General features: G+C 38.9%; 1 protein-coding gene and 1 pseudogene across 1 annotated transcript; both read right to left on the bottom strand.

The window, feature by feature from the left end:
* Positions 1 to 21,081: 21,081 nt before the first annotated feature.
* LOC149212357 (dolichyl-diphosphooligosaccharide--protein glycosyltransferase subunit 1A pseudogene) lies at positions 21,082 to 43,055 on the bottom strand (annotated as a pseudogene).
* Positions 43,056 to 50,576: 7,521 nt separating this feature from the next.
* LOC149212356 (uncharacterized) lies at positions 50,577 to 50,966 on the bottom strand. The gene has a single exon (XM_089388653.1). The coding sequence runs from the start codon at positions 50,964 to 50,966 to the stop codon at positions 50,577 to 50,579; it is 390 nt and encodes a 129-aa protein (XP_089244779.1).
* Between the last annotated feature and the right edge of the window lie 21,123 nt (positions 50,967 to 72,089).

Here is a 72,089-nt window from a genome sequence, read left to right as displayed (position 1 = left end):
CTCTACCAAAATCCGCCAGTCCTGCTACTCTCTCTTCGGGGCTCCCGTAGTAAGGTATAATCCAAGAGGTTGGGTACCTCAAAGATCCTACCCCTCATCGCATGTAGTCTTCCTGACTACAGCTCGATGTCTCCCCACCTCTTCTCTAGAGGTACATGATCACTCATGGCACAATCGTCATCCTCCTCGACTTCCTTGTCCACCTTTACTAGTGCTGCCTTAGAGTCAGAAGCCTCTCCCTTACTCTTCTTGTTGGGACACTAGTTCGCATAGTGACCCAGTTGCCCACAATGGAAGCACTTGTCCTTGGAGAGGTCCTTCTTCTTCCTCTTCTCCTGCTTTCCCGCAGATGCCAGAGTTGCATCCTCTTCCTCTTCCTTCTTGATCCTAACTCCTTTCCCACTACTCCTCATCTTGCTCAACTACCTGATCTCCTCTTGGTGAAGAGTCGCCCACAATTCTTCCCAATCTATAAGATCCACCCTGCCCAGTATACTCTGGACAAATGTCTCCCACTCCTCAGAGACTATGTTAAGTGCATTCCTCACCAACATCTCCTTACCTAGAGTGGCCCCTACGGAAGTTAGCTGGTCCTGGATCTCCTTCAACCGACCAAGGAAGTGATCTATCTGCTCCCCCTTCTGCATCTAGTAAGACCGCAGTTGATTCTCAAGTAACATCTTCCTCCACATGGAAGTATTCTAGTACAATTTCTTTATGGATTCCCACATCTCATTTGTCATTTCCTTCTCGGTAATATGTTGGACCACATGATCCTTAACCCCATCAAGGATGATGCACTTCACCCTGGCCATTGCCTCCTCGTACTTCTCATTTTTAGCCGGGTCAACTAGGATTGCCACTACTTTCAAGGTGAAGTCCTTGATGCGATATCTATCTAGAATGGATAGGATCCTAGCCTTCCAGAACACAAAGTTGGATGCCCCATCCAGCCTGTCTTGATCCCTCAGCCCATTCACGACCATCTCCCTACTCTTCTTTGTCAACTCCTCCGAGTCTCTCTGCGTCCTTCCTAGAATTACTTTGTTCTACTCATGTTCAGTCTCTCTACTTCCCGTTTGGAAGTTCTCTATTCGACTCCTACTGAGTCTCTCTACTTCTCGTCTAGAAATTCTCTGCTGGATTCCCTCTCGGTCCTGATTTCCCTCCTGGAAATCCTTCTACCAATTGTCAAGTTTCCCCTCTCTGATCTTCTGTGCAACTACAACACTGATCCGGATCACTTGGCTAGAAATTCGCCTCAATAGAAACTCCCTCTACCTTGGTTTTTCCCTGTTAGGTATTTTTTTGACCACAATACCCTACCAGCTTCACTCCTGTAAACTTCCTAGAGCTTCGTATGCCCCAACAACTGAAGGACTGAGCCTCTAAGCTCTACACAATCACAGCACCGGGAAAAACAACTCCCTCAGCCACTACGTCAACCCTCCTGCTCTCTTCATGGCTCTGCGTGAGCCTCTCTCTACCCTCCTCAGCCTCAGCACTAGCCTCTCTCTGGCCCAGACCGATGACGCAGTCCCTCTGCATCAACCCTTCCTCTGTCACTTCTGCAAGGATCAACTTTCTGTCACTCGGAATAGTTGATTCTACTGCAAATGCTCTGCTTAGTTGATGCCTTCAACTTTCCTGTGATCTACAACCACGCTCTGATACCATGTTGAAATTTCTAAGACTATCTTTTAGAAATTAAATGTGTATTCCGTTGGTTTATTTCTTCTACTTGTTAAATTCAAACAAGTTATTAAAATCATTTAAATACCGAAATAAACAAAATATAGTCACAACATCTACATATCAATAGCTGGATTAAAACAAACACACAAGTGATAAAATTATTTTTGGAGAAATGTCCCTGGAAAAATCCAATGCGGGAAAATCAGTGTAACTATTCTGAGAGTATATTATTATGCAGTATTTCCTTGAGTACAACTGGGTCCCTAACCAACTCACCCGACAAAGAAAAATACATGGCAACAATACCTCTCTATTCATAAACAAGTATTCAGAAAACCTGTCCCACGAAACCCTCACCGACAAATCTGAAGCTCAGTGTTGGCTCTTCTAGCCTCCGCATCAACCTCCTGTTGCACTGCGTCAGACCTAGACCCCTTTGCGTCAGCCCTCTGAGGCACTGCGCAACATCTAGGACCCTCTGCATCACTCTACTTCCCGCCTAGAAGTACTATGTTCAACTCCTGTTGAGTCTCTGTGTGGCTTGCTCTGGTTGCTGCTCTTGCTCTCTGCTTCTATGCTAGTCTCTTGGCACTGTCTCTACCTCTCTATCCAGTACTCATTTCCCCTCGCTGCTAATCACTGATTCAACTTTGCTTAGCAACCCTGCTCTAGCAAATCGAATGACTGATCATTCTAGTGTACCTTTCAACTGACCCTCAAGCCTCCTCTTACACTTTTCTCGTTGTTCCTTCAACGGCCGAGATTAAATCTCTAATCAACAACTAAGATTAGATTTGGCTTGATCCATAACTTTTGAAACCTTCTAACCCAGTTTTATATTAATACCCATTAATATTTTATTTTTCCTAAGTTTAGACTTAGGAACTCCATTAAAAATATTAATTATTTTAATATCTCTCAAACCGGTTAGAATCTACCCAAACCATTTCTGCCTCTTGGATATATCATGTTCTTTAGCCTCTCCGCCAATTTTAATGGCTAGAGCACTTCCGATGCTACTCCAAATCAACATTATTTCCTTGACATCTTATGTGTAAATTTACTAGTTTAAATGTGGATTCTGGTTATAAGCATGTATTATGACAGTGATGATCTATGGCTCTCCTCATGTTTTGATTTGTAAATGAATGAGCAATGTATCTATGACCTAATAAATGATAATGCAGCTAACGATGTAAGGGAAAAATGCTTCTTAGCGATTCTCAGATATGTATGAGACCCCTATGCTTAGAATTTTTGTTTAAACATGTAGATTTCATATTTGTGACATGTTTGACAAAATTATTTTCATGGATAGTAGGGGTCTCGTCTAGTCCTTAGCATTGTTTTTGTGAATGCATCATTTTATGTTGTCTAAATTCATTTCTGAAAGTTTCATTGAGTTCTAGGCAGTGACTTGGGCTCTGGGCCTGAAAAAGTGGCACAAATACTAGAGATGCAAGCATAGGTATAAGGACAAAATTACATGGACTCATGCATACCCATGTTGTGGGAGCGTCCAGATGCTCCCGTACACATGCATGCCCATATCAAGGGAGAATTCGAGGGTTTAATGGTATAAAACTTCAATTGGTCTCAGGTATTCGTTACCTGAGTGGTTGGGATGGCTCCTGGGAGTTATCTTGCTGATGTGGAAGGTCTATATGGTGTGTTTCCATCGATTCCACTTTCTTAAGGTCACCTAAGAGGTGGAATCCCATTATAGTGACCTCTCGTGACATATTTACCCTGGTTGGTCGTTTACTTTGGTAGATGTGGGATGAGGGTGTTACAAAGTGGTATCATAGCATGGTTCACCCCTTGGAATAGACGGGCGGTGTTCTTTGGTCATGCATTCATGTCAATTGCACATGTGTTAATCATCCTTGTGGTATATATTCTTGTTGCATATGCATGGTGTCGGTCATGGTTGTAGTGATGTCACCATGTGAAAGAGGATGTTGTTTTTGTGAAATGTGTCATCATGAGTGTATGATTGGTTACATGTTGTTTATGCTTACGCATTATCAATTTAAATTGGTATGGTTATTGTTGTCATGAATGAGGTCATTGTATGTGTGGTTGATATGGTCATGCATTGATGACTGGACTCTAGCTAGAATGATGGTTATCTGCTTATATGCTTATGTATAATATGTTTATATATTGTCATGATTATGTTATACATGTACTACACTAATTGGTTGATCTAGAAGATGAGATATCCTCCCAAAATTTTGCCAAGGTACGTTGGTTTATTATGATTTGGTTTAGTTGGCATAGTATGCTTTGTAGGAAAGAGATCATAATGAATAGCAATATGGTAAACTACAAAGATTCTCCCTACGAATCAGATGAGAAGCATGGTGTTGGGAAATATTTTGATTTAGTGGATACATTGAGAAGATTGAAGGAAGAAATAAGGAGTTTTAAGGGGGACAATGAAAAAATCATGCAGGCACAAAAGAAACAAGAAGAGACTAATGTATTATTCCTTTAGAGCTTCTCAGAATTGCAGCAACAGGGGCCACATCAGATCAGCCATGGACAAGAGGAAAAATTTAATGGGGCATATGGATGTAGGTATCATGGTGGTCATAGGTTGGATAGAGATGGAACACTATTGGATACTCTGGATAGGAGAGATGATGGATACAGGTATTATTCTAGTTTTGGTTCTGACAGGAATCATGATCGTCATTGTTATCACCCTTATAGGAGGAGTGATAGGGGATACTCGTCAGATGAGTTTAAGAAAGAAAAGCCACCTACTTTTGATGGATACTTGAAGAAACTAGAAGATGTAGAGGCTTGGATACTTGTGATGACCAAGTTCTTTGAGTTGCATGAATACAAAAAGAACATGAAGGACAAAATTGTTGTCTTCAGCCTGAAAGGTAAAGTAGATATCCGGTGCGAAGATGTGAAGTGGGTCAGATACATCAGGATAGAGGATTTGAGTTGGCATGAGTTCAAGAGTCTTTTCAGGGAGAAGTACTTGTTAGAAAGGTACTAAAATAGTAAGGCTAAATAATTCTATGAGATAAATATGCGATCAATGACAGACGAAGAATACACGACTAAGTTCCTAGAGCTATTAAGGTATGTACCGTATCTTAAATATGAGAATGCTAAATTTCAATGATATCTCAGTGGATTTCCATTAGCATTTAGAGATCAAATTGAGTATGATGAGCCTTGGTCACTTCAGGAAGTTATTGCGAAATTGAAGCATTGCTATGAATAGACAAAGCGTAAGAATGAATCTTAGAAAGGATGGAAAGGGAAGGATAAGGATAAAGGTAAGGGTAAATGGTAGCTTAAAAGAACAAGGCCTCGGAATGCATAAGAGAATGGCACCATAAAAAAAGTTCAATGCAGTTAGACAGGACATGGATCACAACAACAACATAGAGGGGATGGTATTGGACAGTTGGAGTGTTGAACATGCGTAAGGAACACCTTAAGAGAGATTTTCCACAGAATCAGGGTGGTAGGCCTCAGATCTATAGTGAACAAGAGGCACATATTGCTTGGTATGTTGGTTAGATCGTTCCTCGCATCTATGTAGCACTGGACAATATACATGCAACCCATTAGGCATCTATCATTGAAATGGACGGTAAGCTTTGTAATCAAGTTGTTTCTATTTTGATTGACCCAAGATAAATTATAGTTATGTTAGTCCTGACTTGGTGGATAATTGTGGTTTGAATAAATAAGAGCATGCATAATCTTGGTTAGTGTAGTTGGCTACAGGTACAAAGAAGCGGGTTCATCATTGGGTAATATCTTATACATTTTATTTGAATGGTATGCCTACCTCAACACATTTTAATGTATTATCGTTGGGATCATACAATATGTTGTTGGGCATGGATTGGTTGTACCTTCATAGAAACATAGTGGATTTATATGACAAAGCCATTGAGTTCTTGGATGAAAATGGAGAACGAAGAGTCTTGTGGGGTAAGAAGAAAGCAACATCAGTTAGAATGGTGACATCTATGCAGGCCAAGTGTAGTCGCAGGAAAGGGTGTGTGTTATTTGCAGTGCACATTTCTAGTGACAAAGGTAAGGAAGTTGAGGATGCAAATGTTTTGAGCAGGTACCCAGTTTTACAATAGTTTCAGGATGTATTTCCTGCAGATATTTCAAAGTTACCACCTCACAGGGAAGTAGAATTTTCTATTGAGTTGGTACCAAGGGAAGCACCAACATCAAAGCACCTTACATGATGAGCACACCTGAGTTGGTAGAGTTAAAGTTGCACTGAAAGAGATGCTTGGCAAGGGATACATTAGGAAAAATGTATCACCATGGGGAGCACCGTATTGTTTGTGAAGAAGAAGGATGGTACTCTTAGATTATGCATTGACCATGGGAAGTTGAAAAAAGTGACCATCAAGAACAGGTATTTGTTTCCAAAGATTTATGACTTGTTTGATCAGCTGAAGGGAGTAGAATTGTTCTCGAAGATTGATCTAAGATTTGAATACCATCAGGTATGAATCAAAGAGGAGGACATTTACAAGACAACTTTCTGGACTAGGTATGGGCATTATGACTTTGTTGTAGTTCCATTCGGTTTGACTAATGCTCCAAATACCTTTTTTTTTTTATGAATAATATGTTGCATCATTATTTGGACAATTTTTTAATTGTGTTCGTTGATGTCATATTGGTATATTCTAAAAATGAAGAAGAGCATACTGAGAATTTAGCATCAGCGTTGAGATTGTTGGGAGAGAATCAATTGTATGCTAAGCTCAACAAGTGCAGTTTCTTTCAAACTGAGGTACATTACTTGGGACATGTTGTCTTGAAGGAGGGCATAACACTAGATCTAGAAAAGGTAAGAGCTATCATGGAGTGGGTAACTCCTATAAATGTAGATGAGGTGAGATCCTTCATGGGATTGACAAGTTATTACAGGAGCTTCATCAGTAACTTCTCACATATTTCTTATCCTATTACATCATTGCAGAGGAAAGGTAAGAAGTTTGAAGGACAAAGGAATGTGCAGCCAATGTCTTAAGTAGTTGTTGACACATGCTCCAATGTTAAATATTGCATATCCAGACAAAGAATTTGTAGCATGTACAAATGCTTGCAAGAGAGGACTTGGTCGAGTCCTTAGTGTGCTATGAGTCACAAAAACTGAATGAGCACAAGTAGAACTATCTGACGTATGATCTTGAGCCATCAGAAATAATACGTGCATTGATGATGTGGAGGCACTATCTTCTTGGAAAGAGGTCTGTATTGATGAGTGATCACAGTGGGTTGAGATATTCGTTTGACCAGTTGAATATGAATTCCAAGCAAGCTAGATGGTTGGCCATGATTAGTGAGTTCTCTTTTGAGATCACATATATCAAAGGAAAGGAGAACAAGGTCACAAATGCTCTTAGTAGTTGGATACAGGTAGATCATATAAAAGCTATGAGTTCCTATGGGACAGATCTACATTATAGGATATTGCAAGAAGGTCAACATGATGTTAGGTATAAGGAGATTGTGCACAGGTTGCAGCAAAGTACAGGTACAGGTGCAAGTGTACAGGATGTGGATTATTGTCTTACAGTAGACGGATTGGTCAATTTTAGAGACAGGATATATGCACCAAATAACAATGATCTCAAGAAGGTGATCTTGAGGCAGTTTCATGTGAAACCATATTCAGGTCACCTAGGCTATCGGAAGACACTGACAGTAGTGAAGAAATTCTATTATTGGTTGAATCTGAAGAAGGATGTAGCAAAGTTTGTGGCTAGATGTTTGGATTGTAAATAGGTAAAGGAAGAGTGTGGACATCCAAGTGGATTGCTATAACCTATTGTGAATCCAGAGTGGAAATGGGAGGTCATTTCCAAGGAATTTATCACAAGTTTTCCAAGGATAGTGAGACAACATGATTCTGTCATGGTTGTGGTGGACATGTTTACAAAGGTTGCGCACTTCATTCCAATGAAGTCTACATTCTTAGCTAGCAATGTATCACAGTTATTCATTAGACATGTGGTTAGATTTCATTGTGTTCCGAAGAATATTGTGTTAGACAAGGATGCAAATTTCACTTCTAAATTTTGGAAGGACTTGTCTACATGTTTGGGCACAAATTTGGCACTCAGTACAACTTATCATCCACAGAAAAATGGACAGACTAAGAGGGTCAACAATATATTGGAAGACATGTTGAGGATGTACGTGGTGCATCAACAATGAAAGTGGGAAGAGTATCTTCCACTGGTAGAGTTCGCTTACAAAAATGGGTATCATGAATCTTTGAAGATGATTCTATTTGAGGCATTATATGGCGGAGTTGTAATACTCCCATCATCTGAAGTGATCCATTCAACAGGGTGTTGATTGGACTGGACATTTTGGTAGACATGGAGTAGGAAATGTAGGTAATTAAGAAGAATTTGAAAGCAACAAAGGATAGACAGAAGAGTTATGCAGATCAAAATAGGTTGTTCAAGGAGTTCTAAGTTGGGGAACATGTGTACTTGCGTGTCAAACTGAAGAAGAGCTCCTTGCATATTGGGTCATGTGCCAGGCTAACAACCCAATTTTGTGGACCTTTCAGGATTATTGAGAGGATCGAACCAATAGCCTATCAACTTGTACTACCGTTGACAGTGAAATTCCATGATTTTTTCCATGTTTCATTGCTTAAGAAGTATGTTAAAGATGTTAATCATGTGATTGATTGGTTTGTATTACAGTGGAGCCGAATGGAGAATTTCAGCTAAAACCTCTGTGTATATTGAAGAGGAAACTTCTCATGCTCCGAAACTGAGCAATCGAGCAGGTTAAAGTTAAGTGGAAGAACTTTGGGCCTGATGAAGCTACATGGGATATGGTAGATCAAATGTGGGTTGTGTATCCTTCATTGTTTGTCAGTTGAGGGAAAACAATTTTGGTATGTTGTTTGGTATATGTTTTGGTATGTGTTTTGGTGATGTTTTGTATATGTACATATGTATATGGATGTAAAGACCGCCATGAGCTATGTTATAAAGCTCCAATAAGCGGTATGGGTGTCATGTCACTATAGTTTTCATGTTGTTATGTTGTCATCTTGGTTTGCTTTTCAACGGGGTGATTATTGTAAATAATGCATCGAGCTATGTTATAAAGCTCCATGGGCAGTATGTTTTCTTTTCAGCGGTTTTTCTGAGGTATAAGGGTGGTTGAATGTTGAGGACAATGTTCCCCAAGGGGGATATTTATGTAACAACCCTAGTGAAAATTCCATGTAATAAAAGTTAAGAAAGGAAAAACAATAACCACGGTTGATGAGACACTTATTCCAAACTGAATGTTAGGAAAAACATCTTAGTGTGGGTGTTCATTGGTTTATTATGGCTAAGGAAATTGGCAAAGGCAATAGTTAAGGCTTTGGAAAGGAAAAAAGGCATTTTTGTGACATTTATTTATGAAAATAATGGAAAATAGGAAAAAAGGAAGGTGAAAGATCATTGGTTGCATGTGAGAATGAAATTGAAGGAAAATAATAGAAAATGAAGAAAATAGAGGCCTAATTGATAAAAAGACTTCTGAGGATCAGTTGGTACCTTTTGTAAGTTTAGTTTTGGAGCTCTCTCTATATTCTTTCTCTCTCACACACACACTCTCAGACACATAGTTTTCTTGGAGCACTTTGACATTAGATCAAGAAAGGCAAGAGGAAGGAACGAGCAAGAGAAGAAGAGCAGGATCAAGCAGTTATAGTAGGATTCTTTGTAGGTATGAGCTTTGAACCCTGACTATCGGAACTATGAGTTGACTTCCGAAACCCTGAGAGTTAATCGTTGGCTTTGACCTGTTGACTTTTTGACTTTTTTTCCTACTTGGACCTGAACTTTGACTTGTTATAACTTCGTCATACGATATCCTTTTTCACCTATTCAAGTTGCATTGGATTTAGAATGACAAAATCTACAGAATGGAGCTAGTCTAAAAATCATTTTACATCTTTTCTTTTCAAGTATTTTCCAAAACTTTGAGAAGTTTTTGGATCCTCCAGATCACTCCTTAATCATTTTAGGTCACCATTGATGCTAATACATCATGTATCATGTATTATCTTTCTTATCTCCACATTGTTGGGCAAATAATTATTCTGTGTACTGAGTTATATCAACGAGTATGCTTATGTGTGTAGAAATGGCGAGAAATTTGCAGCTGCTAATGAATTTGAACTAAAAATAATAGACACAAATTTATTCTACTCAATCTACGGAAGATAAAACATACAATAGATACAAATGCAATAACATGCAACCATTAAAACACAAGGAACACAATGATTTTACTGGGGAACCCAACTAAGAAAAACCCCTCCTCTATTTTTCATTAATTCAGATGAGAATATAGATCAATTACAATGTCAGCTTCACTCATGAAGCACGCCCTGCATTGCAATTTTGATCTCCTTATCTCTTACCTACACTAACCAACACTTATCCAAAATAGGCCTCAACCTTCCTCCTATTTCCTTGCACAATCCTTGAGGAATTTGCCTCCTAAAATATAAGGAAATTCCCTATTCCTTGCATAATTCCTAGAGGAATTGATCACCTTATCAATGCAAAAAGTTGTCCACTCAACTAGTATACAATTGATAATTACAATGTGCCTTCTCTTCCACTCCAACTAGGAAATTACATGCATTGTTGGGAAGACATCAGTGAGTTAACAACAATCATTACTACTCAACTAAACTCCTACTGACTCTACTAATGACTAGAGCTCAGATAACTAAGTTTAACTAGCAATAAATCCATTAGATTACTATACTATAGAAATCAACCCATGCACAACTCTACTTCTAACCTACAAACTCGAATTGACTGATTTAACTAGGAGACAATGTCATGTCATTCCAGTTAACTGCAATCCAAGTCATCCTACTAATGTGGAAAATAGATTTCTCCATTTGACAAAGGCACAAGTCAAATTGAGCCTTTTCTTGCTACAATTTGAACACTCCCTCTTAGCAAGAAAAGGGTTCTGGATCACCCCTATCCTGCTCCTATGGAACTCAAATTTTCCTCTTGACAATGCCCTTGTCAAAATATTTGCAACCTACTCCTTTGTGGGAATGTATTGCAACATCATGATCCTCCTCTACATACAAACTCTCAAGTAATGGTACCTGATATCAATCTGCTTAGATGATCCGTAAACTGTCGTGGATAGTCCACTTGACAGTTCGTCACAACAAATGATTATATTATATTAAAAATATGAGATTCTACACTATTACAGTTTTATTTAATTTCTAGATCTGTAGATTTTACTGTAAGTAGTGCATGCATGTAAATGTAAATCAAGCATAAGAGTAGAGAATGACAAAATAATTTCACACACACATGAGACACAAGATATGCTCTCCGGGAAACCCTTTCGGGAGAAAACCCAACTAGAAGGTGAGGCCACTTTTCTCTCTCTATCTATCTGGAAATATGGTTGTAGATACAAAGAAGTAATGCATGTGGCCCATGGGCTTCTACAGTGCACATATCCTCTCTATGTGCTCTACCTCCTATCTCTCCTAGCAATCTTCACTCAACTATGGAACAAAATTCTCTCGAAAGAATTGAATGCCTCTTCCTCCTAGTGGCCCAGTTATAACACAGCCCGATAGCCTACTAGTGGTTAAGTTTGACTACATCAAATCTTAACTAAAGTTACAAAATAAACTCTTCTAGAGTCTTTTAGATCATAAACATGCGGCTAGCCCATTTTTATGAATAATGAGGGTTGATGTGGCATGCTCCTGAACTATAGGTGTGAAAACAAGAAGGTCAACTTCTGAGAAGCGTAACTTTTGCATACGGACTCTGATTGATGCACTTCTTGCATCGTTGGAAAGGTCTCTGTGTGTAGAATAACATGTAGAGGTGTGGTGCTAAATATGCAAAGTTTTACCCCCCAAACAACGTTGATTGATGCCTCAAAACGCTCCCAAAAGGTTTCAGACCTCGTTTCCTCAAACTGGGTCCCGCCGGTAAAAAGGGTCCTGTGAGCTTATTCGTCCACTTTTTCCGCACCAAATGCATCAAGATGGATGAAAACCAATATATTGATCCAATTCAGATCATCAGACTTGTCATGAAATACTATATTTTTAGAGAGTTTGATACAACTCTGAATATCACAATAAATCGCAGTAGGATCCATCTCTTGACTGAAGACACCAACAATAATTTTCCTCATCCAAATGGCCTTGCATGCTGCTTGACTAGCATCCATATACTCCGCCTCTACTGAGCTGAGTGTTATAGATATTTGTTTCCTGTTATACCAAGAAATAGTTGTTGACCTAACACTAAAGATAGCTCCTGAAGTGCTCTTCTTGTCTGATGGACTCCCTGCCCAATCTGCATCTATGAAATCTTGGAGCTTCACCCCATCAATCTTCATGTACCATAAAACCAAAATTTGTTATGCGTCTGAGGTGTTTAAGCATATCTTTTGCTACTTTCCAGTGAAGCTTGATAGGATTCACCATAAATTGACTAATTTGATTAACTGAAAAACATATGTCGGGCATTGTTTTCACCAATACATTAAGGACCTCACCAACTATATATACATAATAGCATCTACTACCTCTCATGTAGATGCATCCTCCTTCATCTTGTTGGTAGCTAGAGGACTGTCCATAGGCTTGTAGTCCTGCATATGTAATCTCTAAATTATTTCAAAGGTATACTTCCCCTGACCCACAAACAACACTTCATCTCCCTTCCACACCTCTAAACCAAGGAAGTAGTGCATCAAGGCCATGTCCTTCATCTCAAACTCTCTTACAAGGTACTCATTGCAAGACTATATTAGCTTATCATCCCCTGTCAACAACAAGTCATCTACATACATGACTAATATAATAAATATGTCATCTACCACAATGTAGTAGAGATTTTCATCTACTTCGGTCTTAGTGAAGCCAAGTCCACTGAGATAGGATTCTATGCCAGTGTACCAAGCACTAGATTACCTCTTGAGAAAATAAAGGGATCTTATTATACAACTAGCTCACAAATAGATAGATCAACGACTTCAAAATTATTCTATTTGAGATGGAAACCTCCTTTACATTACATAAATGAACAATTCTTGGATGATACAAATGACATGACCTCCTTTGTATATATATGAGTCTAAGGGGTCACAATATAATCATAAATTACATAACAATAATAATGTAAGGGCACAACAATAACAATAAGGGGGATACAGTAGTATTATAGGGACTAACATGCCCCTCTCCTTCAAAAATGTGTTGTCCTCAACGCTTGAGTAGTTTGGGATGCTTATGTATAAAATTCTCGTCCTCCCATGTGTAATATTTAGTGGATAAGTTCTTCCACTTAATGAGATACTCTAAAATTGATCGATTTCGTAGCTATCAGGTTCTTGTTTTCGTGACTGCTTCAGACTCGAATATGATTTTTCCTTCTTCGTCAAGTTCTGGCAATATTGTTTAAACTGGAAGCTTGTCACTATAAACTTTTTCAAGCATGAAACATGGAAAACTGGGTGTAATAGGGAAGATGCAGGCAACTCCAATTTATATGCCATAGTACCAATCTTTTGCAACACCTTGTAAGGATCGTAATACTTGGGTGATAATTTATTATCCTTCTTAGCTTGCTCAAGACACATTTGTTTGTATGGTTGTAGCTGTAAAAATACTCAATCACCTACATAAAAATTATTTCACTGCGATGTTGATCTTCATGTTGTTTCATTTGATTCCATGCCAGAGTGCAGTTATCCTTTAACAGTTGGAGAACTTGTTGTTGATGCTTGATGTGATCTTCCACTGCTTTAACCTTAGAATTTTCTCTTAAAGATTATGTGATGGATGGTGGATGATATCCATAAAGTGCCATAAATGGGGTCATTTTGCTGCAGTATGGAAGGAAGTGTTATACCACCATTCAGCTAGAGGTAACCACTTGACCCATTATGTTTGTTTTTCAGATACAAAGAAACAAATATATCCTTCCAAACATGTTTTTCATTATCTCAATTTTCGCACCAGATTGAGGATGATAAGATGATTTATGAGCTAATTGAGTACCAAGACAAGAAATTAATTCCGTCCAAAAATTTCCAGTGAAAATGGGATCTCTGTGACTTACTATAATATTTGGATTTCCATGAAGCTTTTAAATTGTTTCCATAAATGCATTAGCAACGATGCCGGGTTTAAAAGGATGAGATAATGCACAAAAGTGTGCATACTTGGTAAGTCTATTAACTACCACAATGATGACACTCTTTCCTTGAGACTTGGGTAAACCTATGATAAATTCCATTGATGCCTCCTCCCAACGTTGACTTGGAATAAATAAAGGTTGTAGGAGACTCAGTGTCTTAACTGTCTCACCTTTATTTTTTTGGCAGACCAAACATTCTGTCATAAATTTCTAAATATCGGATTTAAGGCCATCCCAAAAAAATCCTTCTTGACCCTGTGGTAAGTTTTTAAAAATCCTAAGTTCCCTCCTAAGGGAGAGGTGTGCAATTCCAAAAGAATCTTTTGTTTGAGTTGGGAATTATTACAAAGATATAAGTGATCTTTGTACCATAATGAATCATTTTTCTAGCTAAATGTATCAGATGTACTTGGATCTTGTTGCAACTTTTGAATGAGTGACCACACCTCTTCATCATTCTTCCATTCATCCCTTGCTTTGGTTATCCACTCAGGTTGGATAATAGAAATGGCACAAAGCAATGCTTCCACATCCTCATCCTTTCTTGAGAGTGCATCTGCAACAACATTTTGCTTCCATTTTTTGTAGATGATTTCAAAGTCATAACCCAACATCTTTGTCACCCATTTTTGTTGCTATTCTAAAGATAATATTTGTTCCAAAAAGTATTTAAGACTATCATGATCTGTGTTTACCTTGAAGTGTCTTCCCATTAGGTAAGGTCGTCATTGATTTAGTGCATGTAGTATTGTCAACATTTCCTTATCATAAATAGGTTTGTGTAAATACTTTCCTTTGATTGGATGAATTTCTAAAGCAATGGGTCTTCCTTCTTGCATTAAAATAACACCAATTCCATTTCTTGAATCATCACATTCCACAATAAAAGTTTTTTTTGAAGTTTGTCATAGCTAAGACTGGTGCTTGGTACATTGATCCTTTAAGATTTTCAAAGGCCTTTGTTGCTTCTGGAGTCCAATAAAATTCATCTTTCTTCAATAATGATGTTAGAGGTGTCGCTATTCTCCCATAATTCTTAACAAACTTGCAATAATACCCTATTAAGCTGAGAAATCCTCGAAAATTCCTTATGGTTGTGGGGATTTTCCATTCCTTAATGGTTGTAATTTTGTTAGGGTCTGCCTTAACACCTTCACGATATACAATGTGACCCAAATATTCCACCTCCTGTACTCCAAAGAAAAATTTTGAGGTTTTTTCATATACTTGTTTCTCCGCCAATAGTTTGAGCACCTTGTCAACATGTTGAACATGATCCTTCCAAGACTTGTTGTAGATTGGTATATCATCAAAAAATACTAACACAAATTTTCTAAGGGTGGGTTTGAAAATGGAATTCATCAAACCTTGAAATGTGGAAGGTGCATTAGTAAGGCCAAAAGGCATGACCAAAAATTCGTGATGACCCTCATCAGTTCTAAATGTTGTTTTCAAAATATCTTCGGTCTTAATTCTAATTTGATAATATCTTGAATGAATATACAACTTGGTGAAGTAAATTGCTCCATGTAATTCATCCAATAATTCATCAATGACAGGAATGAGAAATTTATCTTTAATAGTGAAATTGTTGAGCTCCCCATAATCTGGACACATACGCCATGATCCATCCTTCTTGTGCACCAATACTACTGGAGTAGAGAAATAACTTTGGCTAGGCTGGATTATACCAGCCTCTAGCATTTCTACAATCATACTTTCAATTTCAATCTTTTGGGCATAAGGATATCTGTAAGGTCTGATGTTTGGAGGAACACTTCCTAGAATCAAGTGAACCATAAGATCATGATCATGAATAGGTGGGAGGCCTTTGGGAGTCTCAAATGACTTGGAATGATTGTCGAAGACTTTTTGGAGATATTGAGAAATAGATGATTTCGATGTTTGAACCCCTAGTGAGCATAATTGTGCAATTATGTTGCATTGTTCTTTCTTCAGAAGATTTATCATGCCATTAGAGATAATTATCTTTCTTGGTTTCCATGCGATACCCCTTAATTCAACTTCCTTTCCTTCCCAAAAAAAATCAAGAAAATTTCTTGATAATTGAAAGTTACCATCCCTAATGATTTTAACCATTGGACTCCTAGTACAACATCAACGCCACCCATTGGAATGTAAAGCATTGGACTATTCAATACATATTCCCCCATGGTTAGGTTTATATTATGTCACTTTCTAGAGAAATTTATAGTTCCTCCATTTGCAACCATCACTTGAAAATTTGGTACTGGATATAGGAAGCAATTCAATTCCTTCGCTATCTTACAATGAATAAAATTATGTGTATTACCCGAATCAATCATCATTATTACCTTTTTCTTCTTGATATATCTTTCTATCTCTAGATTTTGAGGAGTGGTAATTATTTCCAATGAATTACAAGATATGGTTTGATTCAATTCTTCTTTCTCTGGGGTTGGTTCCTGGTGTATATCCTCCTCTTTTGATGTTTATTGTTCATTTTCTTCCTCCTCTTCACAAACTATGGAGAATAATTTCTTTTGAGCACACTTGTGACCTTTAGTGTATTTTCTATCACAACTATAAAAAATCGCTTTTGGTATTTTTTCCTCCAATTATTATGGTTTCAACCTTGTAGGTTGTGGAAGACTAGGAGCAACAACACTCCCATCTTTATAGTTGTGAGTGGTAGACTTCCTTGTTGCCATAATTTTTCTTTCAACTTTTCTTGCCACCCTGAATGTCTTCTCCAATGAATCAGGTTCCCAAATGTGAACCTCATGTTGGATGTTATCTTTTAAATTTCTTTTAAATACATCAATCCTAATTTCCTTTAGAATATCAGTTACCCTAATATTCATTTTTGGAAGTCTTAAATGTGTTCCATCATTGAACCCTTTTGTTTGATATTTATCAAATGGCTAAAGAAGGTGTTGCTCTTTGTATCTTCATAATGTGATATCATTTCCTTCGTAGAAATTGACTAGGTGACAAGTGGTTTAAGAGAACAAATCCATCTATACCATACAAATTGATTGGATTCTAAATATAAATATGCGTATGTACCTTTGTGAGGGTTTCATATCCTGTAGATCAAAATATTGCTCCATGTGTAGTATCCAGGTTACCAGATCCTTGCCATCAAAATTCCTCATATATATATTTGAAATGTGGTGGTTCTTAAACCCCACATTGGAGCCTCTAAAATTGCAATTCATAGTCCTTTTGTCTTCATCGTGATTTTCATGGATTATCTTGTCACCACTAGGAAGATTTTCTTCTAGCAATTTTTCCAAACCTTCCTTCAACCCCTCTATATTGACATTCATCATTGCTTCCATGTATGTTTTTAAACCATCATTCAAAACTCCCACATCCCCTTTTACACCATATATATTAACATTCATCATGGCTTCCAATTAATTTTTTGTTACATTTTGCGAGAGTGGAATCTATTGCACTTGGTCTCGTAAATTTGATATATCATGTTGCATTTCTTCCTCTTCTTCATGCGTCATAGAAGATATTTTTGGTTTCCTACTAGGTTTGTCCATTTTTTCTTGTTTTGAGGCATTTTGGAATAAAACAATGATATATGTGCTTCAATATGCCCCTTGAATCACTTCAAACTAATTTTTCAAACAAAAGCTATGAAAACAATTTAAAAAAAATATACACCTGTTTCTTTCTTTTTAGGAGCTCAATATTGTAGCTATTGTATCTCTATAATTATGAATCTCCAAGATCTAAAATTACTTCCTATAGGATCCCTCTGAGTCTTCTTTCCAACCCAATAAGTCATACCAAGATAGGATTCTTCAAGGAAACGTTATGCCCAATCTCCCACGATGACTTAATTATAGACTAGTCTAGTGGAGCTAACTTTTACAGAGAGCCATGAGTCCCTTTTTTTTACCTTCGACCCTGAAAATGATACCCAAACAACTAAAGCCCGTCCTCTTTCTGTCACTTTTTACGAAATTCAAATCTGATGCTCATAGAGAAAATTATGACAATTTTCCCTAGCTCACTTGTTTGAGATGGAATTCTGGAGCCTACAAAAACCCTAACTTCCTCGGATTATATCTCCGAAAATGTAGCGAGAAAAGATATAAAATTTGTACCAGAAGTTCATCAAGATTTCAGCTCTTTCAATTTTAGATTCTTAATCTTTGTATAAAAAAAGTTATAGCAAAAATTCCACGATGACTTGTTTGAAGCAGTGAAACCTAGAATCCAAAGCTCTAATTCCAAATGTTATGCAACTAGCTCACAAATAGATAGATCAACGACTTAAAAATTATCCTCTTTGAGGGGTAAACCTAATTTACATTACATAAATAAACAATTATTGGATGATATAAAGGACAAGACCTCCTTTGTATATATAGAAGTCTAAGGGGCCACAATATAATCAAAGCCTACATAATAATAATAATGTAAGTACACAAAAATAACAATAGTGTGCTTCTATGGGGCACCACAATAACAATATGGGGGCTACATGGGCACAAAATTAACAATAAGGGGGGTACACTAGTATTATAGGGACCTAACAACTCTCCTTAGTCTACACACATGTTTCTCCCTATTGAATGTCTCAAACACCTCAAGTTGCTTTATGTAAATCTCTTCCTTGACCTCTCCATTGAGGAAGGAATCTTTACATCCATTTGGTGGATCTTCCACCCCAACTACGCAGCTAATGCTAGAATGGTTCTAATGGAGGAGTATCTTGCCATAGGGGAAAATGTCTCCTCATAATCAACTCCCTCTACCTATGAGAATCCTTTGGCCACAAATCTGGCCTTGTACTTCTCAATACTTCCATCAAATGTTGAAAATGAAAAAAGAAAAATCCTGATTTAATTTTTCCCTTGAATTAAATTAGGAGAAAATTGTAATTCCACATCACAATACAACTTGTGCAAGTTAACTCTAGTAGTTTCACTTAGTTGGATTAGTTAATTCAAGTTGAGGGCCTAACTTGAGTCATGTAGGGTGCTTCCTAATTTATAGGAGCATAGGTTGAGTTTATTTGAGTTGCAACTAATTAATTCAGTTAAGATGAGTTAAAATTAGTTAAACTAGTTCCAACTGTAGGAGGAATTAGTAGGAGGTCTAACAGTGGCGTGCAACTTCAGTGTTCAACCAGTTAATTGATAAATCATCCATAAATAACTCATTCATTCATGAACTACGAGTTACCCACTTGAGATTGTAGTTAAAGGGAAGTGTGTTATTAGTTGTATAATCATCTAAGTTGTATAGGTGGTGCATGCAGTCAAAGGAAGTCCCATGGAGGATTGCACAGTTATGGTTGGGAATTTCCCTCATTAATAGGGGCTAATTCCCAAGGAAATAAATTCTTGGGCAAGCATAAAATTGGTTAAATATTGGCGAAGGCTTGTCTAGGAAGTAGTGAGATAGATTGTACTAGTGCAGAGGTTGCTCAGGCTTGAGCAAGCATTGTAAATATTCTCTATTTTCCTAACTAATGTAATATACAAATAGGGAGGGTTTTTAGCTGAGGCTTTCCCATATAAATCATTGTGTAATGTGTGATTGAATTCCTTCTCTTGTATGCTTTGTGGTTTCTCGATCGTTTAATTTTTTCCGTTGATGAGTGGAGTAGATTCAAGTCTATTGTTTTAGTAAATTACAATTAGTTGTTTGAATATACATGGAAAATCTACATTGGCTACATGTTTCACTTTGTATATCCATCTCAAACCAACCACTGACTTGTTCTCTGGTCTTGGCACCACCTCCCATACATTGTTCTTCATGATGGAGTCATACTCCTCCACCATGGTATCTGTTATCACAAAATCGGGTACTAAGGGCTGCTACTTAGCAAGATCTCATGAAACTGTTTCAGACCAGGCTTTAGACTAAGGTTTAGCCTCCTTAGTCAGAGAGGGCTCTCTCACAGATTTTTGATATGCATTAAGGGCAAGAAAAGATGGCTAACTCTTTTAAACAACACATGAAAAATAAGATGGTTGGACAAATATCAAATTAGTCTTCATTGGGCTTATGGAGTCTCACCCATTTCAGTAAACAAAAGCACTGTCCTTTCATGGAAGTCAAGGCTCTTTACATCAGATGTTCAAACATACTTTACATAAACCACAGATTGCCAAGCATACAGGAAGTCAGAGCATTAAACATGAATTCTGAGTGATTATGCTGTAACAATACTGTAAAAAGAACACTAAGAGAATAAACCACCCTACATTTGAATAATATGATCTATTGAGAATCTTGAGAAGAAACAACAGCTGTTTTTCTATTGCTGTAATAAGTCTTTTACATCAGCCAAAATGAAACTCTGTTTTTTCATAAATCTCCCAACCTTGTTTACATCAGAGTTTCTCCTATATATAGGAAAACCAAAACTAAACTACCTTGAGTCTCCTCAACAAGCATGCGGGGAGAGCTCGAAATCCTATCATTAATTACCTTATCTCTATCTAAACAAACTTATTAAATACAAAGGTATTGCGCTGTGATTACAAAGAGTCCTAAAACAATTAAAACTCTAATTCTACATCATGCTGGAAATGGCATTTATTACAACCAAGATGGTGCTCCTACGAGAAAAAGGAGAGAATAGGCTCATCCTCTGACAAATGGCTTCTTTTAGTTTGGCTGTGACAGGTGTCTGCAGTTTCTTGCTAGCCTTTAATATAACATGTTTTCCAACACCCTGAAATGTAGGAAACTGTTCCTGCTTGTCGGTCCTTGGTTTGCCTCAACATATTCGAATCCAAAGGAGTATGCTTTTAACCTTTAATTAACCAAAATAGAGCGGACTGCCACATCTTGGATGTGCTGTAGGCTGTATTGATGGACAGGTGTCTCTCTTTCAAATTTCCTGATCATCTCACCAAACTGTTTGTCTGCTTTGAAAACGCCACCTACAGCAGTTTCGTAGCGCGCTACGAAACTGCTGTGTGATTTAAAAAACACAGTCTTCCTCTAAACTCCTCACATACGAACTATTTAAATTCTGCAACATTAAAAGCTAGGAAGAAAAGTCATCCTCTCATAATAAAATCTTTCAGAACGGCACAGCTGCTCATTCTCAATTATAACAAAAAAGAAAACCTTCCTCTCAGTGAACTTTATACCTATCAGACTAACTGGACATCAGTTATATCTCATCAACTGCCTGCAACAACTCATCTACCTCTTGTTTCAAAACAATAAGCTTCTGCTCATGAGGAGATATGCGACTGTCAATCTCCTTACTTGGTAGTTTAGCAAGGTATGAAACTGATGACTTTGAAATTGAAAAATCGGAATGTGAATACAATATGCAAGCCAGAAAGAAGCAGAAGAAACCGGTGACCAACATCAGTGGCTCTGCTAGCATTGAAATGGTACTAAATTTATAATAAACCTGAAGAAACACATTATGTTCAGGCATCACATTCTTCTTTGATAGTACCACAACATTCCTTCCAATAGTGTCAAGATAGGAGTACTTTATCTCCCGATGTTGGTCTGCAGAAAAGGGAACAGAAGCATAAGGATCTTTAGATCCTTCTGGCAGTGCAACCTTCACAATAAGTTTATCAATGACCATATCACTGAATGAAGATGCAAAAGCAATATTAAGATAACGCCTGCCATCAGCTGCTTGGAAGAGAAAATCTTGTAGAGGTAAGCCGTAGCCTATTGTAAAAGTGGCTTGCCAGCCTCCAAACATAGGATATCGAGGTTCAATTTCCAGTTCTGTTTTTCTAAAGTCGGCGTTCAAATGTGAGGTAGAAATATTCCCAATTTCATCTCGGTAATAAACCGAATGTGCTCGAGGTAGCAGTCTTGCCACTAGACTCTTAAAAGATGATGCACCTGTAGCATTGGGTCTTGCTTGGTATTCAATCCTTGAAAAGCCACCTTTGATTCGAGCACCACCATGAAAAAGGTGATAATTTTCAGTTATCTGAACATTTCCCCAATGTGAAATTTCTATTTCTCGCACCAGCTCCTTGACAACTGCAAATGGTTGGTTATCTTCAAAGTGAACAATAAAGGGTGAAAATGAAAATGCAGCAAGATTCTCATATGGACCATATTTAAGTTCTGTATCCACCTTTAGGAGCACCAATTCCGATGACGGTGCCGCCAGACATAGATGGCATATTGTCAAGAGCGCTACACATGCAAACACTGAATGCTTGAGATTTGACGGGATCACTCCACGAATCGCCATTGCCATTGCCACTGCCCTGCCCACCAGATCAGATCAGATCAACCAAGTTAAGTATAGCACGCTCTCGTTTTTAAAACCCCTCTTCAAAAATAAAGGGAAATGCATTTCCCTTGAAGTGAAATTTCTGTTCGAGAACTTCTGTGGGTTCGTTGTAGATTAAAGGAACAACCCTGGCACCCCCCGATTCTACGAATTTGACATAAGAAGCCGCGATGTATGAGGCATTAGATGCCGTGCTGAGCTTTTCACGAGCTCCATTCCTTTCGGCTTTGGCATCTTCTGAATTATGGCATCATCTTATGAAGGCAGAAGGATACGCAGAGACTGTTCTGCATTAAGGACATGAATAAAAAGACTAAGACACACAAGTAGTACAGTCATGGCCATAGCCATCGCTTCTCGGCTTCTGCCAGCAATATCAATCTCCTCTGATTCTGAAATGAATTTAACATTTCTCATATTGCCATGCACTGTGTTACGCAAACCAGGGTGATCGATCAGAAGTCGGCAAAAATAGCCACAAGAATGACATCTTGTCTCTCAATAATGTACAGCATCTTCATTAGTTGTATGAACATGGGGTCCTTCATGGCTCCTCTTGAAAGCTGGTACTGGGACACAACAATCCTTTCGTATAGCTGAGTAACTATTTCAAATGTAAAGCCAGAAAGGTCATTCCACAAGTCATCAATTGCGCCCTCCGTCCCCAATATAACAGGCATTCAATCATGAAGCCACGCCAACGCCTTAGAGGAACGTGTAGTCAAAAGAGTAAATGTAAAGAATACTCCTCCTTCAGCATCTTGCCATGTGTCATAAAGAGCTGCAAAGACGAGGGGCCTTTAATCTTGAAAATGTATATAGAATAGATGCTTCTTCGCTTCATCCTTTTTTCACTCGTAAAAACCTTCAATTGACACAAGGCAACGACAACTTGGAATAAGTCGACGAACAGAAGCCTTCTCATAACCGATTCTGATCATGCATTGATTTCAAAAAGGACCACGGTTTTGAGACTTGAGTATGAAACAGAGTTTTGATGGACCTTCGTTGGTGATCATGAGAACCTGCCACAACAGCTGTGAGCGCAAAGCAAAATTACCACTGGAATGTTTCCCTTCAATGGAGTACAAGCCCACATATAACAGCTTGACAAACCTCGTTTCCTGCAGTGTTTCCATCAATTCACTTTAAATATCTGTCATTTCCCAATTTCGCAGCGCAGCCAGTGCAAGGTCAGTGTTTTCGCTACGAAATCACTAAAACAGATGGCGCTGCGAAACTGCTAACGGATTTATGCGCTGCGAAAACACCCTGACTTTAAGCTAGGCTAAAAAAAAATTGGCAACAGACTTTTCAGTGATAACAGTATCTACCTACACTAGTTAGGAAACTGCCTCCTCAAATGAAGAAGACTTAGAATCAATGAGTTATGTCATGAGTGCCATATAACTAGTATATTTATCTAGTGATCTCCTCTACCTAAACAAGGATGTGGGAGCCCCCACATGCTCCTGTGCATCCTGCACCAACCTGTCAGCCTCTTTGGTTCTCTTCCTCCCCTCTCTATAAGATTTTGGTTGAGTGCGTGCCTCCACTTGGCCTTCTCTCCACTCATCCACATGTGGCTACTCCACAACATCCTGAGGCTCTAACTGAGGCTACTCCTTTGGAGCTATAATCTCCTCCTATGGTGTAATACTCAACTCTCTCTCTAGAGAGCTTCTCGTAGCCTTCTCCTAGTCAAATTTGAAATCTCTCCTCATCACTATCATCTTGAGTGTTGGATAATACACCCGGTGATTTGAGGTGTCTTTGTGTATCCTACGAATATCCCCATATCAGCTATAGGCTCCAACATTTTTTTGCTATCCTTGGAGACATGACAATAGACTGTAGCTCCAAAAATTCAAAAAAGAGAGACATTTGGCTTCCTCCCAAAGAAATAATCTTTAGATGTGATCATGCCAAGTATTTTTTGAGGGCTCCTATTCTGAAAATAAATTGTTTTATTACAAGCTTCTTCCCACAAGGATAATGGAAATCCTTGATCATGCAACATTTCTCTTGTAGCTCTTACAATTCTTCTATTTTTCCTCTTTGCCACCCCATTTTGTTGTGAGTTGTGGGGTGAAATTAGTCCTCTTCCAATACATTCCTTGGCTCAAAATTATTTCTAGGTATTAGACACAAATTCTCCTCCATTGTCACTTTTCATGGATTTAATTTTATGTCTAGCGTCATTTTCAACTAATGCTTTGAATTCAACAAATTTTGCAAACACTTCATTTTTTTTCTTCATAAAATAGATTGAGTTCTTGCAGGAGAAGTCATCTATTAAAATTACATAATACTTGTGCTTTGTAACTAAGTATTGGTCAAAGTTTCCATTGATGTCAATATGGCATTGTTGGAGATGGCAAATATTCTTGTGATACGTGCCTTAAACTGTTTCGTGATGTTTCCCTAACTACATGTTAAAACCTTAAGTACATATACGAAACTCTATACATCATGAACATTGAAGCCCTAGATCTATCTTGAATGATCTAATAATACATAATGATGAACTAAGAAACCCCTATCATAAAACCCTTCTAGACACATGTATGTAACACATCCTTGTCCTTATATGATGCATGGACCCCGCAAAAACTAAAATCCATAAGCCTATGAAGAAGACCTTCACATACATGAATGAAACCCTGTCCTTTGCTGATATAAATCCTAAGAAGCCCTAGCCTTTTTGGATGATGCCTCAATGAAGGAATATTTACCTTGAATGCCAAAGACATAAATATTATAGGCTGCCATGTTGACAATTTCACAAAAATAATTTTATTGGTAGTAAAATGACCTCATTGAAGGTTTAAATTGACAATAGCTTATAGAGGATATTTTCCCCTTTCTAACAAGCTATCACTCACCTTCTAACTCCTCATAGGTTGTAGCCGACTTGTAGGCTCATGTTCCTTGGCCAATAAACATGTATTTTCATCTATGATCAAGACTAGTATAAATAGGAGTTTGGACTCCTCATTCTAAGCATAATTTTTGGTGATCATTTTAGAGAAGGAGAAAATAATTGGATAGAAGGGCGAGAAGATATAATAGTCTGCTATTTGGGTCGATCTTTGTGTTAAGTTGACATTCAGAGCTAAAAATACATAGCTCGGATCACAGAATTATCTTTTTGGAAGTTCACTACAACAGAGACTTGTGAATATGTTGAACTGTGGACAATCACCAACTTTCAAAGTTCAGTGGTATACCTGAATAGTCAAAGCTTAAGAACTCAGACCTCACTCAGACCAACCTGTGGTGACATCTCTTCTTTTGTGGCACATCCTTCGAACCTGTGGAGAGTGATTACACTTCAGAACTGTGATTGTCTAATAGTGAAAAAACTCTTGAAGACCTTGGTTGAAGCTACAATATTGGAAGTGTATTGAAGGCAGCTGTAAGAGACCACTTAAAGCATCACTTAGAGCAGTGAAGACATATTGTTGGAGATTGAAGTATCATTAATGTTGTTTGTAAAATCTTGAGCATCCATTGGAGACATCTTGGAGCTGCCTCTTGAGTAGTTCTGAAGCACACTTGATCATCTTTGAAGCAGACTTGAAGTGGACAGATCTTGTTGTTGAAGAAAAACCTTGAAGACTATTTTGGAGCCTTGGGACCTTGGAACCTTGTAGATCTTCAAGAGTGCTTTGGAGCTAACATTGAAGACCCATTGAAGGGAATTGGAAGAAAAATAGAAGTTGATATTGTAAGGATTATTGGAGACCATGATGCATTGTTGAAGCCATCGTGAAGTAACCTTGAAGATCTTGTTTGGGTGAAATGAATAGTTGTGGAGACACCTTCATGAGAAGACAAAGTTGTCATTTATGAGCTAAGTGCTTTGAAGATTGATTCAAGGCAGTTCTGAAGGTGAAGATATTTTCAGGGTTTATTGCAGAAGAATTGGGAGTTGTGAAGAATCATTAAACTTATCTTGATGAATTGAAGCTATGGATTGGAGCCCTAAAAGATATGAGGCCTCAAGAAGACCAGGTTGGAACATGTATCGGAAATAGGGTTGGAGCCCTAGAGGTTGGTGCCTCAAAGTGAAAAGGTTGGAACCTTAGTAAGATAGGGTTGGATCCCTAGAGGTTGGAGCCTCGTGAATTCCAATTCAGTGCTTGAAAAAGTACAGGTTGGAGCCTAGTGGATTGGAGAGTGGTGTCTTCATCTAGGGTTGGAGCCTTACTTATTATTGTACTTGATTCATTGTAAATAGGATTGGAGTCCTCATAATTGATTAATAAAATTATTATTCTATCATTGTTCATTTTGTCTTCTAACTATAAGTGATCTTAACTGGCAAAAATAACAATTGAAAAGAAATATTAATTCACCCCCCCTCTCATTATTTCCAACACTGAGATCAAAGGAAAATATTCCACACACATTTGAGTGGAATTGCTCCAAGATGGATGCAACTCTACTATATCGTCACTGGAAGGAGGATTTCACATATTTTCCAAGGGTGCATCCCTTGCAAACAGCATGTTGGTTAAGGGTGCATTTTGGAAGTCCTGTGGTGATCTATTGCATTATTTTCAAAGCTCCATGGTGTAGATGACCCATCCGCCTATGCCGGAGTTCTCCAACATCTCAACTATGAACATGTTCTTCCTTTCTACTCAATGCAATGTAAGCATCCACCTCTACCTTGTAGATATTTTTCACTCTAACACCATTTTTTTTACTTGTCTAGTAGCAACATGATTTAAAAAATATTTCCCCTTATTAAACACCACATCATATCCTTTGGCCTCCAATACAACTACACAAACCAATTTTTTTCTTCAACCTAGGCACATACGTTACATTTTTTAGGTGAAGATGGGATCCTAAATCCCTCTTAAAGGTGACATTACCAATCCCTTTGGTACTATACCTCCCATCATTTCCAAGTTATACATGCGATTGTAGGTTCTTCTCCTCTAGGATGCTGAAGAATTTCTTGCATCCTGTCATATGAAATGAGGCTCCAGAGTATAAGTACCATGCATTGCCTTGTACAATACTTGTCATGCATGCAATGAAGGTGAAATTCAATTCAGATTCTGGTGTGAGAGCATCACCTCCTGCTCCTCTTGCATGCTTCTTGCTGGATTTCTTGTGTGGACACTTTCTTGCATAGTGTCCATACCCATGGCAATGGAAATATTTAATTTTGTTGAGGTATTTCTTCTTGCCATGGTTCTAGCTAGATTTTGGCTTGCCTTGGGCCTCCTTGCCCTTGGCTTTCTTTCCCTTACCTGCCAAGGAAAATTTTTCTTCCTCCTCAACTTGGAATGTGACACCATCTCGAGTGTTTGTTCTAATATCCTCTTGCACCAAATTAAACCAAAGTCTCACCCATTTTGGTAGCTTTTCTCTTCCATTCACTAAATCCTTATCATTATGTTAAGACTTCGGAAGGCCAAGGGGTGATAAACTCACAAGTTCATATGTTGGCACATTTTCTCTAAATCCTCCAAGTTCATCTCTAACCTAAGTGAATCTAGAGAGGTATTGAACAACAGTTTCATTTTTCTGCATTCGAATGTTCCTGAGCTTGTCTCTCAGTGCCAATTTCCTGACATCACTACTATTTTTGAATAGGTCTGTGAGGGTCTTCCACATAGAAAAAAAATTTTCCTTTCCATGTGATGAGCCCTAGTATTGTACCAAGAATGGTGTAACTCCCAAGGGCTCCTCAACTCAAATTATCAACCCAGGGTTCGTACAAACTTAGAGGTAACAATGCTATATGCGCAATAGATCGGGTTCTACTCATGCCACCCTCAGTCATGAAATTTGATCGAAGTAATCAAAGACCATTCCTCCTACTGAACTATAATGAAAGCTTGCTAATGAAAATAAAATTGAAAACTAATTCTAGCTATGAAAGTGGAAATTCCATTTTCTCAACATGTAGATGTTAATTAATAAATTCATGAAAGGACAAGGGCCAATCTACTTGTAGGAAGAAAGTTATTTTATCTTGCAAAATTCATCAAACTACCAAATCTACTTGCAGAAAGGAAGAAACTTTATCTTTCATAGTTCATCAAATTACTAACATAATTGCATGTATCATCTACCTAGTTTACACTTGCTTGAGAATCAGAAATCTAACTTGCATCATACTTGTGATTAAAAATTAGTTCTACTATGTTTTCCAGTGAGGAAAAGGAATGGTTGGAGTGGCCTAGTAGCTTCCCCTTATCATCAAATGATAGCTGGGGGTCATTATTCATCTTAACTAAGCTAAATTTGAAGTGGGGATCAAAATTGGTGAAGAAAAGTGATGCTACAGGCTTGTTACAAGTGGCTGCTACAGGAGGTCTTGTATTGCTACAAGAGGGACTGTAATGCCACTGGAGGAGTTCTGAGATGCTTTTCAGGGTTAAAATGATGCCTTGAGGGCATCGAGAGGTGGATGGAGGTTAAAGAGAATGAAGGGAGGTTGGGTTGAGCTTCCTAGCTAAGCTCAGAACCTCTCAAAGGTTTGTCTTGCACTAGGATGAATGCTCGTGGTGTCCTAATTTTACTAGGAAAAATGACTTATGGAAATAGAGGTTTGGGACAAAATTGAGGGTGGAAAGAGAAGATGGAGGAGTCCAATATGGAAGTGGAAAAGGTGCCCTTCCCTACAGATCAACACATGCCTGCAACCACTCACATGTATATATCCATTGATCATTAACAAAGTGACATAATCTATGATGGAAAAGATGATTTGAATTTAAATCACATCTATTTTATGCCATAACACTACTCTAATCACTAAACTGACTTCTAAGCTACATAAAGAAAATGTAAAGCAGAACAACTAACATTCATCTATTTCCAAGAAATCATAAACACAATATTTTTGGACTGAGGTTGTGAATCCTTCCACTCATTATCCCATAGGAGAGGTGATGTAAAAGCTTACAACCACAAGTTTTTATAGCTTAATCTCTACTGAAGAAAAAAAAGAAGAAAACTATGAACTGTTTGGAATCAAGAACAAAACACAAGTACAAAAAAAGGGAACAAAGCATTTGGGTTGGGCCCAAACCTAAGGGTCTCAGCCCTATGAAACTAACACAGATGCATCTTGTTATCCAACTTCTCATTATCAGAAATTAAAGGTCTCATACATCACATAAAAATTCAAAATGACAATGTTAAGATTCAAGCTCAATAGCTACACCTAGCTGAATCAAAACTTCAAATTCTAATGATAATTTCTTCTTGTTTATTTATACAAAAGGGTAGCTGATAGCAGCTCCCTTGAAAATAGGAGTGATTCCCGTCTTGATCTCGGAAATCATGGATCTTTTCCCTCCTAATCTTCACCTGGACTAGGAGTCACTCGACTGCCAATGAATTCGAACTGGTGAGAGAGGATGTTGTGATCCCAAGTTGAGTAAGGGAGTTAAGGAGGTGGAAAAACCCCTTAAATTATCTCTTGGTTGTCTCCATCAAGCCCCTGCATATTAATTGCATCAAAAATGTTTTTTTTTCTTGAAATTAAACCACATTAGGCTAAATACTATGGCAAACACCTTTTACTCCTCTTACTAAGCATAACATTACAAAAATTGTGAATTAATGTGTGAGAAGGATAATTTTAAGGCTAGAGGATGGCATGATGATCTTCAAAATCTACCTATTGATGGGACTCATCAACATGTAAATTTGAAACTATATGGTCTCTTACACCCTCTAGGATAATCCTCCTAGCTTTTGCAATATCTTTCTTCGACTGGGCCAATTGTTTTGCATCAGATGTTGGGAGTTTTGCAATATCAATTTTTTGTGTATTCTAGTACTCCATTTTCATTCAGCACAACTTCCATCCGTCCTTCCAATCTATGAAATTCGAGCTTCCCTCTAGGGCATACTCAAGTCTCAATCCATTGTAAGACGTTTTTCCTGCATTGAAGAAAATTTGCTCCACAAACTCTGCAATTCGAAATTTTTCTAAGAGATCTAGAATCTGGTTTCAATATAGTTTCAAGGCTCTAATACAATGTATAAATTGCAATAAATTTGCAGCTTCTAATGACTTCGAACTGAAAAAAAATAGACACAAATTTCTTCTACTCAATTTGTGGAAGAGAAAACATACAATAGAAACACTTGCAATGAACATGCAACCATTAAAACACAAGTAATGAGTTATTCATTGTTATTCATACAAGTTATTCATTGTGTTCTATGGTAAATATCAAAGCAAATACTAATGTAGCCTTCACTTAATTAAATTATAAGCTGAAACAAGAGACTGAGCAAGAAATAAAATACAACACAATGGACATCGTTATTTTTTGACAAATGTCCCCGGAAAAACCCAATGTGGGAAAACCGGTGCAACAAATCTGAGGGTTTTATATTATTAAGTAGTAGTTTCTAAATACAACTCTGGATGCCCTCCAGTCAATCCAATTATAGAGAAATACAACTGGCATAGAAGAATTGCGAGATTACCTCACTGTACCCAACAAATCCCAGTTGTTCCAGTAGTTGAATCAACTGTCCCCAGCTACAACTACGATTCCCCTGCGTAGTAGCTACATGGGCTTACATGGAGCTCTCTGAGGCTTTGTGTCAACTCAACCAAGAAATGTCTTGACTTCTGGAGAAGTTTCTAGCCCTCCTGGCTAAGAAATGTCAACTCCTCTACAAAACTCGGACTTCTGCATGGGTGACTGAACTACCTCTGCATGAGCCCTTCTGACTCAGCGTCAAGCTCTGCGTGGGACTTTCTGGTGTCTCTCTACCTTTCTTTGTTTTGTATCCTGGGCTCTAGAGAAGATACTCCAAGCCAACTATCCCTTCCCCTCAACTGCAAGAATTCTCCTTGATCTTAATTTCATCCTGAGAAGTTCTCACTTTAGAAATTCGATCTCTTGATTCTCAGTGTGTTTTCCAAATGACCCTCAAGCCCCTTCTTATATGTTTTTGTTGGAAAACCAATGGCCCGGATTAAATCATAATCAAAGTCTCAGATTGTTTGGCTTGATCCATGTCTTTTTCTAGAAGTTTCACCCTTGATTTGATTAATACCAATTAATATTTTAATTTTCCTAAGTTTAGACTTAGGAACCCCATTAAACATATTAGTTATTTTAATAAAATCACTTCTCGGTGGGATTTCCCAAAACTCTTTCTGGGTTCTTTGGAATACATGTTCCCAAGCCTCCCTGCAAAATTTGAGGCTTATAGCATATTTGATGCTACCCCAAATAAACACTCTTAGCAAGGAATGTGCTCTAATAATACACTGTTATTGCATACTACTCTGACTCTAAAGCATCGTCCTCTGTGTTGCTGATGTCTGACATGTTTTCCACCAACTGCTGCATTTTTTATGTCTGGTATGCTGTCCACCAACTACTGCATTGTTGTTGCTACTGTATTGTTGCCTTTGACACTGCCACTACCAATGCTACATATGTACTAAAAATCCCTCTCAAATGTTGCATACATTATGTTGCTAGAACTTCCACTACTAACATTGCATCCGTACTGTAACTCAGTTTCTGAGAAAAGCAACTGAAAACACCCAAAAACTGGACAAGTATCCAGTGGATACACCTCTGTGCTGAAATCCTGACTACTGCTAGTCCTACACTGTCTTCTGAATCCATTGTTTTGTTGAAGCTCTACATTGTGCCTCCACACACTGTTGCCTCTCTGCTCTGCATTGCTCAAGTTCTGGTGCTACTAACTATTTCACCTGTCGAATCAAAACTCCATGGCACCAACTGAAAACTCCTCCATCCTACTACTACTGATCATGGGCTCCCTGTAGCAAGGTGATGATCTAGGAGGTGGGCTCCTCAAGGATCTTACCCATTTGTAGCTCTATCGAACTACAATTCTATATCATCCCACCTCTGTCCTAGAGGTATCTTGGCTCCCATGGAAAACTCCTCCTCCTTTTCGACCTTTGCGGCTGCAACCTTCGGATCATGCTTCTCATCCTTGTCCTTTTTCTTCAAAGGACACCGGGTGCATAATGGCCCATCTCACCACATGTGAAGGACTTCACCTTGGAGACTTCCTTCTTTCGTCTTTGTTGCCCCTACTGCCCCTTCGATGCAAGGTCTGCATTATCCTCCTCCTCCTTGAGCTCCAACCCACTCCTCCTGCTGCTTCCCATCAAGTTTGACTTTGAGAAGGTCTCTCCTCGACTCTTCTTGTTTCAGAGTTTCCCACATCTCGTCCCAATTTGGTAATGTTTCTCTACCCAGGATACTCTGGCCAAATACTTGGCATTCATCTAAGATAGAATCTAGGGCCAGTCTCACTAACTCTAAATCATGAGGTGAATTCCCCGTAGCCAACAACTCATCATGGGTCTCCTTCAGCTTCGTGACGAATCGATCCACATGTTCTCCCTTCTGCATCTACGCAGATCTCGACTTCTGTTCCAAGCACATCTTCCGCTGCTCAGAAGATCCCTAATACAATGTGGCCAAGGCATACCACATTTCCTTAGCAGTCACTTTGCTAGCAACATGACACACCACGTGATCCTTGACTCCATCTAGGATCATCCTCTTGGACCTTGCCATTTCAACTTTGTACTTCTTTAGCAGATCTTCATCCATAAGGAAAACTACCACACTATTAACATACATCTTCAAGGCATGCTCATCTAGAAGGAAGGACATTCTAGCCTTCCATATGACGTAGTTGGAAGCTCCATCCAACCTATCCTGATCCCTCAAGCCACTAGTTTCCATATCCTCCAAAAACTGTCGAACAACTCCCTCTTTCTCCTTACTGCATAGCTTCTAGGTTGGCTTACGCACTCCCTGATGGAGCTAGTAAGTCTGTTGCTCCTCTGCTACCTAGTAAATTGAGAAATATTGATTTCCTTGGCAAGAAATCACTGAGGAAGTATTCCCTCACTATCAAATTTGATTCCTTCTTCTGACGACTTTTTTGGCCAGCACTCAACTTGCATAAAATTGCGCCCCTCTAGCTCTACACCAATGCTCTGCGAGGTTCCCTTTGCCTTGGAAAATTATCTATCCGACAATCTTACCTCTCTATCAGCTCACTCAGAGATAGACACACACAAAAATATAGCCCTCTTGGAAAGAACTACAGAATCCCTCAGGGGATTCGAACTGCTGCTTGTTGTAGCAAGTTGGTCCTTGCTTCAATCCTAGATCTGCTCTTCCTACTTCACATCAATAACTCTGATACCATGTGAAAATTCCACAACCAGAATTCCTACTACAACAAACTGATATTGCTTCTCCTACTTGTTAATCCATACAAGTTATTTACTGTGTTCTATGACAAATAATGAAGTAAATACTACTACAACCTTCACTTAATTAAATTATAATATGTGAAAACAAGAGATTGAGCAAGAAATAAAATACAACACAATGGACATCATTATTTTTGGACAAATGTCCCCAGAAAAACCCAATGTGGTAAAACTGGTGCAGTGGATCTAAGGGTTTTATACTATTAAGCAGTAGTTTTTTAATATAACCCTGGATGCCCTCTCGACAATCCAGTTACATAGAAGTACAACTGGGAGAGAATAATTGTGATATTACCTCACTCTACCCAGAAAATTCGAGTTGTTTCGGCAGTTGAATCAACTGTCCCCGGCTACAACTACGCTACCCTTGCACCGTAAATGCGTGGGCCTACGTGGTGCTCTCTCAGGCTCTGTGTCATCTCAATTGGGAAACGTCTTTCCTTCTGGAGCAGTTTCCAACCCTCTCGGCTCAGAAATGTCAGCTCTTCTGCAAAACTCAAACTTCTGCGTGGGTGACTAAGCTTCCTCTACGTGAGCCCTTCTGGCTCAGTGTCAAGCTATGTGTGGGCCCTTCTGGTGTCTCTCTACCTTTCTCTGTTGCGTATCCTGGGCTCTGGAGAAGATACTCCAACCCAACTATCCCTGCCCCTCAACTGCAAGAAATCTCCTCGATCAGAATTTCCTTCTGAGAATTTCTCACTTTAGAAATTCGATCTCTTGATCTCTCAGTGTGTTTTCCAAATGACCCTCAAGCCCCTTCTTATATCTTCCTATTGGACACCCAACATCCTAGATTAAATCATAATCAAAGGCTTAGATCATTTTGGCTTGATCCATATCTTTTTCTAGAGGTTTCACCCCTGATTAGATTAATACCCATTAATATTTTAATTTTTCTAAGTTCAACCTTAGGAACCCCATTAAAAATATTAATTATTTTAATAAAATCACCTATGGGTGGAATTTCCCAAAATTTTTCTGTGTTCTTTGGAATACATGTGCCCAAGCCTCTGCCTCCCTGCAAAATTTGAGGCTTAGAGCACATATGATGCTACCCCAAATCAACATTTTACTGGGGAAACCAACTGGGAAAAACCCCTCCTTTTTTTGCATTAATTCATATGAGAATATGGATCAATTACAATGCAAGTTTCACTCATGAAGACACACTGCACTCCAATTTTGATATCCTTCTCTCTAACTAGCTCTAGCCAACACTTAGCCAAAATAGGCCTCAACCTTCCTCCTATTTCCTTGCGTAATCCTTGAGGAAATTAGCTCCTAAGAGATAAGGAAATTCCTTATTTCCTTGCACAATTCCTAGAGGAAATGATCTCATGCTCAATGCAAAAACTTGTACACTCAACTAGTATACAATTGATAATTACAATGTGCCTTTTCCTCCACTCCAACTAGGCAATTTGAATTCCATGCATGATTGGGACTATTTTTAGTAAATTGATCATTTAACAGATAGACCAACAAGTTAACAATAGTCATTACTACTCAACTAAACTCCTACTGACTCTACTAATGACTAGAGATCAGATAACTGAGTTTAACTAACAATAACTCCACTATATTACTAGATTATAACAATCAACCCATGTACAACTCTACTTCTAGCCCACAAACTCGAATTGACTAATTTAGCTAGGAGACAAAATCATGTCACTCCAATTAAATCCAATCCAAGTCATCCCATCGATGTGGAAAATCAAATTTCTCCATTTGACTAAGGCACAAGTCAAATGGAGCCTTTTCTTTCTATAATTTTAATAATGCCTCCCTCACCTCATTGAGGTAATGTACACACCATATGGAGACTTCTATTTGACAAGTAGTTCTCGCCTCCTTCGCACGTTATTCACCTCTTCATTATATCAACTTTCTCTCTCTCTCTCTCCATTGATTCGTCCTTCAATGTCAAGTGAAAGTGAACCTACAATGTATTCTATCATATAATGTGCTCCTAACGCTCATACATTGGGGGGAAATTACTTGTCACCTCAAAAGTGATCACCTAGCCATTTTCCACTAGGATGATCAAAATACACCATGTAGTATGGGTTTTACACATTAAAACCCACTTTCACCTTAGGAAATAATTTAGAAAACCACTTTTCCTAAATTATTTTTGTTTACCCACTTGAAAATGACCTGGAAATCCATTTAAATAATTTCATGTTATTTTCATATTTATCCATTTTGTAAAAAAAAAAATTAAAAAAAAAATCACCCATCCATAGTAATAATTAAATAAATCACTATTTATTTATTATTTATTAATCATTTAACTTTTCTCCTTTGAAATCATTAGTAAATCACAATTTATTAATGGTGTAGTCTAACTTATAGATGGAATAACCCTTTTCACCAGAATTCACCAAAAACACAACAATACAATTCCATGATATTTTGTTGTTTCAAATACATTTTTGAATGCATAAATGGATTCAACGCCCTTGAAAACCCCTAGAGCACTCGAATTATGCAAATTAAAGAATTTAAACTCAAGTTTTTAAAAATCTTTGTCGAATTTTGATTAAAATTAACCAGAAAAATGGTCATGAAAAAGGCCACTTCGTTTATAAGTTAGACTCGCCTTTATTAATTATTTCTAACCATTTTGACCATATTACATAAGAATAATTAAATAATGGGTAGTCTTTAAGTGTGACTTTTTGTCCGCATGGGGTAGCTCAAGTGGTAGTGGCCGTGGAAATGAAGTCTCGCTGAACCGGAAGTCTTGGGTTCAAATCTTGGGCTACCCTTCCCCCATAGCGGGGTGTATGATGGACATGAAAATCCAAGAGTCCTACCAAGCTTACAAAAAAAAAAAGAGTTTTTGGAAAAAAAATGTGGTTTACTTTCCAATCTAATTTCTCTAAAATCTGACAGGAATTCATTTAAATCATATGTTTGATGAGTGAACTCTTCACAATTGAAGTGCGGCAGGAGTTTTTGAGGGTCCTAAATCCATATATGTAGTCAAAAAACCATTTTAAACAACATAGATCAATAGTTGGCCACAAAACATTTCGTTGGATTCCGATTAGAAATCCACTAAAAACTTCAAATCTCAAAGTAATTAATAAAGGCGTAGTCTAACTTATAGACAAAATAGTTTTTTTTCATCGGAATTCACCAAAATCTGGTAATACAATTTCAAGATTTTTTGTTGTTTAAAACATTTTTTAATGCATAAAGGGATTCAGCGCCCTTGAAAACCCCTAAAGCACTCAAATTATGCAGATTAAACAATTTAAGCTCAAAAAAAATGTCATTTTTTAATTAAAATTAACCAGAAAAATTATGATTTATGAAAATTGTAATTTCGTCTATAAGTTAGACTACACCATTAAAAAATCATTTGTATTTATTTATTACTTTACCTACTTTTCTTAATTAACTCAATTAGTCATTATTTTTTGAGTTAGTTCACTAAATAAAAACTATTGACTACTTCATTAATCTTTTCCTCTTCTAAATATAATAAAATACTCATAACGATTAGATCTTGATTTGGTTTAATAATAATTTATTATTTGACTAGATCTAGAAATAAAAAACATGTTAATGTGTCTCATTATATGGCAAAAGTAAAAAAGTATTCAAATGAAAAAAAAAAAATATATATATATATATATATATATATCAATTAAATGATATATATATCTATATATATATATATATATATATATATATATATATATATATATATATATCAATTAAATGAGTTGAGTTTCACACTTGTTAATTATAAAAAATAAATGCTAAATTTGTAACAAAGCTAACTGAAAATAAATTTTGGTAAAAGCTATAGTGAACCTATTTAATGGGTTTAGAAAATATAAATAATTTTATAAAAAGCAAATACTAAATTTGTAAATAAGTCAACTCATAGTAAATATTGGTAAAAGCTATGGTTAATCACTCACAAAATATAAATAAATTTTTTAAATATGCATGTTTAAATATGTAAAGTTAAATAAAATGCTAAAACTCTTTAAAATATATATATATATATATATATATATATATATATATATATATATATATATAGATATATATATATAATTATAATTATAATTTCTAAACAAATAATTTTATATATTATATTTTGTATAATATAAAATATGTTATTATAAAAAATTTAAAATATATTTTAAAAATTTTCAAAAAATAATTTTAACATTTTGTTATATGTTATTTTCAAATTTCTATTAAAAAAAATTGATTTTATAAACTTGAAAGGATAGTTTCTTGGGTCGCAGTTTTATATATACAAAATGATTATCATTTTTACTAGTATTTTAATAATAATTAAAAAATATGCTTACTTTTTATTTTTAAATTTGTTTAGCAATCTTTAGAATGTTTACAACACATCTCTTAAAGAAATTGAAATTAGAAAGCATAAATCAATAGAGAAATGGGGGGTCGCAGTTTTGTCACTACTTAAAAATTTATGTAAAATATTAATGAATATCTTTTAAAGAAAACAAATAAATTAGATAAAAATATATATGTTAAATTTCAGAAAAAATATGACATGAAATTGAATTTAAATTGACATGTTTTGTCTTCTTTTACTACCACCTAATTCTTGATGATTTTGTAAATTTAAGAGTAAACATTCCAACTCCATTTATTTTTATAAAACTTCTTTGCCACAAAAAGGGAAAAAGTGATACACATTGACATGCTTTTACATGTTTGTTATAAATAGAGAGGTTTGTTCCTCACCTTACACATGATCATTATCATTTTAAGTATTGAGGGGTTTTCGCAGTGCATTATGTTAGATATCATTTTTTTGGATTCAACTGCGTTAAGTAAGTCATTCATCTATGACTATTTTCATGAGAGTTAATCGTAATTGACTAATTTCTCATGATTTTTGAATAGTCCACTTAGCACTCATTGCATCAGGTGATGCTCACATGGGTGAAGAAGTGGGATTGAAACTAATGAATTGAATCACATAGCGTTAATCATCACTTCCGAGGCTTGCACCCGATAACCAGGACTTCCTGGGAGGTCACCTATCCCAGATTTCCTCTGGCTCAAGCGTGCTTAACTGTGAAGCTTTCCCCACAATCAAGCCCGATGCAATGAGTGTTAAGTGGACTATTCAAAAATCATGAGAAATTAGTCAGTTACGAGTACCTATCACGAAAATGGTCATAGATGAATGACTTACTTAACGCAATTGAATCCCAAAAAATGATATCTAATCATTATCATTGTTGTCACTTTTGATCACATAACTTTTTATCTCTCAACATTGAGTTCAACCATTCTTCTTATTTGCCCATTTGCAACTAGAGGAGAGAGAAAACAATTATATGAAGTGTAGGGATATAAAAGGACCCTCCCACGAAGGAGGACATTAGAGACTCAATTCTATGTACTACTCCAAAGGTTATATTAGTAAAATAAAAGTTCTTTCCATTAAGTTATTTCTTATAATCTTTAGCATATGTTCTTAGATTTCATGAACCCTTTTGCAGATTTTCTCTAACACATTTTTTCGATTTGAATGTTTTGCTAAATATTGTAGGGTTTCGCTCCATATTTTTCTTTTTCTTTTTTGTTGTTAGGAAAATTCATCACCAGTTGTAAAAACTAGATTTTTGGCACATCCGTTCAGAAATTTACACTTAACAATGGATGCATATAAGAGAAGTTCCCAAGTGTAGCCCTCAAAGTACAAGAAAATTGGGGTTTGAAACTTTCCAGAAACAATTTGAGACATCAAATGACATTTTTTGGGGGTAAAACTTTGTCACTTAAGTGATACACCTTTTTATGCTACTTCACAAACAAATACCTTCACAATGTCGTAAGTAAAAGGGTTATTGCCTCAATACCCCTTTTTCTGCAGGCTAAAATTATGTCATTCAAAATTTTACCTTCATATTTTGACCACCATAATTTGAGAGGATGTCGCGTCAGCCCCCATTATTCATGAAAAATGGTTCAGCCATGTGATCATGATGAAGAAGAGTTGAACAAAGTCCATATTGTAACTCTAGCTAAGAGTTAAATGAATCAAACTTAACTACTAATAAGTTATTAGGTTGTGTTATAATTGGGCCACTAGGAAGAAAAAGGGTTCTATTCTATTCGAAGACGTTTTGTTCCATAGATGAGAAAAGTAGCCTAGAGTAGATAGGGAGAGAGTAAACAAAAAGGTTTGTTCACAGTAGTAGCCCACCGCCACAAACCTCACTCTTTTGTACTCACATCCATTTTCCATTCAGAGAAAGGGAGTAGAACAACCTCACCTTCTAGCTAGATTTTCACTCAAAAATGTCTCTGAGGTTATATCTTGTAACAATTTGTGGTTTGTGAGTTTTATTTCGTTGTTCTCTTTTTTTCTGTATATTTATAATTTGCATGCATACACTATAAACAATAATATACAGATCCAAAAATCTAAGGAAATATAAATCGTTATTCTATAAATTTCATATTTTTGAATATATTTTAGTAGACCATTTGTGACGAATTATCTAGTGGAATCACCATGATAGTTTACATATCAAAATTTGTAGTTGATGTTGAGTGATTTAGTCATGGGTATTAAGGGAAAAGATGTATTGAATAAAGTCCATTAAGAGAGCACGAGAAATAATTAATTTACAAACGAGGTAACTAGAAATCATGGATACTGGATATTTTTGCAAGTGGGGGGGTCTCAAGTTGTTGGTGCACATATTGTCCCAGTAACTGAGGACGACCTAAGACCACATCACTGAGGATCCTAGATCTTCCCTCTGTAGGTGACAAGGGTTGGTGTCCCTTTTACCATAGGGGGTAATCCCTGGTGATAATAAAAATGAATAGCCATTGTAGAATAATGTAAATTAAATATATTTTCTAATTAACAAATAAATAGGCCATATTATAGAATAAAGAGTATTTTAACTGAAATAATGTTTTTTTGGAAATAGAGGTAGTAGACATATAACATATGAAAACTTATTAAAAATAAAATATCATTATGAATAAATGGTGTTTAAATTAATATATCATATTTCTTAGAAACATAAGATTAGTAAAAATAAAAAAACTAAACAAAAAAATAAAATGAAAAGAGAGAAGTTAGGAAAAACTGGTTAATATGCATTTAATAGAAATGTTATAGTTCAAACAATATGGCATCAAGTGCTATTACTATTCATCCCGCAAAAAAAAAAAAATTACTAAACCAATTTTACTGTGTGGGAGATTAACCAATTTGATCATGTCAAAGCTTGTTTAATCACCACATATTACCAGTAAAATAAATAAATGAAAAATTAATTAACAATAAAAAATAAAATAGGAACATTGGTTTTATAGTTTTTTAAATTTATGCCCAAATAAAAACCCTAAATAACATGTATTATTAGAATTTCGTTCTACAACCAATAAATTCAAATATAATTAAAAAAAACCACTTTATATAACAAGTATTCAAGTATTTAAATTATTATTGCATGCAATGATATTGAATAATAATATTATATCAATAACTTGCACAATGAACTAGTAAATAAAACCTTACGTAAAAATAATGCACAAAAAAAGAGAGAAAAAAATAGATATTATTAGATAACAATCCTCACAGTCACAATCAACAACACCACTATATCAAGTACATGATGGCCTTAAAAAGAATAAGTTTTCATCTCCGATGCACCACCATTCTTGAATCTGCCCAAAAAAAGGTCTCTGGAACAATCTTCTACCTCCTCTATTGAATGTCTAGATGTTCATTTTATTTTTAGTTCCCGGAACTTCTAGTAAAAATATAATAATTATTATAATTTTAACTAAACGAAACACATTTATTTCTCCCATTTATCTTCCGTTCAAATCTTCAATCAATTAATTACTATATTGCCTATGGTGAAATTCTTGCATAAATAAAGAAACGTATATATATATATATATATATATATATATATAACTAACACATACTCACCCATAAAATTTTGAGTTTGAAATAAAATCCAAAATAAATATATAATAAATTCTAGATTTCCATTTCAATATAAAATTTGAATAATTCTCTTTACAATATTTTTTCACGTTAAACTCATACAGGGACATTTTCCCTTCACTATTAATTCCATAAAAATAAAATCTAAAAAATATAGCTTTAAACTTTAGATTTTAATTTTAAATATTAATTACATTTTAATGTAAGTTTTAAAATTTAATTAAAAACATAATCAAAATAATATAACATTTATATATATAAACAATAATATACTATATAGTAAAATATATATATATATATATATATATATTTTCAATTTCAAATAATAATAATAATATAGAAATGAAATAAAAATTTATATATATATATATATATATAATATACGTATGAATTTTAATATAATATATGTATTAAACTTTTTTTGAAATCTATTAAATATATTTAATACTCTCGTTGGTTCCATGGGGGAGATAAAGAAACCATTCCAATCGAGAACCGATGGCTTGCTCGTGTCGGCATGATTAGAATATCATTAATTTTAAAAGAAAAAATAGAGTCGGTATTATAATACCGTTAGTTCCACACTTTCTTGTTATGCATTAAAATGGAGTTGTCTATAATGCGACTTTTTGGAGATTTTGGTGACGGAATCCGACGGAAGAAATTGAGGTAAAATCTTGATTTCTTGCAGTTAAAATGGTTTTTTAACTGCATATTTGGATTCAGCACCCTGAAAAACCCCTAGGACGCTTTCATTGTGCAGAAACTAGCTATCAAATTTGCGATTCCAATAAATTCCTGCCGGATTTCGACCGGAAAAACCCGCCGGAAAGGCTTTCAAAAAGTCGCGTTATAGACAACTACCATTAAAATTCGAAGGCTAAGTTGAGTTATGGTAAAGTGAACGAATTATAATGAGGTGAGAGTAGTCAGGAGGTGGGTACGGTTTTAGGTTAGTTTATTTTTTTTTTTAATATTTAATTTAAATTATTATAATTGTTTTAATATTTGATTTTACTCTTATTATAATTTTTTATTTTTTAATATTTGTTTGGTTAATGTAATATTAATTTATGATTTTGTATTTTAATTATTTTAATTTATATATATTTTTTAAAGGATTGGGTAGTATTTTCATTATGATTTTTGGAAACAAGTAAGTCTCTTACAAAACTTAGACTTGGACTCTTTGTATCTTTTTTTTCATTACAAAGAGTATGGACTTTCTTGCTACTTCTATTATTTACATATGTTTTATTAAAAATGTTACAACTATAGATTCTTTAAAATGTGCCATTAGACTATATATATATAAAGAAAGTACTTTTCGTTGTTTTCTGTCTCGGTGTCATCACCCATAGACGTGTTCAAATTATTTGGTTCGTTCTCTTCTTCTCCTCGAATCTTCGTAGCAACAACAACAACTTCATCAACATCGTTATCCAAAACCTTCACAGCAACATCCTCATCGCAATTAGCATTGGTGGCTGAGGGATTTCCAACCCCAAACACCTCCTTTAAGACTCCCACCATAGTCGTCTCCACCTTGATTTCTATATTGTCAACCTTTTGTTGTACGCTCAGAACGTCCATTCACAAACCTTCCATTGTTTTCTGCATAAGCTCCCAGTCTTTACCTAGTCCAGGCAACTGAGCGTAAATTACTGCCACATTCTTGTTTATTTCTTTAACGATTTCTTTTATCACATGTTTACAATAGCCCTCAATCAAACTCTCCATACAGACGTTCCCGACACCATTGCTAGTCCCCGAGCTCCTAGAGCCTGAACCACCCCCACTAACATTCCATGCTGATGACATTTTGGTAGCGATCCGCTTTTGCATGGTGTAGATCTTGTGGTTCACTGATCGGAGCCAACTAAGCTATATAACGACTGGATCCACCCCAATATGACTCTCCAACCTGTCTCTCATAAATGTGGAACAGTGTTGGGTCTTATCAGATGCTATACCATCCATGCTCCCCCCCGTCCAAGACCAAAGGCTCCCAACAATAGTGTTATAATCCCCTATTGAACTGATATATTATACAAACTAATGAGAATACGATACCTCATAACACTCGTGTCCTCACACATGACTTGTCATCCGACGACATCACAACTGCGAATTAAACTACCACCAACCATCCCAAATATCAAGATGTGAAAGTTACTCGAGTAGTTGTCCAACATAACTACCACCACGTAGAGGCGCCTAGGGGAGCTGGCCTCCTTAACTACTTCCATGATGTTCTAACAACCCGTACCCCCAACGTACAACGTTGGCCTGAAGCTATCGACTAAGGGATGGGACATAATGATATGTGGTGGTTTATGCATACTATACCCAACCCTAATATAACACCCGCATTTTCATGAATGTCTGCCATCTAGTTATTGGCTTGCAACACGTGGAATAGATTGACTTTATCAAATCTTTTTAACAGGTATATTATTCTTACCATGATTGAGGAAGTTTCATCAACAAGATGGAAACCATTCCTGAGAAGCCTAATACAATTTTGAATGATTAGCTTGGAATCGCCCACTATGTTCAAGGAGTTGACACCATTGTCCAAACATATTTTTAATCCTTGCCATAGTGCTAATGCTTCTACTTGGTTGCTAGAGGTGACCCCAAGTCCCCAAGCATATTTTACTTATGTTTTTTCTTCGAGGTTGATTATTACCCCTCTTGCTCCAGCCTCCCCGTTAATTTATAATTATTTAAGGTTTAATATATTTTTTATTATATACAAAATGTGTTATAATTTAATTCAAGTTAAAATTTATTATTTATTAATTAATGTTAATTTTTTACATTTTATTAATTGAATTTTTTAATTAATATTTATTTAAATTTAATTTTTTATAATTAGTTTAATAAATGTCTTTTAAATAATTCTTTATTTAATTTTTTATAATTAGATTAACAATTTTATTTTTTGAATTTTTAATTACAAAAATAACCATTATAATTTATAATATATTGTTTTAATAGTTTGAACGATAAATTTTTTAGTATATTAAATTATAATATATTATTTTAATAGTTCCAACTTATGATAAAAAACTTTAATATTTTATTTAATATATTAGTGATTATAAATTTTAATTGTTTTTTTTTTTTTAACATAGTCGGTTGCTATTTATATTCCAAAAAAAGATTGGGATACTGGGCTCCTGAAATACAAGAGTTTAAGGCCCGTAGGTGAATCTAGGAGATGATTTGGACGACAAAATTCTCCTAAGCTTCTGTCATTTCTGACTTGTGGAAAACAAGAGCAAGTGAAAATTCTAACAAACTGAGACAATAGCAAGCATAATCTACAATACATCTTAATCTATGCCGATATGGCTGATCTGGCGTGCTCTTGATTCTTCTGGCTTGCTGTTGACTTCAGCATTCTTGAAGCTTGAAGAACTAGTGTTGGGCGCATTTCGTTTCTCCATCATGTATTTAAGGATATTAATTGATTCTTGAGCGTGACTGCATCTGTTAGCTAGTTCATTGAACTGTTCCTGAAGCAAGGAGACGCTGTGAAGGAAGAGGTTGAGATCTTCTTCGTATTTCTCACTGGTCATTCTAGCATGAGAGTCGATTTTGGAGTCCAAGATTTTTTGATGTGCGCGTATTTGCTCCAGCTCCGCCTAAAGGTTTGCACAATGCAGGCAGTCTTCGCTCTGTGCCATTCCTTGGATCCTGAGTGTTGTCTTACTGTTTTGGCTGAAGTGAGAGTGCCTGCTGAAATAGAGATAGTCCATCTTGCTACTGAGAACAAAGATGAAACCGAGACTAAGAGCGCTCTGAGGTTCTGAACAGGAAAGTGAATAGCCTTTCGGGGACAAGGAAGGGGGGCATGAAGGCCTTGCGCTGCAAAGGAGAGGGGAAGAAGGACCTAAGGATAGAGAGCGACGAGAAATGGATGCAAGGGTGGATTGGGGAGCTGTGGAGAGGTGGGAGGGAAGTGGAGGACTCTGCTGAATGGGGAACAAGAAACAAACGCAAGGGAACGAGACCAGAGCTTCTGTGCGTTGGAGTGAGGGAGGGAAGTCGGATTTAAAGAGAGAGGGCCACTGGAGAGGAGGGACAGAGTCACAAGGAAGAGGAGGAAAAAATCACAGGAGACACGGGAGAAAGATTAGCCCAAGAGCGAGAGCGCGGGATTGGCAACGGGATAGAAGGGAAGAGATAAAATTTCTAACAGAGATTTGGCAGAGATGGAATGGTGTTGAATCTTGTCAGGATATTTCTTGATTATGCTGTAGAGATCTGAATCAAGTTTGCCGCTACAGATCATGAAGAAAAAATTGTTAAGGAAGATGATGTTGGGATTCTAAATTGTTGTAGAGAAGATTGCCCTTGGATTTGCTACATGCCCTGTTGGCACAACTGTCAGCTTCTTTGTTGAGAGAGTGGAGCACGTGGTAAAATCGAAGATCCATGTCTTAGCAGATTAGAGCTTGGCAACTATTTATTGTTTTTTGAATAAATAGATTGGATGCCTTACGACTGCTGACCATGAGACTGATAATAATGGCAAAGTCTCTAAATATCATCGCTTTACTAATAACAAGTTTTTGAAGTTGATTTAGTCCTTGGTAGAGAGGAAGCACTTCTGCCCTGTTGTTGGATAATGGTCCCAGTCCCCACTCAAAGGTGGCTATGATATTGCCACTGGGATTATAAATAATTCCTCCTACACCTGCTATTCCAGGATTGGATTTAGAGGCTCCATCAAAGAAGAGGTAGTGGGAATTATTGTTTCGGAGCCATCCTGAGAATTCTTCTTCTTTGATTCTTATTTTCCAACTGTAGCTGGGAGTGTTGGATTAAATGTTGGCATTATTTTCTATCTGAATGCTCTTGCTTTTATATATCAAGCAGCCAATAAAGTCTCTTTCTTCGACACAGAGGCTGGCAACATCAATTTTCCTCATGTTCTTAGCAGAGATGGTTTCTACATTAAAATTTTAGCTTTGCTGCAGAGTTTCCTTGTGATGGTTTCCTTGTCTTTGAAGATCTTGTGATTCCTTGCAAGCCAAATTTTCCACAGATGGGCATAGGGGAAAGCATCCCAAACCCTTTTAGCTATATTGTTCTTCTTATGCTGCCAAGGGTAACTCTTCTTCCAGAGACTCGGAATCTCACCAATGGAATTCTGGGGGTTCCATGGGGGATGGCCATTAGGGGAGATTCATTTCCAGCAAGAAATCGCAAAGGGACATGTGATGAAAAGACGTTGGATAGTTTCTTATGCTTCTTGACAGTTTGGGCATCGAGAAGGCCCAACTATACCCCTCTTTTGCAAATTACCAAAGGTGAGGATTCTCCCTTTCAAAAGGGTCCAGATAAAGAATTTGATTTTGGGGATGGTCTTGGATTTCCAGACAATTTTCTAGTGCCTCCAAGTAGGAGCAGGATAGTCTCTATTGCACAAGTATTGGTGGCCAGCTTGAATTGTATAACTAGAACCTGTGGGGTCCCATTGAAAAATGTCAATGTCATTTTTGATGATAGGGGCAATGCTGTGGAGATGAGTCTGAAGATTGTCGAAGCTCTTCTCAAGATCTCTGGGCATGGGAGGGAAATTCCATCCCTTCCAAATCTGTGAGTTAATGTCCCAATGCAAGATTTGGTCCAAAGAGTGTATTCCTTTGTTGTGTAGAAAGAGGAGGATTTGATCCGTACTTAGTTGGATGCTGATAGGCTGGTTTCCCATAATCTTGTCTACTCCGATTTTGACACTACTGCCACCCTTGGGAACTTTGGAGATATTTTGTGCCATAAAGGGGATAACTTTTTTGCATAGTTTCCAAACTTTTGAACTGTTTCTGGCAGGTATTTCACAGTCCAAGGGTTGTTGTCTTGGGCTGCTAAGGTATTTGGCTTCAAGAACCATTTTCCACCATGCATGTTGTTCACCAATTAGTCTCCACACGAGCTTACCTCCAAAAGCCAAATTTGAGAGTTTAGGAGATCTAATTCCAAGTCCTCCATGGTCCTAACCTTGGATTACTTGCTTCCAGCTAACAAGGTTGAACTTCTTTTTTTAATTTTCCCCCCCTTGCCAGAGGAAATGTCAGAGGATGCTTTCCATTTTGTTATGGAAAGTGGCTATAGCATGCATTAATGTAAATTGGTAAAGCGGAAGAGATGAGAGTCCGAATTTGAGAAGGACAAGGCAACCTGCCAGATTAAGCCATGTAGATCCCCACTGCTGCACTTTTCTCTTCATTTTACCAATAATTGTATCCCAGATTTCAACTTTTAAGGGCCCAATGCTCACAGGCATTCCCAGGTAGTTGAAGTGATCCCAATTTATCTTGTAGGGGACCCCATAAATGTTGGCTTTATTATGAAGAGTTTGGGTTGAAGCATGCCAACCATAGATGTAGCTTTTTAGATGATTGATCATGCCTCCTGAATAGCTCATATATTTGTCCAAAAAAGCTTTAAAACGGCGAGCTATTGTGATAGACGCTTCTCCTATTAGCAGGGTGTCATCAACGAATTGAAAATGATTAATGTTTTTAACTCCATTTTCGTACTTTATGCCAGTAATGAGGCCAGCTCATCTCTTGTGATCTAGAGCACTGCTGAAAGATTCAGCCATCAAGATAAATAGGTAGGGGGAGAGAGGGCAGCCTTGCCTTAGCCCTCTCAAAGATTGAAAGGGAGGTCCAGGCTTGCCATTAACAAGGGGGGAAATCTAGGGCCCTGAGATACAAGCTTTGATGAGGTCAAGAAAGGGCACACCAAAGCCCATTTTTTGGAGAACAATAATTAGGAAGGAATGCTTGACCCTATCGAAGGTGTTAGCCAAATCCAGCTTCAGGATGAATCCTTTTTCTTTCCTGGAGTGGCTGGAATGAATTGCTTCTTGAACAAGGAGGATTGAATCAGATATTTGCCTATTGGCCAAAAATCCACCTTGGTTTTCAGAGATGATCGAAGGAAGAAGAGGTTTGAGACGAGTAGCTAAAATCTTAGTAAAGATTTTGTAAGAGGAGTTGCAAAGAGAAATAGGCTAGAAACGAGAGAAGGTTGTGGGTTGATTCTCCTTAGGGATGAGGGCTAGGTGGGTGGAGTTGGTATAGCCTCCAATTTTCCTCTTGCGCTGAATCCATTTCATCATTTTGGTGAGGTCTTTTTTAATAGTTCCTCATTAAGCTCTATAGAAGCAAATTGGAAAGCCATCCGAATCAGGAGCTTTATCTGGTTGGAGAGCCTAGATGGCTTCTCTTATTTCTTCTTCTTCTATCTCCTTGCTCAGATTTTCATTTATTTCAGTAGTGATCCTACTCGGCAGATATTGTAGTAGGTCTGTGTAATCTTCTTCTTCTCCATTTTCTGTTAAGAGCTCTCTGTAATGATCTGAAGCAGCTTGCTTGATAGCACCTTGGCTGGTTTGTTGATTTCCTTCACTATCTATGATAGAGGTAATGTTGTTCCTAATTTTCCGCACTGTGGTTTTCTTATGGAAAAAGGCCGAATTTTTGTCCCCGCCCTTCAACCAAAGCTGCCTAGACTTGATTCTCCATTTCTGCTCCTCTTCTCTATTGATGCGATAAAGCTGGCCATAGAGTTTGTCTTCGTGGTTTTTATCTTCCTGCTGAAATCTGCGCTTCTCAATTGTGCTATGGAGATTCTCTAGCTTGGCTTTGGTCTCTCTTTTTTCTTTTTCCGGCTCCTTGTAGCAATTTTTTTCCCAATCCTTTAGAGCGTATTTGAATCTTTTAATTTTTCTTTCCTAAATGTATCCCGACGATCCTTCTATGCGTTGATGCCAAGTGTGTTGGATAAGTTCTCTAGTTGCTGCGTTTTCATTCCACAGCGGACTGTATTTAAAGGGAGAGGTCCCAAAGGGCAGTGGGTTTCAAGGACCAAAGAAGTGGGGTCGTGATCTAAGGCTGTGAAGGGGTGGATGAAGGCGTAGGCAGTAGAGTAGGTGGATAGGAGGGTTATATTCACCAGGATTCTGTCCAATCTTTCCATAATGTTATTTTTCCCCAACCTGCGATTGTTCCAGGTGAATTCAATGCGATTTTTAGGGACTACATCAACAAAATCGCCGTCCTGCATGATAGTCTCCAACTGGTTTCTGTAGGGGTCTAGGGAGAAACAACCTCCTTGCTTCTCATTGGAGTGCAAAATGAGATTTAAATCTCCCCCCAGAATAATGTTGCTATTATCTTCTTCAGTTATATTTTCACTAAGGGAGTCCCAACATTGTTCCTTATCTCTATAATGATTTGGTGCATATACATTGTAAATGACTATCTGTTGGTTATTTGAAGTGCTTTCCAATACAGTCTTTATCTAGTGCTGATTGGTTGTTTCTGTTGTGATACTCCAAGTATTTTGGTTCCAAAGTGTTGCAATTCTCCCTAGGAAGCTCCTCTTGATTCACAAACACATTCTTTGTACTGTTCATGTTGAGCAATGACTTTGTTCATTTCTTGTTGTCCCTACTTTGTTTCTTGGAATAATACAACTTCTGGTTTCTCTTAGTTTATTAGATCTTTTAAGGCAATTGTTTTGGAGGGGTGCCCTAATCCCCTACTATTCCATGAGAGGACTTTCATCATTTCAAATGGGGATTGTGAAGAGTTGCTCGCCCTCCCTGCTCCTTATTTGCTGAATCTTTGTCAATTTGTCCTAAGATGTAAGACTTTATGGGATTTTGGATGCCTATGGCTATATCCTTTTGCGCATTTTCATCTCTTTGTTGTTTAGCTGATTTCCTTCCTAGTCCGTTTTTCTTTTGATTGTCTAAGGTTGCACCATGCTCCTTTAAGTTGCTTCTGGTGATTTTGGCTGAGGGTGGATCGAGAGGGAGGGTGGAGGAGATAATCAGAGGGAGTGGAGATTCTGAGGGATTGGTTTGGGCTACGGGGTGGGGATATCTTTAGGGGGAGTGAGGATATGGAAAGGGTTGGAGGATGAAGAAGGAGGTTGGGGGTCGGGATGGTCCAGCGGGTTAAGAGCAGAGTTAGAGAGGGACAAGGTGGATTGTATGGGTGGCATATGAGCAGAAGGTCCAACTTTAGGGTCTGGCTTGGGATTGGGGGCTGCTTTCTTTTTCTTAACTGTTTCCCATTGCTCTTCTTACGAAATATTTTCTACATCTACTAGTTTAGTATAGCGATTGGCAAAATGGCCATATTCATGACGTACCTTGCATTTGAATGGGATCTGCTCGTAGTCTAATTGTTGAATGTGGGTCCAATCGTCCACCTTGATCTTGATGGCTTCTGGAAGTGCTTTGCCGAGATCTACTTCTACGCAAATGTGAGCACAAGCCTGCATGTTGTCTTTAGGTTCACTGTAATCAATGTATCTCCCTACAGCATTCCCAATAGCTCGAACTGATTCATCTCCCCAGCAGTGAAGAGGAAGGTGAGGAAGCCAAACCCAAATAGGGACAGCGCTTGGTATGTCCAACTCGGGATCGAAGTCCGGAGTCCATTTGTTGAAGTATAACCCTCTTGAATCCATGAAATAGGGCCCGTTCCGGAATATCAAGTCTTTATCTTCTTTTGTTTCAAAATGAAAGGTAAAATACCCTTTTCCACAGAATCGCATGGAGATTTTGCCTTGAGTTTTATCAGACCAATTCCTTTCCACCCATCTTTGCACTGTTTTCGGTGATGGCCAGAGTCCAGTAAATTGCCCAATGAGTTATCGTTCTGCTAGAGCAAGGGTAGCCATGCAAGACAGGGTTGGGGGCAAGTTAACTTCTTGCAAAACATCGAGCTTTTTCACGAATTTAGAGATTGTTGGGCGAGGTCTCTAAGCTAGTAAGGATCTGACCAGTGCTGAAAAGACCTGTTGAAGGTCAGTCGCCTCCGGTGGAGCCTCCGAGGGGCCATGACAGGGGGTTGAGGGCCGAGGCGAGGGCACGATCGTGGTTGACCTAGTAGCAGGGGCACGCTCGCGATTCTATGAGTAGGTAATACATATTACTTATAAATTTTAATTGTTATCACAACCATAATTTTAATATAGGGTGATCAAGGATATTTTGATATGAAGATTGAGGCAAATGATTTGAACCATAAGATTATTAGAACGAATTAAATAACAAGGAAAATATAAAGCATTACTTTCGAAAGAGAGCCGGTTCTAAAAAAAAACCTAATTCAAAAAAAATTATTTTGATGACAACACAAGTAAAGTGGAGAATGTAATGAGAAAAAAGTAAAACAAAGTGGAGAATGTGAACTAAAAGGATAGTTGCAATAACAATAATCAAAATAATCATATATATATATAAAATGTTATTATTAAAAAAAAAAAATCAAATTTTATCTATTTTAAAATATTAATATTAATGTTTCATTTTCTTTTTCCCAATTTTAGAATTATTTAACGAATATGTTGGATCATTATTTAAGAAATCAAATATGCTATATAGTGGTACTTACAAATAATATCTCATAAATTGCAAATGAAATCTCGGGAAAGGGAATGAAGAACGAATCTAATTGCCATGAGGTCGAGATGACACACTATTGAAAAAAAAATATGCATTAACATATAAAAATATGAGAATTTTTATGGAAACAAATAAAATTTAATAAAAATATTAAAAGTAAATAAATAATTATAAATTAAAGAGAAAATTAGGCTTAAATAAAATTTTATAATGTAAATAATAATGTTTTTAGGATTAATCACATCATTATTATTTGGTCGATATTTTGAATCAGGTTTATTCTTTTTTTACCAATTTTTGACTAAATAATAATGACGTGAAAAACATTTTTATTTACAATATAGATCAGAAAAAGCTTAAAATCTAACCAGATTTTTTTTATTAAATTAATTATAAATTAAAATTAAATTTAAATTGTTGGAAAATTTAGTGCTAATTTTTTATTCAAATTCAAATCTCATTATGACATGATGCTTTATTAAAGTCACCTTTATACTCTTTATCTCGACTATATTGATTTTTTTCTTAATTAAACATTACTTTTATACCTTTTATATGGTTTATCTTGACTATATTCATTCTTCTTTAATTTTACCAACAACCAAAAAAAGGAGAGAAAATATATTCTCTAACCAAAAAAGAGGGAGCTGTCTATAGTGTGACTTTTTGGAGTTTCGGGTGACGGAATCCGGTGAAAATTTTGAGGTGAAATCTTGATTTGTGTTATTTAAACTAGTTTTTTGACTGTATATATGGATTCAACACCATGAAAAATCCCTAAAGCACTTCTATTGTGCAGGGTTTACCTATCAATCTTGTGATTTCAATAAATCCTTGCCAAGTTTTAACAGAAAAATCCACCAAAAAAACTTCTAAAAAATCACACTAAATACAACTCCAAAAAAAATATTAAACTAAAAAACAAAACTAAAACGAAAACTGAAACAATAGTACAGCGTGACGCTAAAAAGACACATCCCACCTCCGCATTTACGTAACTCAACTTGTGATGTGTATCCTGCATGATGCATGGTCGGTGGGAAGACGTGTAAGATGCGGTACGGCTAGTCCGTAGATGCCAGCTGTTTGCACGAACCAACCAGCCCTGGAATTTGACTTTCTACGGCATTTTTTTATTTTTATTTTAAACTTATTTGAAGGTGAAAAAAATATGTGAAACAATTACGGTGACAGGTCAACGAAAAAATGAAATTTAAATAGGAGTTGTTTTTAGTGCGATTTTTTGGACTTTCCGGTGCCGGAATTCAATAGAAAAAATTGAGGTGTTATTTAAACTAGTTTTTTGACTGTATATATGGATTCAACGCCTTCAAAAATCCCTAGGGCACTTCGATTGCACAGGATTACCCATCAAGTTTGTGACTTCAATGAATTCCTGCGGGATTTTAAAGAAATTACACCGTAAAAACTTCCAAAAAATCGCACTAAAAACAACTCCATCTAATAATAATTTGCAAATATAAGCTGAATTAGAAAATCTAGTAATTTGCAAATATAGACTGAATTAGACAATTTAGTTGAAGCATCTATTCTTGTCACCCTTCCTTGGTTGATCAGCTGCATATAAGATGCACAATGAATTCTGAGAAATATTGTTTTCCCATTTTCTAGTTACACATCTTTAACATACGTTTTATAAATCATTTCTCTCGTTTTTTATTGTTATAAAATTTTGAAAGTGTCCCTATTCATCCTAGTCAAAACTAGGAAGTTGTAAAGTCGGGAAAGTATCTTTATCCATCTTTCTCAAAAATAGGAATATTTTGTTGCATATGTGTATATTTAATAATATGAGTTGATCTTTTTCTATTTATCATTTTTTATAAAGATCTTTACTATTTATATATAAAATATTTATTCATAAAATTAATCACGGCTAAGCTTGCAATCTAATGTGAATATTATGAGTAATGCTATATATATATATAGTAAAAACTGTAAAATCTTTACTATCTATATATAAAACTTATTTATAAAATTAATCACCGTTAAGCTTGCAATCTAATGTAAATATTATGAGTAATACGTAAAAAAAAATGTAATAGTGAAAATGTAAATAATTTTTTTCCAGATGTTTATAAATTAAGTTGCTGCATTTCAGCTTTATCAGATTTATAGAAAGTTAGCCGTATTGGAAAAGATATTGCATATTATGAGTAACACGTAAATATTTTAAAACACAAATAATTTGAAAAGACTATTTTAGAGTCAGTTCATTAAGTGAAAGGATTAGTATTTAACTTGTTGATTATATCAATGAATGATTTTTAATACATGTTAAAAAAATTATTTCTATGTATATGATCCAAAGACGTCTGCTACAATCTTAGTAGATTGTAATTTGGATGTTTAGAAATAGTATTTTCAGTTTTTACATCAATATTCGTATATATGAGATAAACCATTATAAATAATTAAGCATATTTAAATGGTATACATTTAAACAATTATGTAATTATATATGTTTTAATATATTGATTGTTTCTTTTGATGGATAGTTTTTCTCGATCAAGATGTGGGTCGATGTAGAGAGGCCAGGTTGGGATGTGATATGGGTAGTATGAAGGCCATAACGACCGTCGCCTCCCACATGCTCAAGGCAAGGGTTTGGTGTACTTCGTAATGAATGTATGGATGGTGAATGGGCAAGGTGGCAAAGGAAGGAATAAGGAAGGGTGGCAGAGAAGGTTAAGGCATTCAACGTGCAGGATAGGAGAGAGAAGCTATGGAGACGGGAGGTGACTCAGAGCTGGGGAGGGGCGAAGGCAAGCACGGAACCTTAGCTGCGGACAAGAAACGGCTTCCCGGTATGTAATTTGGTCATGCTCCTGTATTGATTCCATGATCTGACCGGGTTTCCGCTGGGGGAATGGAGAGGCAAGCGGCTATCGCAATGGGGATTAGCTTTGTATGGGATGCACTGGGGTTGGAAAGGGTATGCCATGGCTTAGTTCTGCTTTCTGATTCTACCCCAATCGAACTAGAACCTTGGTTACGGAATTGGAAAATGCGGGTTGAGAAGATATGAAGGTCTATCTTTAGTTTCTCAGGCCACGAGAATAAGGGATAGTGGGATTGCCAATCCTAGGGGGTTGGGTGCTGAAGAGAGAGGCACGAAAGGGATGAGGGCAAGGGGATGGGAATTCAGCGATGGTAGTAAGATGCAGAGAAACCCTTGGGAAACTGTGAACTAAGGGCAAAGCTAGGGATCCCGGGCGGCAATTTGGGCGGAGGGGCAAGCAAAGCCGTGGTTCACATCTGCTGGTTGAGGGTGTAAAAATTGGGTATAATTGCAGGTGTTCTGCTAGGCTCTGGACGAGCATGTGGGCTTAGCTCCAGATGCAGCGGGACGATCGGCAATTGAGCCATAGCAAGGGGAAGGGTACTATGAGGAGCCCCGGGAGAAGAGTCTGAAACCCACTTCCCTTGGCCACCTGCGGGCTCTGGGCTACCTTAACACTCAAGCGGAGAAGTATGGAAGAGAGGCACTGTATGAATGGAAAAGATGGGATGTTGAGCAAGGTTTGATGAACCTAACTTCGTTTGGATGTAAACAGGACTCCACTGTACAGGTTATGGATCGAGTAGCGAGAGGACATGGGCATGGTAGGAGAGGTCCGCCCCCCCAGACAGATAAGGGGCTGAGCACGTCGGAAGCTCACAGGGGTCGTAAACCTATCGAGCACCTCATAGCAAAGGCAGCAGTGGCATACCAAGATGGGATGGACGCGGGAATTCAGAAGCTGATTGAAGACTAGGAAGCGGAAATTAAGCAAGAAAGTGAATCAGAGGGGGAGCTCGACAAATGGAGGACACTGGTCCGAGATCCAGGGAATACCCGTGGGAAAATTACTCAGTTTAAACACACCCTTTATCTGTATTTCTTAATGAAAATCCTTCCTGGAAAAGCGATGGAACAAATCTTTGTGGGGATGGCGGTTATAGTGCAGGGCCTGCCAAACTATAAAAAAGATATGGAGAAAATCCTCTTCCAGTCGCATAAACAGGACATCAAGATGGATCGAATCAACCACCACATCCCTTTGCATTCTGGAGTTGTAAGGAATGCCAGGAGCCACTGCTGAAGATCCTGCTCCTGTTGCTGCTGTCTCAAAAGAGCAGAAAGACTAGACTCCCCATGCATAATTTTTGTTTATGTGGTTAGCGTTTAATTTTCTTGTTGCATATGCTAGTTTTTACAGTTATGTAGTATATGGATATGAGATCGAGACTTATCTAGCTTGGTTAGAAAGATTGAAACAATTTTGTTTTTGGATGGCTTACCGATGGCCAACAGACTTGATTATTTCCCCAGGGCAAGTTGAGGCCACCCGATTAACCTGTGTACTGTAAATTTGCCTAATATATAATAAAAAATGGATGAGTCTGCCAAGCTTAACCAAAAAAAATATTGATTATTTAATAATTAAATATTTATATAAAAAGATAAATTTTTAATGGGATTAAGATATATCTTATATTATTTTATTGTTTCTGAATTCAATTGAAATTTTGAAATAAGATAAAATAGAAACTCATTCTTGTATGTTTATTTACTTTTGGATGTCTTTATTTTAAACTCGTTCCAAGAGAATTGTGCTTTCCAAAAATCCTTAGCGGCTAAAGTGATAAACTAATAAAATATTATGTTTTCTCTTCCAAAAATAACTACATTCAACTCTCTACTTATAACAATATAAACAAATTTGACACTCCTCAAATCTACATTAATTACAGTGAAAGCGTTTCTATTGTAAGATTTATTTTCAAATTTATTTTTATAAGTTCAAATTTATCGTGTTTTACTAAATCTTGAACTAGGCCGTATAGCTAGCGTTTTCTGCCGGTTAGTTTAATTATTGAATTTTGAAAGGTATGAACCAAGTATTATTTTATGTTCTTCATCATTAATGTAAAATTTATATATGCTTCACATCAATGTATTTTTTAATACTATACTCGTAATTGTTCTATAATTTAACGCCTATTGAAAAGTTAAAAGCTAAAATTTAGCTGAAATTTAATTAAAACAAATGTTATATAATAGCTAGTACCCCTCGCTTAGTTTAAATATTGGTAAACTAAAGTAAAAACATTGAATTCATGTTAGTGTTAAAATTTAGAATTTTGTCAATTTAGGTTTTATTAATGGCTTAGCTAAATTAAAGTAAAAACATTGAATTCATGTAAGTGTTAAAATTTAGAATTTAGTCAATTTAAGTTTTACTAATGGCTTAGTCTAATTTTTAGACAAAAAAGCCTTTTTCACAGTGTTCACCAAAATTCAGCATACAATTTCAAAATTTGTTGCCACGCAACACAACCAATTTAAAAAAAGACATTGAAAATAACCTCGCACTGTGTTTACAAAATCAAAAATTCTAAAAATCGATAGAATGATGAGATAAATAAAAAAATAAGATTCTACCAAAATAAAAGTGAGTCCAACCACGATCGATTCCTGCGGCCATAGTTGAGGCCCCGCGCTATGGTGTATTTGTGACGGCTATGCCGTATTTCTGCTCATTTGCTGGCTTCGGCCAAAATTCTGCTCATCTGCTGGCTTCGGCATATGTAATTATCTGCAGGCTTCGGCCATATGTTGATTTTCCCTCTTAAAAAAATGTGTGCGTTCACAAAGTTACATTTAAAATCCAAAATACCACGACTCTCATAAACGTTTTCACCAAGCATGTTGCTTATTATTTCCTCCTGTCCGCACCTCCAATCCCCGAGGGCTTATTCTAAACCTTCCAAGGATTAATATATGTGGCAAATTGCGCAACTGATCAATATTTGACTATTCGTCCTTTTTTCAGATAGAGCATCTTCCATTAGATTCTCGTTGACGTTTGTCATACGCAACCTTATATTTAGTATGACAAAATAAATTAGTGTAACGAATCAAGTAATAATACAAAGTAACTAATTAAGTAATAAAACAAAGGTTGAATATAATAATCAATATTTAAATTTATAATATTAAATATAGTTTCCCATGCAATGATATTTAACTTTGAGATTATTCGGATGCCCACATTTGTGTCAGCGTGTTAGTAAATCAGACTCATTTTCTGCGTCTTATGTGAAGATAACTCTGGATCTGATAAGTACAGACCTTCACTCTCTCTGAGATAAATTTTGAGAACCAGAAGTTTAGAATTCGTTCAGAAGTGTCGGTCTTGCCACAAGTGCAGAAGGATTTAGTCAGAATTTGTTTCTTAGCAGTAGAATGGTTCAGCTTGAACGCAAGCCGGTCGATGTTGAAGACTTGCCAGATGCTCACGTGAAGCTTACTCCCGGTATTCATATCTATTCTGCTGCTCCTCTTTTCTGTAATATTTGAAGACTTGCCAGATGCTCACGTGAAGCTTACTCCCGGTATTCATATCTATTCTGCTGCTCCTCTTTTCTGTAATATTTTCTGTAATTGTCAATAGATATGTTGTTGCCTAGATCATCAACTGGGCGTTGCCAATGGTTTGAAACCACCGAAGGAGCAGGATGGATTGACAACGACGGCACCATCAACAACATATGCCTTGAAGAGCCATGAAAATGATGTAACCAACCGTTTAAAACAGGAGACCAACCGATTAAAACAACAAAAATTTGAAGTGCAGGACGCTGGCTACGAGGAGGAAGACACTGGGACAAGGAAGTAGAAGGCAAGCATGGAACGTATTGTACGCTCATCACACCCATAATGTTACGTGGCACCCCACGTCGTTCGATCTGTCGAAATGTGCTTCTCACCGCCTTCTCTGCACCTCTATTGCAGCAGCCGGCTCAATATCGAATCCACTTCAAACCACTCTATATATACTACTCGTATCCACAGATCGAATTAAGATTTTTTGGCAGAGAAGTTGCTTTTATTCAATCGATCCAGAAAACGAATTGTGTTGCGACATTGTTAGAGAGGTTGCATAGATTGTGAGCAGACATGGCCAGTCTGATGGAAAAAGCCAAACAGTTCGTAGTAGAGAAGTGTGGAGGTTTGCCATTACACCAAAACTCGCAGGTGTTGGTAAACGTTACAAACCAGTAACTAGGATCCCCAGTGTAACGACCTGCAGTTCCTGGGCGCGCGGGTGAACGGTGCCTGCGTGTGGGTAGGCGGAATGAATGAGCATTTGGCGAAGTGCGACTGCTGTTATGGGAAGTGCGAACTTCTTGTAGTATGCGATAATCCTTATGCGGATATATGAGAAGCGAAGCGAGTGTTTATATGGCGTGGAGACATCACATAAAATGTGTGAAGGCCGACCTTTGAACATGGGCAAAGCCGACGGTGCGTTTGGCAAGTTTGCGATGGCGTAGGGGCTTCGGGCGAGTCGGCTGGGCAGCCAGGACTACGCCCACACTTAGTATATATTGATGAGCGTGGAGCTCATTCAAACAACAATCATCCATCGCTCTAACATCTTCGCTAAGGAGATAGGCGCAGTTCTAGTGCGCAGATCCAAGAGGAGAAAGGTGTAGATGCGGATGCGCCCATTCTTGGGCACAGTTGCATGGAAGTGACTCGTTTATCTCGGTTGTGGGTGAAGGTGCGGGCAGGAGCGCCCGGTGGGTGAGTAAAGGCATGCACGGGTGTGTGGCGCCCGGTTTGTGCGACGAATTGGCACGAGTTCTTGGGTGGCTCGGGTGAGCGCCCGCCCGGCGTGCAAGTGTGCACGGTGACTTAGTGAGGTGTTGAGATTGTGAACGGAGGTGTGTCTCGGGCAGAGGCGCCCGTGTGTGGCGACTTGGAGGTGTGCCCGAGTTGGGCAAACAACACGATCGTGCGACAAGGTGAACGAAGCGTTGGTGAGTCGTGTGACGTCCGTGCAGAGGTGCCGACGAGCTAGGCAACCAAGATTTGCCTTGGATTGTAAATTTGGCTAAGTATGAAACTTGGGGTTTCCAAGTATACTTGTAAAGCTTTGTAAATTGTTGTATAATATATTATCGGGCAGACTCATTGTTCAGGGAGTTGCCTCTCCCTTTATACTGTGCAATTGTGTTCATCATTTATAATTGTTGTTGATAATGAATGTGTATGGGTGTTCATTGGTATAAAGGATAACATGATAATACTTGGTTGCAAAACACAAACTAAGTAGGAGTAAGTGGTTAGGCGTAGTCCATGAACATAAGTATTGGTGAAAAGAAAGTGTTCGGTGGTGCCGCACTTCGCTAAGAGCGGTTGAAAGACTACCGCCGGTTTGGGGGCGTGACAGGTGGTATCAGAGCTCAGTTGGAGCTGGTGATTGAAGCTGATTCAGGGTTGAAGAAGCTTGACAGTTGGTGATTGAGAGGGGTTGCTCGTGACAGGTACTTGCAGGTGAAGGAAGCTGATTTCACATACAAATGGAACAAGAGCTAGTTCATGTTTGCAGGGAACTTGGAGAAGACTGAAAGGCAAGGATGGTGGATGAACCTATGGCAGGGGAATCTAGCCATGATGCAGGTGAAGTCTTCCGGTACAAAGTGTTGGAACAGATGGGTCAATGATGTTCTAACTGGGTTTCGATGAAGGCTGAGAACATGCGGATTCGGGAAAGCTGTTCGGAACTAAGGAGGGAACTTGAAGAACTCAAAAGCCAATGCGGAAGTACGATAGATGCTGAACACAAGGAACTTGATGAGGAGATCCGACAAAATGGTCTTGGTCTTCAAGAGCTCTTGGATGAGAGAGCCCGGTTAAGGAAGAAAAGTGCCATGGTGGAAGTCGAAATCAAGCAAGTTGAAGAGGAAATAAAGAAGAAGCTTCTTGGTAAGAAGATCGTTGTAATTGAGCAGGAAGAGCTCGACTACATTGACAGGCTGGGAACTCGCTACCGAGACAATCCAGAGGATGTTCGGAAGCTTAGTTCTATGGAAGTAGTCAATGGATACTTGGTTCGTGCACTTGAGCAGAATGCGATGGAGGACAAGCTTGAAGGGAGTCAAGCTAGGCCAAGATCGAGTTGCTTAGAAGAGCCAAGAAAGGAAGTGAAGTACCTTAGGAGGAATATCAAGTTGGAGCACAAGCCAATTGATACTTCTGAGGCCGAATTCTTGAAGAAGGTTGCTAATGTGAGACACAAGACAAAGCGGACAGAAGGAGGTGATGCCTTGAAGCTGAGTTTTGTGCAGGTGACCGTGAAGAGCAAGAGATTTGTAGCTTTAGTGGATACGGGGGCTACTCATAGCTTCCTAAGTAGGAAAGCAGCAAAGTCTTTTGGGAAGAAAGCAAAGATGGAGAGGGAATGGAGTGCTTTCAAAGCAGTCAACTCTACCATGAAAGTTGTTATTGGTGTAATGGAGAACACTCAGGTGAGAGTGGGATCGTGGTTTGGAAAGTTGGACTTGAGGATCGTGGACATGGATGATCATTCTATGGTGCTGGGGCAAGATTTCATAAGGCTTGCACAAGCCATACCAATGGTGGACTAGGACATTCTCTTGATCACAGCTGAGGGAAGAACCATGATGGTTTCGATGAATAGAAGGAGTTGCTTGGGGTATAGACCAAGGATGAATTCTATGACCTTGTATCCCAAAGATCCGAATGTGAAGCATGAGGATGTGGAGCAAAGAGGACTTGGGAGTATGACTCAAACAACGAAGGAAGGGAAGCTGATTGACTTTGTTGCAAGAGCGAGGAAGAATGAAGTAAGTGAGAGGGCAATCTCACGAACCTTGAAGCACTTGACAGAGACATCTTCTACTGATGATCTTCACAATGGAGTTGCAAATGAAGGGAGTCCGAGTACTACTTCAGAGGCAGTGATTGATGAGGATTATGGAGGTAGAGATCCTGCTGGTATAGTGGATTTTTGCAGGTATGCTATGGGCATATATGACTTTCAGTTGACGAAGGACAAGCTAGGTGAGCTTGGGTGTACATGTGAGGAGATTGAGGCTGTGCACAGATACTTGAGGACACAACATCAATCTGATACATGGGTGGATGAGAGTCAGGGAGGAAACTTCCTGGCCCTCCTTTCTCTATAGACAACCTTGGAGAAGGGTTGGTGTAGGGACCTTGGTTGGGAGGGGCTACACCAACTTAGCAAGGGGCCTTGGGAGGAGGCTTCTTTATGACAGATTGCAGACTTGGATGCAGATGACCAGATGTTGGGATGGAGTCTACATGGGTTGGACATCATGGACAACTAGAGTCATGGACATCAGGTTGGAGACATGGAGCATGACAGTTATGTAGGGACATTATGCAGGAGCATGTGTAGAGGTGTCATTCATGGACATTCTATGGGGAATGCCGAAGCAAGGATGTTGTGCAGATGCTGTTGTGACATGGAGATATATGAGCCAGTGGAGAGGTTGTACACTCTTGTGCAACAAGGCCATGGCTTGAACATGTTGCAGATGGGATGGAGTTTCCATGGACCTGAGCATGGGAATTGGACAGATTCTTGATGAGTCCGAGATGTAGCAGAAGTCAGGGAAAGACTGATGGGGGCATAAGGATGTGCATTCTTATGATTTGGGCATATGGTTGGACTGATCACCCAACTAGTTTGAGTCATGAGGGGTACCAATGTGCAGAGATGTGTTCGTATCAGGTGGAGTATCTTGACAGGCAGCCTACGGAGGGACGAGACATGATGGAGACGGTGGTTCTACATATGTTGCAGGGATGTTTGCAGTATGTGGAGGAGTTGATATCATGGATAAGACTGTTCAGATATGATGATCTTGGTGGATGGCTACCAGGATGGTATGTTGTCGAGGACGACAACGATTTCAGGTGGAGGAGGATGTAACGACCTGCAGTTCCTGGGCGCGCGGGTGAACGGTGCGTGCGCATGGGTAGGCTGAACGACCGAGCGTTTGGCGAAGTGCGACTGCGGTTACGGGAAGTGCGAACTTCTTGTAGTGTGCGATAATCCTTATGCGCATATATGAGAAGGGAAGCGAGTGTTTATATGGCGTGGAGACATCACATAAAATGTGTGGAGGCCGACCTTTGAACATGGGCAAAGCCGACGGTGCGTTTGGCAAGTTTGCGATGGCGTAGGGGCTTCGGGCGAGTCAGCTGGGCAGCCAGGACTACGCCCACACTTGGTATATATTGATGAGCGTGGAGCTCATTCAAACAACAATAATCCATCGCTCTAACATCTTCGCTAAGGAGATAGGCGCAGTTCTAGTGCATAGATCCAAGAGGAGAAAGGCGTAGATACAGATGCGCCCATTCTTGGGCACGGTTGCACGGAAGTGACTCATTTATCTCGGTTGTGGTTGAAGGTGCGGGCAGGAGCGCCCAGTGGGTGAGTAAAGGCGTGCACGGGTGTGTGGCGCCCTGTTTGTGTGACGACTTGGCACGGGTTCTTGGGTGGCTCGGGTGAGCGCCCGCCTGGCGTGCAAGTGTGCACGGTGACTTAGTGAGGTGTTGAGATTGTGAACGGAGGTGTGTCTCGGGCAGAGGCGCCCGTGTGTGGCGACTTGGAGGCGCGCCTGAGTTGGGCAAACAACATGATCGTGCGAAAAGGTGAACGAAGCGTTGGTGAGTCGTGCGGCGTCCGTGCAGAGGTGCCGACGAGCTAGGCAACCAAGATTTGCCTTGGATTGTAAATTTGGCTAAGTATGAAACTTGGGGTTTCCAAATATACTTGTAAAGCTTTGTAAATTGTTGTATAATATATTATCGGGCAGACTCATTGTTCAGGGAGTTTCCCCTCCCTTTATACTGTGCAATTGTGTTCATCATTTATAATTGTTGTTGATAATGAATGTGTACGGGTGTTCATTGGTATAAAGGATAACATAATAATACTTGGTTGCAAAACACAAACTAAGTAGGAGTAAGTAGTTAGGCGTAGTCCACGAACATAAGTATTGGTGAAAAGAAAGTGTTCGGTGGTGCCGCACCTCACTAAGAGCGGTTGAAAGACTACCGCCGGCTTGGGGGCATGACAACCAGGGTGGAAATGTTGGGTGTTGAGCCTGATTATCTTCTATATTCAAAGGTATCGCCACATAGGACCCCAGCTCGAAATGGGGGCGGCAACGCCGCCCGTAAAATGTTCGCTGCAGGGGGGGTCCAGGGGGGGGCGGCTGCGACCTTTGGGAGGCCCCCCCTGGCGGGGGGTTTCGGGGGCAGCGCCCTCGAAGCTAAAAACAGCTGTAAAATTGCCTTGTAAAAGTATAGTAATTTCTAGTCAATCTGGGCCGTTCATTAGGCGGATGATCTGACGGTAGAACTTATGTTTAGTTTAGGGTTTTTTGCCCTAGAAGGCAACCCCTCTCTTTGTATGAGGGCATTGTATTTGAGGCTGTGAAATAGATGTGTATTCTGTGAGCGAGAAACAGAGAGGTGAGACTGTGAGAGAAAACAGAGGATATTACAGCGGTTTTGCTGTAGGTTGTGTCTCTTCATTTTGCTGGATAATAGAAAAGGAAGGACTGGCTGTTCGGGGTGGACGTAGCCCAAACTGGGTGAACCACGTATATCTGTGTCTCTCTTGTTTTGTGCGTTTTCTGTGTTTATATTTCTGCAATATTTTATGTGTTCCATTGCTCCGTAATATATAATTTTCTAACAGGAAATTACAGATAGAATCCCCAGTGTTAGGACCTGTGGTCCATGCGACGGGTAGGGCGACTCCACCGTGCGAAATATGAAATGAAACGACCAAGAAACGAGTTTATAAGGTGTTGGGCGAGTTGAGGGGGCGGTCCCATGAGTTGGGCGGGCTGACCCTCCTCTTGGGTGAGACAACACATGTTGAACGAGTCGGATTGGACGTTTGGTGTGGGTCGGCCGGGTGACACAACCCACCACCCGCCCGTATATATTGGAGGGCGTTTGGAGGGAAACGACCATCATTCAATCAACACGAGTTCGAACAAGGAGTTCTGCAGTGCGTGGATGAGCCTGCACGACGAGTGGAACTCGGGTGGAAAACTTGTTCAGAAAAGTCATTCGAGAAAGTCGTTCGAGAATTCGTTCGAGGAAGTCGTTTGAGGAAGTCGTTCAAGAATTCGTTCGAGGAAGTCGTTCGAGAAATTCGTTCAAGAATTCGTTCGAGGAAGTCGTTCGAGAATTCGTTCGAGGAAGTTGTTCGAGAAAGTTGTTCGAGAAAGTCATTCGAGAAGTTGTTCATGAAAGTCGTTCAGAAAAGTCGTTCAGGAAAGTCGTTCAGGCAAAACTGGGGCAAGGTCGTTCAGGCAGAACTCGGGCGAGGTCATTCGGGTGACCCGGGCGAGGTCGTGTGGCGATCCGAGTGAGGTCGTTTGAGCGACCCGAGTGAAGTCGTGTGGCGACCTGGGTGAGGTCGTTCGGGCGAACCAGGTGAAGTCGTGTGGCGACCTAGGTGAAGTCGTGTGGCGACTTGGGTGAACGAGTTGGGTGAACGGGTGAACGGGTGGACATGCGAACATGCGGCTGACCGAGGGCGCGTCGTGCACGCCGAAATGAAGAATTGTGCGGACGGGCAACTTGGGTAGGGCGCACCGTGCATGACGAAACGATGGAAATGGTGAAGTGTTGAGATTGTGAACGAAGGTGTGACTCGTGCGGAGACGCCCGTGTGTGGCAACTTGGTTACGACGAGACGTGCCCAAGTTGGGAAAACAACACGATTGTGCAACGAGGTGAACGAAGGGTTAGTGAGTCGTGCGGTGACCGTGCGGAGGCGCCGACGAGCTGGGCAACCGAGTTTGCCGAAGTTTGAAAATTGGCTAAGTGTAAATTTGGGGTTTCCCAAGATTTAACTTGTACATGTAAAAGAAGATTATATATATTGATTCGAGCAAACTCATATTGCAGGGAGTTGCCCCTCCCTTTATACTGTTATGCATTTCTCTTGTATAATACTGTTTATGCGAATGTTATGGGCTTTCACTGTATAAAAGACAAAGATAATACTTGGTAACAAAAAAATAAACTAAGTATGAATGTTAGGCGTAGTCTACAATCGTAAGTATTGGTGAAAAGAAAACGGTCGGTAGTGCTGCACCTCGCTATATGCGGTTGAAAGACTACCGCAGGTGTAGGGGCGTGACACCCAGTGTAACGCCCTGCCGTCATCGGGTGACCGGGTGCACTCTCTCCTACCGAAAATCGACTAAGGCATGAAAAGTGTGATGGTAAACCAAAGGCGCAACATATTATGAGGGCGTATTGGCGAACCATCGTTTATAGGGCGAGTTGGGTAACTTGCCAAACGAGCCGACCAAAGGGTGTATCAAACGAAAGAAGCAAGCCGACCTTGTAAAACGTTTGGAGACACATCGGTTGGGCGCTCGTTGAAGACTTTGGTGGGTCAGCCGAGGGTGAGGTCGCCACACCTTGAAAGTGTATAAACAAGAGGAAGAGATGGTCATTCAAACCATCATCCATCGCAAGCTTCTATCGCAAAAGAAAAAGGTGCGAAGTGTGGATAAAGCTGCAGCTTGAAGGCGCAAGGGTGATGCGCCCACCAGCCGGGCAAGGAGACATGGTCGTACAAGGTTGAACGCGGTTGGAGGTGCGAGTGGAGGGTGTACTAAGGCGCCCGCCCGCCAGTTGGGTGTGCAAGTTTGGTTGTGGGTCGTGCGGGTGTGCACGGGCGCGCCCACCCGTTCGGGCAAAGACTTGTGTATTGTATTTTGTATTTTGGGTGAAGTCGTGGTGTGACCACCATGCGCTCTTGCATGGGTGGGCGCCTGACTTGGTTATGAACGCCGGTGGAGCCTAACTCCCGGTCATTGTACAAATTCTCATATATAATAAAAGAAGTTCTCTTGCATATGATTGTATTATTACTACTGTTCTATTATGCTGTTATTAATGTTTTCCGCACATTAATAATATAATTCATGTTTATAACGAATGTTAAGGCGTAGTTCGCAAAGTAGGCTAACAATGGAGAATGTTTTTTACTTAGGCGGTGCCGCACCCGGCCAATTTAAGGAAAAAAGAATTGGGGGCGTGATAGGTGGTATCAGAGCAGGTTCACGACAAGTGAAGTCGGATGAAGATGATACACACCTTCACTTCGTGACAGGTGGTATCAGAGCAGGTTCACGACAAGTGAAGCCGGTGTATGATGAAGATAATACACACCTGCACTTCGTAACAGGTGGTATTAAAGCAGGTTCACAGGGAGTGAAGCCGTCGCTGGATGAACGCAGAGAAAAGACATGTATGTAGGGAAAAGTTATGGAGAAATCATGGATGAACAGTCTGGGTTTCGTGGACTTGATGGTTCATGGCAAGACCATTCAAGCTCTGGTGGACATGGGGGCCACTCATAACTTCATGACGACACAGTTGGCAAAAGAGGTTGGACTAATGATCCTCCCATCGAATGTGGAAGTCAAGGCAGTGAACTCTAGAGCTAAAGTGGCGGGTTTGGTACACGAAGTGCCTGTGCAGATAAAAGACTGGAAAGGTGAGTTGGACTTCACGGTGATGGAGATGAACGACTTTGATATGATACTCGGACAGGATTTCTTGAAGGGCAACAAGGCTATTGTTGTCCCCTTCTATGATGAGGTGGTGCTGGTTGGACAGACACAAACTTGGACTTTGCCCACTCATAGGCAAAGGGGGGAAGTCAACGTGCAACATGTTTCGGCACTGAGTTTGGAGAAGGCTATGAAGGAATCAAATATGGAGACATATGCGGTGATGTTCAAGGAAGTCGAAGGTGATGGAGTGGGGACGCCTGTTCCAGCCGAGATTTCCGAGGTGCTGACCAAATATGCAGATTTGATGCCTGATGAGCTACCAAAGAAACTTCCACCAAGGCGTGCAGTGGACCATAACATTGAGCTTGAGCCAGGAAAGCAACCCCCGGCTAAAGCACCTTATCGATTGTCAGGACCTGAGTTGGAGGAATTGAAACGACAGCTAAAGGAGTTAGTTGATTCAGGTTTCATCAGACCTTCAAGGTCCCCTTATGGAGCTCTGGTATTGTTCCAGCAGAAGAAGGATTCGAATGAGCTACGAATGTGCTGTGATTACCGTGCATTGAACAAGCAAACGGTAAGGAACAGGTATCCTTTGCCATTGGCTATTGATTGCTTTGACAAGCTTGCGAAAGCCCGAGTGTTTTCCAAGCTGGACTTGAGACATGGGGTATTATCAGGTGCGGATAGTTGAAGGAGACGAGAAGAAGACCGTGATAGTAACAAGGTATGGTAGCTTTGAGTTCCTTGTTATGCCATTCGGGTTGTGTAACGCTCCTGCTATGTTTTGCACTTTGATGAATGATGTCCTACGACCATACTTGGATTCGTTCGTAGTAGTGTACTTGGATGATATAGTGGTGTTCAGTGACAACATGGAGGATCATAAGAAGCACTTGGCGATGGTGTTCGAGGCACTGAGGGAAAATCAGTTGTTCTTGAAGAAGTCTAAGTGTGTGTTTGCTCAGACCGAGATTCCGTTCCTTGGGCATATTGTTGGTCAAGGGTACATACGGATGGAGCCGAGCAGAGTGAAGGCGATCGAGGACTGGATTGAACCGAAGAATGTCCATGAGACGAGGGTGTTCTTGGACATGACCAACTACCAACGGAAATTTGTAGAGGGGTACTCCAAGGTGACATCGGCACTGACAGACCTATTGAAGAAAGATAAGAGGTGGAGTTGGACGGATAAATGTCAGGTGGCATTTGATGATTTGAAGAAGAGGATGGTTACATCACCGATACTAAAGTTCCCTGACTTCGAGAGACCATTTGAATACACACTGATGCTTCGAATTTTGCCATAGGAGGGGTTCTTATGCAGGAAGGGCATCCGGTGGCGTACGAGAGTCGAAAGTTGCAGGATAGAGAACGGAGGTATCCGGTTCATGAGAAGGAGATGACTGCGATCATTCACTGTCTTCATGTATGGAGGCATTACCTGATTGGGAAGTCGTTTGTTGTCAAGACTGACAATGTTGCAGCAAGTTATTTTGCATCACAACCGAAGCTTTCTGCAAAGCAAGCTCGTTGGCAGGACTTCTTGGCAGAATTCGACATGACTATCGAGTATAGACCGGGAAGGCACAATGCGGTAGCAGATGCCCTTAGCAGGAAGGGACAACTTGCAGCATTGGAGGAAGAAGATCGGGCAGCTAGGAGTAGGAGTCGAGTTCAAATGTCAGAAGAGATGCAGAATAAGATCAAGGAAAGTGTTGAAACCGATACTTTGGTGCAGAATATAGTGAAGCAGATAAAGTAGGGGAAGACAGGAAAGTTCTTTCTACGGGATGGATTCTTGTTCTTTGGAAACCGACTCTATGTTCCAAAGTCATCTGGACTTAGGAGGCACCTTTTGAAGGAGTGCCATGACTCGCCATGGGCTGGCCACCTAGGGATGCGTCGTTCTTTGGCATTATTGGAAAGAGGATTCTTTTGGGAGAAGATGCGAGAGGATGTAGAGGAGTATGTACATACATGCATCATTTATCAGCAGGACAAATCGGATACTCAGAGGCAAGGAGGACTGTTTCAGCCTTTACCGATTCCGGAGAGACCATGGATGAGTGTTTTGATGGACTTCATCACTCATTTGCCACAGGTTCAGGGGTATAATGGGATTATGGTCGTGGTTGATCGTTTTTCCAAGTATGCTGTCTTTGTTCCAACAAAGATGCCTTGTGGAGCCGAGCGGACTGTGGAGTTGTTCTTTAAGAACATAGTGAAGTATTGGGGGATGCCATTAAGCATCATGTCAGATAGAGATCCGCGTTTTACAGGCAGATTTTGGACCACATTGTTCAAGTTAGTCGGGACAGAGTTGTTGATGAGTTCGAGTTACCATCTGCAGACAGATGGGCAGACCGAGAGGATCAACACATTGCTGGAGGACTACTTGAGACATTATGTGACGGCTGATCAGAAGAATTGGCTTGAACTCTTGGATATTGCTCAGTTTAGCTACAATATTCAAAAGAGTTCTGCGACGGGGTATAGTCCATTTGAGTTGGTGAATGGACAGATGCCGATTGCACCGCATACCGTAGTGACGGGAGGCTTCTTGAGGAGTCCTCATGCGAAGAAGTTCATGAAGGCTTGGGAGGAGACCTTGGAGTTGGCACGATTGCGCTTGCACGATGCTGCAAGGAGAATGAAGAAATATGCTGATCATGGAAGACGAGATGCGCACTTCAGTGTGGGAGATATGGTGTTTCTCAGGATTACCGGGGAGCAGTTTCAGCTAGCCAAGGGGACTGCGAGCAAACTGACACGGAAGTATGAGGGACCATTCCGAGTGAAGAAGAGAGTGGGGGAAGTTGCTTACGAGCTGGAGCTTCCGCACCATATGCACATGAAGCATCCAGTTTTTCACATGAGTTAGTTGAAGAGATGCAGACTTGATTCTGACCATCCAGAGAGAGTTGAACCGCCGAGAGGACCAGCCGGGATTGTGGACAAGCCAGGACTGGAGTTGGATAAGATTTTGAGCTACAAAACTATAGGGATTGGTTGCCACATGAAACGGGAGTATCTTGTCAGATGGAAGAATGCACCGGAAGAGGAAAGCTGGGAATCGGAGGACTCACTTTGGAGATGGAAGAAGAAGATTGCGAAGTATGAACGAAAGATACTGAGGCAGTCGGGATTGTCGAGGGCGACAATGATTTCAAGTGGGGGAGGATGTAACGCCCTGCGGTCATCGGGCGACCGGGCGCGCGCTCTCCTACCGAAAATCGACTAAGGCATGAAAAGTGCGATGGTAACCAAAGGCGCAACATATTATGAGGGCGTATTGGCGAACCATCGTTTATAGGGCGAGTTGGGTAACTTGCCAAACGAGCCGACCAAAGGGTGCATCAAACAAAAGGAGCAAGCCGACCTTGTAAAACGTTTGGAGACACATCGGTTGGGCGTTCGTTGGAGACTTTGGTGGGTCGGCCGAAGGTGAGGTCGCCACACCTTGGAAGCGTATAAACAAGTGGAACAGATGGTCATTCGAACCATCAACCATCGCAAGCTTCTATCGCAAAAGCAAAAGGTGCGAAGTGTAAAGCCGCAGCTTGAAGGCGCAAGGGTGATGCGCCCGCCAGCCGGGCAAGGAGACACGGTCGCACAAGGTTGAAGGGCGGTTGGAGGTGCGGGTGGAGGGCGTACTAAGGCGCCCGCCCGCCGGTTGGGTGTGCAAGTTTGGTTGTGGGTCGTGCGGGTGTGCACAGGCACGCCCGCCTGTTCGGGCAAAGACTTGTGTATTGTATTTTGTATTTTGGGTGAAGCCGTGGTGTGACCACCGTGCGCTCTTGCACGGGTGGGCGCTCGACTTGGTTATGAACGTCGGTGGATCCTAGCTCCTGGTCATTGTACAAATTCTCATATATAATAAAAGAAGTTCTCTTGCATATGATTGTATTCTTACTGCTGTTCTATTATGCTGTTATTAATGGTTTCCGCACATTAATAATATAATTCATGTTTATAACGAATGTTAAGGTGTAGTTCGAAAAGTAGGCTAACAATGGAGAATGTTGGTTACTTAGGCGGTGCCGCACCCGGCCAATTTAAGGAAAAAAGAATTGGGGGCGTGACACCCAGGGTAGAAATTACGGATTCCATAGAGGTTTGGTGATTCTTCCAACACTCCCCCTCAAACGCAACTCGGGGGAATCGAACCTGGGTCCAAGATCTGATACCATGTGGAGGTTTTCTGTTACACCAAAACCCGCAAGTGTTGGTAAACATTACAAAGCAGTAACTAGGATCCCCAGTGTCAAGCCCCCAGTCCGGCGGCAGTCTTTCAACCGCGCTTGGCGAGGTGCGGCACCATCGAACACTTTCTTTTCACCAATACTTATGTTCGTGGACTACGCCTAACCACTTACTCCTACTTAGTTTATGTTTCGCAACCAAGTATTATTAATGTTCCTTTATACCAATGAACACCCATACACATTCATTATCAACTGCAATTATACATGAAGAACACAATTGCACAGTATAAAGGGAGGGGCAACTCCCTGAACAATGAGTCTACCCGATAATATATTATATAGTCTTTTACAAGTTACAAGCTTTACAAGTATACTTGGAAACACCAAGTTTCATACTTAGCCAATTTTACAATCTTTGGCAAACTCGGTTGCCCAGCTCGTCGGCGCCTCCACATGGTCGCCGCACGACTCACCAACCCTTCGTTCACCTCATCGCACAATCGTGTTGTTTGTCCAACTTGGGCGTGCCTCGTCGTAACCAAGTCACCACACATGGGCGCCTCC

The sequence above is a fragment of the Pinus tabuliformis genome, chromosome 1_1 (genome assembly GCF_031772625.1).
Source record: "Pinus tabuliformis cultivar Carrire ecotype Pingquan chromosome 1_1, CPIR1, whole genome shotgun sequence".
NCBI lineage: Eukaryota > Viridiplantae > Streptophyta > Pinopsida > Pinales > Pinaceae > Pinus > Pinus tabuliformis.
This window is presented reverse-complemented; position numbering and strand designations above follow the sequence as displayed.

What these genes read in the sequence shown, in the direction of transcription:
- LOC149212356 (XM_089388653.1), bottom strand. Translation starts at nt 50,966, where the DNA reads ATGGATTCAAGAGGGTTATACTTCAACAAATGGACTCCGGACTTCGAT.